The sequence below is a fragment of the Alosa pseudoharengus genome, unplaced genomic scaffold, assembly GCF_046254945.1.
Source record: "Alosa pseudoharengus isolate Yale_2024_CS ecotype anadromous, Long Island Sound unplaced genomic scaffold, YU_APseudo_1.1 YU_APseudo_1.1_scf_10, whole genome shotgun sequence".
NCBI classification, from domain to species: Eukaryota; Metazoa; Chordata; class Actinopteri; order Clupeiformes; family Clupeidae; genus Alosa; species Alosa pseudoharengus.
This window is the reverse complement of record NW_027468565.1, coordinates 6849712-6921800: the sequence shown is the minus strand read 5'-3', so window position 1 is coordinate 6921800 and position 72089 is coordinate 6849712. Positions and strand designations below refer to the sequence as shown.

General features: G+C 42.0%; 2 protein-coding genes and 1 non-coding gene across 4 annotated transcripts in view; 1 reads left to right on the top strand and 2 right to left on the bottom strand.

The window, feature by feature from the left end:
* Positions 1 to 1283, top strand: part of LOC143139266 (leukotriene B4 receptor 1-like) — a 2012-nt gene extending 729 nt beyond the window's left edge. Inside the window, exon 1 of the mRNA XM_076299874.1 lies at positions 1 to 1283. This exon is cut by the window's left edge and continues 729 nt beyond it. Coding sequence (XP_076155989.1) covers positions 1 to 384 — 384 coding nt within the window. The 3' untranslated portion in view covers positions 385 to 1283.
* Positions 1284 to 23918: 22635 nt separating this feature from the next.
* trnag-ccc (transfer RNA glycine (anticodon CCC)) lies at positions 23919 to 23989 on the bottom strand. The gene has a single exon. It is a non-coding gene; the product is annotated as a tRNA-Gly (tRNA).
* Positions 23990 to 30317: 6328 nt separating this feature from the next.
* lysmd4 (LysM, putative peptidoglycan-binding, domain containing 4) lies at positions 30318 to 33605 on the bottom strand. Of its 2 annotated transcripts, none has more exons than XM_076299858.1 (3): positions 33327 to 33605; positions 32158 to 32450; positions 30318 to 31915 (listed from the first exon to the last, which is right to left on the bottom strand). In XM_076299858.1, the coding sequence occupies exons 2-3, from the start codon at positions 32425 to 32427 to the stop codon at positions 31331 to 31333; spliced, it is 855 nt and encodes a 284-aa protein (XP_076155973.1). In that variant the 5' UTR covers positions 32428 to 32450; positions 33327 to 33605; the 3' UTR covers positions 30318 to 31330. The 2 variants fall into 2 exon arrangements, with proteins under 2 accessions (XP_076155973.1, XP_076155981.1); XM_076299866.1 differs by lacking the exon at positions 33327 to 33605 and adding an exon at positions 33185 to 33286.
* Between the last annotated feature and the right edge of the window lie 38484 nt (positions 33606 to 72089).

Below are 72089 nucleotides of genomic sequence, written 5' to 3'. Positions count from 1 at the left end.
TTTGTACTTCCGTTCTCTATCCTGGCTTCCCTATACATCAGCCTGCACAGAAGGGTGACGCAGACCATTCGTTCGGGACACGAGAGGATGAAGAAGCTGGTGGTCAGCATCATTGTGGTGTTCTTCATCTTTTCCATTCCAATCCACCTCAACAATCTGTTCACCGTTGTGGCAGTTTCTTTGAGATCACATGACATCCTGCAGTTTTCCAAGGTCACTAAGAATGCTGCTGGAGCACTGACTTTCATCAACAGCTGTGTGAACCCCTTCCTGTATGCTTTTTCCCACCGGGAATTGCGTCAGTCCACAGCCATGCCACTGAATCCTGCACTCAGTCCAAACAACGCACTGGTAATAGACCCAACCGCATCCTCAAATCTATAGATATTGCTCCCTTAATGAACAGCAGGTGATGTCATATTAGAGAGTACAATACCTGATCAGATCAGGTCTCAGAACTCAATAATTGAAGATGCCCAGATGTAAGTCATGTTCCACTCTCTCTTATCAAATAAGTATGTCAGACAATCAAGCAGAAATGGAATATAGTATTCAAAATTAAGTTTTCATCAGTGTAAAAACCAATCGTTGCATTTACATTAGTTGAGATTGAGCCCATAACGCTTGCTTTTGAGTTTTCATGTTACTTGATGGCTGCCATATTTCAGTTGGTTGCAATTCAACAACCTAATTTGTGTGCCTTGTGATCCTTACATCTTTAACATGATGAATTTTACTTTTTAATGAAAAACTTAAGACCTTACAACAGGAATGCATTGTCAGCAACGGGTTTCAAAGGGCAATTACACTCAAGATAAATGATTAAAATAATAATAATAAAAAAACACCAAGTATCATTCTAAAGTAGCATCTTATTATGTTTCATCTATTATTTACATATCCATCCAATCCATCCAATACATATTTTTTTTGCAAAGTGTTAGTCATCAATTTCATGCAACTATGAGGCTGGGTTGTAGTTAGCTAGTAATCAAGGATCTTTGGTTGTACCATCCTGAAAGTCAAATGCATATTTTCTATGTCTGTACTAAGGGGTATGACATGCACATGTTTGAAACCATTTGTGGTTTTCGGTCAGCACCTTCCTGCCTCATAAGATATATAGCTCTCTCTGTTTGAGGGTAACACATGGGTAACCAGACCCCCTTAGCAAATTTGAATTGGCTCTGCAGGTGAGTCTGGAAAGGAGCATTGACATTAAATTCCAAACCACCAAAAACCCAAGAATGTGTTATTTTCTGGAATTTAGTAAAACCGCTGGTTACAGATGGCTCTGGGGGTTTCTCCTGGGGCGGTGGGGGATGGGGGGGGGGGGGGGGTTACAGTAGTTAAATAAGCCAGCTAAAAAAGCTATTTTAACAGGGCTACCATACCCTAAAACACAACCTGGTCTGTGACAACAGGATGCAGTGGTGTAGTCTACGTGATACGCAGGACTACGCAGTATACCCACTTAAAAAGCATCACCATCTCCGTATGCCCATTTAAAATAGGCAAGGATATTAACATTTGGGTTTGATCACAGTATACCCACTACAGCTAACTAGACTACACCACTGAGGATGTGTGTGAACAGGATGACAATAGGATATGTATTAGTTGTTATGAATTAATAGAATCTTTGCTCTGTCACAGATTTATTATACCACAAGATGATACCCTATCTGTCTCTACAGTACTCATTGTTTTTGTCCCCATTGTTAAACATGATAATGTACAGTATGTTCTATATGGCATTATTGTTAATATTATTATTATTTAGAATGCCCTGATGCACTATTTGTAATATTTGCAATAAAGGAAGTGATTATTCACTGTCCATGAGAACATGAGTTGTTATCTTGCATATTGGTCTCCTGTAAAATGAAAAAGGGAAATACACTTCCTATGCTGTGGTTTGCCACGTTTCTCAAAGCTGAAGAGGTTTCAGAGACAGACATGTACAGTATAACTCTCCCATTGACAGCAGTGCATTCTTTATCTTATCATATCTTTGCTACTTTCATTTGATAGTAGAGTTGAGCATCTTTGAAACTGTATTGACTCTGAATCTGCTTATCAATCCCCGTTCCTATTGGTACCTATTGATATAAATATGTCTTTATTGTTATCCAGTTGTTAAGTCCAACGTCACGGGTTCACCAGCTTTTTCGTCAAAAAAACAAAAAAACATTTACTAACGCAACCAGCCGGTGAACCTTGTCAATATCACCTCTGTTTCAGTAATTAGCCTACTGTAGCTGTGCAGCCAGATGATACAATCAATGGTAACATCCTGGCTTCTGCGAAAAATAGGATTTTATTAGGTTGAGGCAACAAGTGAGTAGTAGGATGACAATTTTCTTAAAGGTTACTCTGAATAGCGGAAAAAATAGTTTATTTTACTGTCTATGGAGAAAAACGAGCGGCTCTGAAAGCCGTTGGACCCGGAAAGAGATTTATTATCCCATTATTGCATCATAACTTAATAACCGAATTCCAGGAGTAGTCTATGTGCTAAGCCTTAATTGAACATTCAAAAAGTGTCAAAAAATCTTGATCCACAGACATGAATTAAAACATTATATAATAATACAGGTCTATCTAGAGCAGTGAATTAAAATAATGGCTAGGCTTTGTCGAGTCTCAAAATAGGTTACAAACGTCTTTACATTTGTTTGCAATGTTAAAGTGGCTATTTTGTTTAGAAATTAGGCATAACCAAATACGATTCCTTTTGCAATCTGCCAAAAAGAAGCTCACCGAAAAAGAAGGGTTCACTGGCCTGTTCTTCTTTAGTGAGTGCATTACCACCACCATCTGCTGGACTTAGGTGTAATGGCAAGTGCTTTAGCCTCGTTCTGGCCGGCGGGTGAATAAGGCGAATAGTGCCTAAGCCAGTTAAACTCTGTACTAGTTCGATCAACGAGTTATGGCTCTCGAAGGGCTTCTCAATTGGTTTTCATGCCTTAAAAGACCCTGGGTTGAGATTATGTGGTATTTTTCCTGTTTAATGATACATTCATATTTCTATAAGTTTTAGTATTGCTGCATTCATTGTGAGTCAGCAGATCATTGTGAATCAGCAGACTAGTTGTCAGAGAAAAGGGGAGATGAACACTAGCTAGACCATTATGTATAAGGAAGGGGAAATAACCATATATGGCCGAGGAAGGGAAATTGAAGTAAAACACATTGGGAAGTACTGGAAAACGTTTAATGTATTGTCAGGAAATAGTTTCCACCATTATAATGGGCTCAGTTCAATTCTGACTGGCTGAGCGGTGAGGAACTAAGTAGGAATTATAAGTATCTATTTGTTTTGGAACATTTTATTTTTGATTATATTAATGTCATATTAACTATTTTGGTTTTATTTTGTAGTTGAAGATTGCTCATTCAATGCACAATTGCAGATTTGTTCAAATATCTGTTGAAAAACAAGTCATTAAACTGATATACTTGTTTACAACAAATACAAATGCGGTTGTTTTTTGTTATTTTTCAATTCAACTTCAGTAAACCACACAAATAAATCTGTGATTTTAGCAGTGTTGGGCAAGTTACTTTAAAAAAGTAATTAGTTACAGTTACTAGTTACTTCTTCCAAAAAGTAACTAAATTAAATACTCAGTTACAAATTATAAAAGTAACTAGTTACTTCAGAAAGTAACTATTGCAATAAATTTTTCAAATGTGACCCCACCTCCTCCCCTCTTTAACGGAACTTAAAATACATGTGCATGATCAATTATTTATGATAAATCTGAATATTATAACGAAATGGACACTTAATACAATATATTATTAACAGAAACAATGTAGACAAATCTAAACTATTTTAATGGTGCTGTGGGATAGCCTCCAATCAAATACCATGTATGTAGATATTATGTTTATAGTGGATCGGTACTATAACACAATACATGTTTTGGAACTTTTGATATTTATTGCCCCTCAACTATATAGGGCGTCTAGTTCGAAAACGTCTTTCTACACGGTAGGGTTACCCCTCTTCTGACCCTCTCCCTCTGACCTGTATTTTGGCAATAGTGCCCTGAATGAGTCCGACTCAACCGTAGATAGCCTAATGGCATATCCTCCACTACATACCTGGCTACTAGTTTGTTCAGTTCGGCCTGAGACAAAACGGGTGGTGGGGCCTTAACATTAAGCTTCAGTTGCATTTAGTGGCACTGTTTCCTTCTCCATCGGTAGTCTTGGCCACTAATTTCGTGGATGCATGCAACGTTGAAAGATGTTTCATTTCTTGGAGGGGAAAGCAATGCCTATACTTTCATTTCGAGAAGGCTACTTTTGGATAATTTCAGCTCGCCATAGCCTGACTGACTCAACTTGCTTCTGTTGTTCGTTGTGTGTCCAACTATTGCTGTTTTCTAACCCCCGCCCAACTCTACCTCTGATTGGCTTACCATGAAATTTTACTCAACCTCAGCCAATCGTCAGCATTTATGCGCTTGTCTCGTGCACTGCCCATGAACCAAGGAAGAACAGAAAGTCTCGGCTCAGAGATCTGGTCTGATGAAAAATAAACAGCTTCAATAATAGTAACGCGCCACATTTCTTGGCAGTAATGGTAACGGCGTTATTAAGGTGGGAAGAGTAATCAATTAGATTACTCGTTACTGAAAAAAGTAACGCCGTTATACTTAAACACTGTTACTGGATTTTAGTACCCTCTAAGGTTAAAAGGTGACTGGTTTGGTCTAAATAACAACTATAAACACAGCTATAAACACATCTATAAACACAGCTATAAACACATCTATAAACACAGCTATAAACACATCTATAAACACAGCTATAAACACAGCTATAAACACATCTATAAACACATCTATAAACACAGCTATAAACACAGCTATAAACACATCTATAAACACATCTATAAACACAGCTATAAACACATCTATAAACACAGGGGTTTAACAAGTCCAGGGGGGCAGACGGGGCTAGAGGGGAGCCCCAAAAAATGTTTGGCATGTGAGCAAGAATGGATTACTGAACGAGCCTACCGAGCCCAAGAGGTAAAGGGGCCCTGAAGCCCAAGTAGTTGAAGTCACTACCTCAATAAGTCAAAAAGTAAAAGGCTGAGTAAAAATGAATCTGAACAAATTTGGGTATTCTGGTAGTACCCCCAGGCCGCACCTACCCGTTTGTACCCACTTTTGCACAAATAGGGTAGTGGGGGAGGGTCTGTGCCCAGGGGGACAGTAGTTTATAATCCATCACTGTATTAATACATAACCTCACTATATGAAAAGTAACATTATAGCATGACATTTGTGTCAATAATCGTCAAGCACAGGTGACTCCGCGTTGTGGGAGGGGGCCCCAAAATCAAATTCTGCTTACGGCCCCCAAAAGGCTCGGGCCGACACTGAGCCCAATTCACATCAAAGATTTGCAGCGGTGTGAATTAAATGTTACACGTCGTTGCCAGCTGTTGCAAGCCGTCACAAAGCATTCACCATGTCTAGCTGCAGTTGCAAGGTTTTAGAATGTTGCAGCAAGTTGCTGGTTTATAGAATGTTGCAGCTCATCTCTTCGCAAATCTTTGCTGTGAATTGGGCTTTAGTTGTTATCAGTTTACAGTTTTTGCCAATTGCTTGAAGCTGATAGCAGGTCACCACAAACCAGATACCCAGCTCAGTTGTACATCCCCACAGCTACAGTGCGACTTAAGCAGCGCCAGCAAGAATAGCTTCTGTGAATCAGACAGCATTCATTAAGCCCAATTCACACCAAATATTTGCGACAAGACAAAACAGTTGCAGAAAGAAGTTGCAGTGGTGTGAATTACTGTAAATGTTACACGTTGTTGTCAGCTGTTGCAAGCCGTCACAAAGCATTCACCATGTCTAGTCACCATTGCAAAGTTTTAGAATGTTGCAGTAAGTTGCTGGTTTATAGAATGTTGCAGCTCATCTCGTCGCAAATCTTTGGTGGGCTTTGTTATCAGTTTACAGGTTTTGCCCATTGCTTGAAGCTGATAGTAGCAGGTCACCACAAACCAGATACCCAGCTCAGTTTCCCACAGTTACAGTTACCGACGGGTGACCCGCACATTTTGATGAAACGGGTGAAAAATATTCTACTGTGTCGGATGCGGGTGCGGGTCGGGTCGGACACGGTGGTGACACGGGTCGGAATTGGCCTTTCATAAACATCACGTGCATATGTAACAATATTTTCTACAGTAACACATCCTAAATAATATGCCTGCAATTCAAGTTGATAAAAGCATTTGAAATGCACGTTTCGTACGTGCCTTCCCAAAACAGGCGCCTATAGGCTATTTCACTTTTAAAAATCACATGCGCTGGGTCTGCCTGCAGTCTTTCAGAACAAAAGTGGCTGCACATTGATAAAAAAACGCCTAAAGATGACTCTTTTGACATGTTGTCATGGTGGAGAGAGCATGCTCGTTTAATTCCCAATATTGCCTAGATTGTGAGATCTATTGACATCCCTGCAAGCGAGCGAGATTTCTCCTATGCGTGGGAAAAGGTATAGGCACATTTTCCCCATTCAATCTTGCACTCAAATAAACGGGATAGTGTCACACGTCTTATGCCTATTTCCATAAAGTTTCACAGGCTAATGCATAATCCGGTGTAGGTTATGACCGAATCATTCCTTCATTTAATGTAGGCTAGCCTACTACTACTGCTGTTAATAAGTTGTGTGTGCAAGGCCGTGTTTGAATTCTAAATTAGGCATTTGCGTGGCGGTAGCCTTGTAGACGCATCTGCTTGAAAAGTGGTAAAATGTTATCACTCGGGTGTTGAAAAGTAGCCAGGCTACCACAATACATCATGTAGGATATGCCTGTCAACTTCAGCTGAAGTTGGATCTGCAATGTTAATGGTTGTGTAATTAGTTCCTTAAACGTGTCTGTTTAACTCGGGTACGGGTCGGGTGTCAGTTTTATTTAATGCGGGTCAGGTCGGGTACGGATTTTAACTAGCTCTGGTGTCGGAAAACGGGTCGGATGCGGTTTTAAACATGACGGGTACGGGTGGGTGCGGATTTAAAAAATTGGACCCGTGCAGGACTCTGCCGCACGCTACTGAGTACCACTGAATACTTATTGACATTAACCATTTTGATTTTCAGTAATACTAACCCACTCTATATCTCTCTTTCTTCCCCCTTACTGTACCTCACTTGTGAGGTATATCATCACCAGTCATCAACCATCTGTGCGTTTGGCCCTCCTCTCACCCATCTCACCTGAAGTCCCATCCTCGACTGCCCTATTACTGTCCCCCTATCTGGATTCCTGGCCCGTACAGCCTAGCGACCCATCACCTGCCTATGACAACTCTGCCCGGATTCCTGGCCCGTCTGCAGACCTTACTGTCCTGTATTGACCCTAGGCAGATGGGTCAGGCCCTTGAGTCGTGGATCTGCTCAAGGTTTCTTCCTATATGTATCTCCAATTCTAGTTTTTCCTCGCCCCTGTTACTCATGGGCCTTCTTTCTTTCTTTTCTTCCTTTCTTTCCTTTTTTCTCTGATTGCCTACATTCTGTAAAGCGCCATGATAAATGTTTTGGCGCTCTATAAGCACAATAAATTGAAATTGAATTACTCCATCCCCTACTCTTGCAACTTTTGTGTAAATGAGTGTTTGCATGTGTGTGTTTGCTTGTGAGTGTGTGGGGGCAATGGGGTGTGTGTGTGCATGTCTCTGTTGTCTGCATGTGTGTGTGTGTGTGGGGTGGGTAATGTTGTGTGTGTGTGTGCCTGCATGTTTGTGTGGTAAGTGGTATAGATTTTATACAATAGCTGACTACGCCATGATGGGACTTGCACCTAAAGATATATTTCAGAGATCAGTATCCTTAACCCAGAAACTCAGGTTCGTAGAACTGACAGAGACATGGTTTCATAACAAAAATAATTTATTTTTACACTGTAAATTCACATACACATAAAACAGGAAGAGGGCTGAGGCTTACCGGTGGGAGGGCAGTGGCTAATAATCCGAGTATCCGAAGGAGGCACCCCAATCACACATGCTTGGTCACACACACACACGGCAATGATACACTCAGTGAGAGACAAATGTCACAGCACACAAAGATGGGAACCCATCACCACCAGGAACTGCTCCCACTTCGGCTCTCAGCACCTAAACAGAGGGGACGGACAAGGATTAGAAAGCTCACATACAAAGTGTAACAAAGTAAATCAAACAAACAACCAATAAAACAAACAAACAAACTGTCACACTAAGGATCCGCAGCTTCACAGCCTCCCCTTAGTGAGTACAAAACAAATTAACAAAGATTAGTGCAGAAAGACAAATCACAAAACAAAGGTCAACACTTTGGCGATCAACAGCACTAGGGAAAAAGGCCTCCAGTCAAATGTATAAGAAACGAAGAAACAGACAGACAAACGTAGGCTACAAACACAGACAATAACATGATGTAACGGTATGAAAAAGAAAGCACTGATAGGCCTACACAAGCTGAAATAGTTTCAAAAAGTGTCCTGTTGACTTTTTTCTTCATGTTTAATTGGCTATGTGCTTATAGCTTAACTTACCCTACCATAACTTGGAGTTTGCTATTTCTGTTTGGATTTGGATGCAATGAGTGAGACCAAAGTAAGCGTTCAAAATAAAACTTTAGGCTACTGTATTCTCCTGATAACGTGAGTGGGATGGATTAAATGTGTACGCGAACATAAAAACACGCAGAGTGGCTACATGATGCAGTGCACATTTTGCGGTGAAAAAGTTCCGCCTTTTAAAATCAGGTGTAGCCTAATCCGAATCGTAGTTAAAACCATCAATTAGACAACAGAATCAGTAGGGTACCAGTTTTGTTTCATACCAGGCCTACTGTATGTCAAAAGCAGTCTCAGATGAAGCTGGGAAGGATTAAACACACGGTTTCCACACCGCGGTAATCAACCGTGATAATCATGGTATTTGAAATTAAAACGGTAATTTGTTATCGTCAACATTTTTATTGCGGTTTACCATTATACCGGTAATCGTTACATCCCTAGATGTAACGCAGAACAGAGAAGAACAATCAATAAAGTGGGGTCCGATCGTCAAGCATCCATTCCTTCTTAACAAGCTCTAGCACCCGAATGAGTTCCAGCGGCTTTCTAGCCCAAGGCCTCTATGCGTAATCCCACTCGTAGGCTACGACAACCTAGCTGCAGGCCACGTTAACCGTGGGACCAGTGGTGCTGATTAGACGGGCACACGAAGAAGTCGTAGGTTAAAAATGATGTAGGCACTAGGCAGAGCAGCAGAGTTCTTATCGATATAGCCAATTGACAGCCGCTCCCCTGCTACATAGTGATCCCTGGAACACACAAAATACTCACTTAAAACGGGAACTACTTGAGTACTTCACTTCGTACAAACGGATATAACATACCCGGGGACTGCACTGAACGCACATCCAGCCAGCGGGAGGCCGATGCCGCACAGGGAGGGGGAGACTCTACGACAAAGTGTGAGTAACAATAGAAAAAGACTTACCAGTAAAATATCACAGGAAGCGCGATCATACCTGCGGCTATGGCAATAAGGGAGGTAAAAAGGGGCAGAGGTAGGCACAAATACATCAAAAACTATTTTGTTACAAACTACAAATACTGGCTCATAAAATGTAACAAAATAAAATACAAAATACTGATATGAAAAATGTATTTAATTAAAATACAAGTAATTCGGAGGGATGTGATTGGCAAAGGTAAAAAAGAAAAAGAAAAATATATGAAGCACGGATGGTTCGAGTACTTTAGTGTATTATAGTGTTGGCTACCGTATATATTTCATTTACGTATCACCTACACTTCATAAAATACATGGGGCAAATCCTATGCAAGGGTGGCACTAGAAAAGGGCATTAAAGAAAATATATTTGGGGCATATGCTAGGGGGGTCCGGGGCATGCCCCCCCAGAAGAAAATGTTGAAAAATAACCCTTTAAATGATGACATCTGATGACTTTTACGGGAAGTATTGATACATTGAGATACATATATTTCAAACATTATAGCATATTACAATACAGCCTATAAGGCCAAAAGAAAACTAATTTATAATAGAGCAAAGTAGCCTAGGCCTACACAACATTAAACCAAATATGGCTGAAAAATATAGGCCATCATGATCATTTTGCCAACAGTAACACAGAACCATGGATTCTTTCCATAACATGTTTTCTTTATAACTTAAACCAACATTGAGTACATTATTTACTATAGGGCTACTTGATGATAATATATAGCCTGCCCCCTAAAAGTCCTCTGGGCCTACGTACAAAATAGTGAATCATGTGATAGGCCTACTGATATTGATGCTGATTGACAGGGTTCCTACACATTTTCCATTTCAAAATTCCATACTTTTTCCATACTCAAATGTTCAAACTTCTCGGTAGATTTTTCTGACCATATTCTAGACATTGTCAATGGAGTGTTCTACTAGCATTGTGAAGAGCTGTATAATAATGTTTATAATTAACTTGTTAGCCCTCAGAAAACACTTGCCCATTGTTGGATACTTTTCGATGGGGAAGTGCTGTGTTGGAAGGTGCACTCACATTTGATATAGCATACTACATATGTTGGAGACTAGTGCACTGCTGGCAGAGGCCTCAGAAATCAGAAATCTAAAAAAAGTCTACCAGTGTTTTAGCCCAAAATAGCAGAGCTAGGTACAGGGCACATGCATAGAACTGGGGTTTTTGGTTTTGGTACCAGGGTCCCCTTGTGGGAGAGATTTTTTTCTGAGGACCCCCATTCAATTGTATCTTGATGATGTGGACTGACAACTTAAGCTACACAATAGTAGGAATGGTTTATTATGACCTGAGTGAAGTGATTAGTACTGTAGATGCAATAGTCTGGAAACACAAATATTTCTCCATACCCTTGTTTCTTTTTTCCATACTTATCCAAATCTGGAAATTACTAAAATCAAATTCCATACTTTTCCAGGTTTTCCATACTGCGTAGGAACCCTGGATTGAAGAGATTGCAACTTGAAGGTTTTTGATATTTCAGTTCCAAAGAGAATCAAATTACATTGATTCCTCTCCTCCCAAAGTAACACTGTAGGTCCTATACCTCTCCTCCTAAAATAAATGGTAGGCTCTGTTTTAACTGCACCAGGATTGGTAGGCTAACCGGCTACAACACTAGTTTTAAAAGCGCACACACTAAATGGAGAGCAAAGGTTAAAATGTGGACTGCGCCTTTAAATTGGCGACTTTTTATCTATCAGCACAGTAGGCTATTTCCACTAAATATTCAGCTCAATATGATGTGCAAGACGTTTACTAAGTATGCCAAAGCTTTGATCTCTTGGCACCATCACCATAACGTTATGTTCTCATGGTGAGATGGCATCCTGAAATATGTTTTAGACAAGGGGCGCAAAGTTCACGGAGGTGAACGGCTGGACAAATGCGTAAATGACAAGGTAAACTAAACAATGCAGTAGGCCTAAGGTATATAGCGCGGGAATGATGCCAAAAACCCCCCTTCCTACCAACCGGTGGATCCATCAAACGTCATGTCAAACGCCTACCAGCACTTTGATTGCTTTATCATGCAACAAAAAATGTGTAGCTACCTCTCCGGAGGTTTTTTTGGTGCATTTAGACTGTTTGTCTAAAATCTAAGACCGTAGAAAATGAAGCAGGTTCCCCCGAGCAGTCTGCATTGCTACACTGAGGGCTTCTCTGTCTGCTGATGTTTTGCTCAAAGGTCCAGGCGGTCCACATATGGGCAGCCATGGCCCACTGGTTAGCACTCTGGACTCTTTGTGGGCAGCCGTGGCCCACTGGTTAGCACTCTGGACTTGTAACCGGAGGGTTGCCGGTTCGAGCCCTGACCAGTGGGCCACGGCTGAAGTGCCCTTGAGCAAGGCACCTAACCCCTCACTGCTCCCCGAGCGCCGCTGTGGTTGCAGGCAGCTCACTGCGCCGGGATTAGTGTGTGCCTCACCTCACTGTATGCTGTGTTTCACTAATTCATGGATTGGGTTAAATGCAGAGACCAAATTTCCCTCACGGGATCAAAAGAGTATATATACTTATACATATAGCCTTCATGCCATTTCAGCTGAAAACACTTTTCATTTGTTAGCCTACTTAATAAACATATCTTTATTAGTGTCAACATTACAGTATTTAGGCTATGTTAATCTCAAGCCACTCTAAGAAATGTCCGTAGGCCTACTTTTACAGTACAGCACAGCAAAATCTATTCAAATTGCAAGTCTGAGGGATATTGTCCATAAAACGTTGTTAAACTTAGCCTATAGGCTAGGATACATAATCACATATTTGGAGATGATTTGAAGCGGGCTCATATGCTTCCATAACGTATTGATGTAAGAAAGAGATAGTGTGGTAAGGCCAGCCTATGGCATTTCTCATATCTCGCAGATAATTGGTTATAGTCCTGTTTTGCAGATGGTAAATATGCATAATAGTTTAAGCAACAATAGCAATAGCTAGTCACTAATAACGACACAAATAGACTAATGAATGTTCATTTAATGAAGTTTCAACATTGTACAGTTTTCCTACATGTATTCATGTTCCAACACAAGCCTACATGTATCCATCATGTTCCAACAGAATAAGTACATGTTGCACCAATTCTGGGCACATGTTGGATACGTGTAAGTTCATGTAGGTATAGGCTGCTTCTAAAAAGGCAATTATTCTGATACATGTAAGTAAGGCGGGTGGTATGACGTTCGGTTGGTCGATCGGTTGGTTGATCAGATGGACGGTCGGAAGGTTTTTGGCACGATTCCCGCGCCATAGTGACGGGGCGATTAGCCACCGTCACGGCAGCATAGCGCTGCCTTCATTTAAAACACTGAATGTATGTCTGCTTGAATGTATATTGAATGTGTCTGTGTTTTCTGCTTACACTTATACCGTCTATATTCATCAGTCAAACATGTCATTCATCATACCTTTCCTCCGTTGCTCCCGTAGTTGTTATAGACCTATAGTTAAAAAAAAAACACTACAGCGAGCTATGCGCTAAAACTACACACAACACAATGACTTCAGACGGTTAGCTTCTATGCTTCCAGTGATCTCTAGACTGAAGTAGGCCTATAACGTCACTTACAGAAGGCCTATGTTAAAGAGGCCCTATGCAACAATTTTAGCAAAAATGACCTTAATTATGCAGGTTGAGAGTCGTTCTGATGGTTCTACAACACTTTTTGGGTCGTTTGGTGGGTGCTTCGTCTCCCCCTAGTGCTTCTCCGCAGAAAAAACGAATATGCAACTTTCTGGTCGCGGTCCAAACACATCCGTGTGTAACTCGGCGGAAATACTCGAAAATGTAGTCAGATTGTAGTTTCTAAGAAGACTGCAAAACGGACTCAGACTTGGCTTTGTTGCTGTTGAAATTGTAAGTAGCCTACCCTTGGGTGAACTTCGTTTTTGTAATGTGATTTGATAGTCTCTTGAACAATGTGTTTGCTCGACCGTTTTATTGTGAGCCCTATGTGTTTAGCTTGGTTTATTGATGGCTAGCTCGTTAGCTAGTGGGGGTTTAGCGTAGCAGTCACTTGCTACCGAAGCTGCAGGGGGAGCTATGTCGTGAAAAATGCGAGCCCAAATCAGGCGAAAACCCAGAAACAGCGAAGGAATAACCAGACCTGCATAGGGCTTCTTTAATGTTGGATCCTCCAGGTTGGTCTGAAGACACAGCTGTACGCCATGTCATTGCCATTGGACTGAGTTGGACTAAGTTAACACGGACTTTTCTTTATTTTAATTTCTAATTTATTTATTTTATTACTTGTTCATTTTTGTTTGTTGTCTGTCTTGTATGTCTACCGTTAGGTGTCTCGGGTACGCTGGCGATTACGCCGCTCCATCAGGCATCTTTGTCTTGTGTGTCAATTGTTATGTTGTAAATTTGTTTGTTTGTCTTGATGTCGCGAGAACGCTGCCGACTACGCCGCTCCGTCCGGCATCTTTTGTCTTTTTGTTATGTGTCTTGTTTGTGGAGCGCTTTGTGTTGCACTTTGTGCATCTTAAATGTACTATAAAAATAAAATTGACTTGACTTGACTTAAATGTTCCGTTTATTTAGCTTTAGTCATTACATTAGTGATGGGACATTCGACACTGAGGCACCGAAGCTTGTATCACTCCTGTGAAGCAAATTGTTTCGACACAGTGTGTTGGAGCTTGTATCAAATTGGAATAAGCACGTGACTGGTGACGTCCGAAGCTTCAAACGTCACCGAAGGGTTTTGCTGGATTCGAAAGTTTGCTGCTGCGCTGATACCCAACAGGAGCAACACTGCTTCTCTGTAGCCTACTGTAATTTAACAAAACCTGTGTTACAGTATCGATCCACTTGCACGACACGTCATACGCATTGGGGTCACGCTGCCTCCACTCGTTCAGTCGTGTGTGGGCGTTTTGTTTAAAATGTCAGTTACCAGCTCATACTCAGTTCGTTTTAACGTATCTTAAGTGTTTTTCCACAAATGGACTACAATTTTAGGCATATACTTAACAGTATACAACACATTAATAGCCTAAACAAACTATGCAAGCCATTTCGAAATCCTGTTTTATTTAAACTACTCAATCTCAAATCCTTACCAGAAACACCAACAGTCAATATATTCATCCAAATCCTAGTTTCGTTTGTTTTATGGCCTACTGGGTGGTCGTGGAAGAGATCGTTAAAACATTATTTGTCTTGTAAGCGGAACCAAAGTTTCACAGGCACTGTTGTGGTAGTACAAAGGACCTACAACCTCGTGCTTTCATTGGATATCTGCCTCGCGTTCAACAGATTCATTTGCATAAAGCTGGGCATCGGCCAGCTTTTTGACACGCGACATTATTTCAAATGCAGCGCTGCCTTCCCGGAATGCTTTGCGGGCGTGTTAAAGTCGCTTGACGTCACCCATAGGACTAGAGTGGAATGCGACACGACAAAATGAAGTGAAGTACAAGTGGATCTGTACCGTTAGTTACTCAGAAATCATTGTTGCTGAAGAAGTTTTGAAGTCAAATTTCAAATATTTTTTGTTATTGCATAAGCCTAATAAAAATTCTTTGTAAAGTGACTCACAGGGATTGAACCCACGTTGCCAGATCTATCGTCCTCATCGTTACCTCTACTCTATTGTAGGCATACAGCAAGAATGGATGTTCATGAACTATTTATTTCTAACAACGGCCTGTTTAGTTCTAAAACACACTACCTATATAATGCCTCTTGGTTATGAGTAGGCTATGACAGTTTATTGGATAAGGCCTAGGTAAACTTTATTTATTTAAAGTAAATTGATATTGCCACATAGCAGACGGCTGCATTTCTTGCTGCAGTTTGTTAAAACCAACTGAACACACGTAAATTCAAACGCTGAACACACTAGGCTATATTCAAACATTATACCCTAGTTCTAATTAATTTATTTAATTTTTAGTCATCTCATGCCATGTGTCCATTCTGTCCCTGCTGTCATTTCTGCTGACCACCAGATGTCAGTGTGTTGTCTTCGATGCTTTGATGCTTCGGATCATTTTGCGATACAATCAGGAAGAAGCTTCAAAAGCTTCACAATAGTGCGGCAGATTAGTGAAACAATCGTTCACTTTATGATACAGGCATCAAACTTGGCACAAATATTCTTTGGGAACCACTTTATCTAAAAAGTACATTAGCCACTCAAAAAATCCAATATGGCCGCCATTTTCCAAGATGGCCACCATTGAAAGCCATTATACTTGGTTTTTGACTTGGATTGGGATTGGATAATCACATTTTGATGATCTTGATATCTAAATATAGGTAAAAGGGTCTGGACTTTCCAATTCTACGATAAAAGGCAAAGAATGTGTTAAATTATGAAGATAGATGCAATTAATGGGAAAAATAGCACATTTTAGTACTAATTTCAGCATAATTTTTTTGTTAATAAAACATATGTTGGTTGTTATGTTAATGTTATTATATATATATATATATATATATATATATATATATATATATATATATATATATATATATATAATCATTTCAATACAATAGTGCAGATTGACAGGACATTAGCAGGAAAGAGAGACAGGGCTAGATCAGGAAATGATCACTAGTTTAAACTGAACTTCAGAAGGGGCAGGGGGGCTAAGTAAGTGCATGTGTTTGTTTAAATATATATATATATATATATATATATATATATATATATATATATATTTATTTTACGGCTCTTCACAATCCTAGTAGAACGCTCTATTGACTTGAATGGGATTTCCCAAAGTTCTAGCGGTAAATAAATTCATGTAATTACCGCTGCAAACATATAATTACCGCTGTCAATGGCAACGGGTTTTGTGCTTCTGATACATCTTTAATATCACTACGCAAGGACTGGAACTTCATTCAAACGTGAAAGCAGACGGTTGATCAGCTGTGTTCTAAAGAATGTTTGATTCAAGTTCAGCAGCGTGTGTTGTTGCGAACTGTTTGTTTCTCAGCAAATGCCACGATGAACGGTACCAAATAGGCTAGGTTATGTAGGCTAAAGTGATATCGTGGGGAGTTTATTATTTCGTTTTGGCAAGTAGCCGTATAATAAGCGGGATAATGTATAGAACGCTGATCATTACTGTGAAAATAAGTCCCTTCAGGGCAGAACAAGACCCCTCCGCTGCGCGTCGGGGTCCGGTTCGCCCTGTCGGGACTTATTTTCCCAGTAATGACCAGCGTTCTATACATTATCCCTTACATATATATATATACATGTATATATATATATGTGTGTGTTTACCATGTTTTTCCTTAATAGAACAACAAAGACTAACAGGAAATGTGTGGGAAAGAGAGACAGGGCACCCAGTAACGTCTAGTGATGCCTCTGCTCTGTAGCTAGCCATATCAGAATGTCTGCATTACAAATGAATTTAATCATTGCATTTGCAGGCACACAACGGAGTACACTCAAGACTAATGCGGTAGCATTTACATCTTCCCAGACATTCAATCTTGACACATTCAGTCAATTGTTGACAGCTCTCAGCAATTGGTGGGAGTGTCATCCACACTACTTGCCAAATGTCACCTTCTTTCCCCCAACCCCAGTTGGCAGGACTATCCATATTCATTTGATATATACAGTACTTGCCTGGCCCCAGATACAGACAGCTTGATAGGTTGCACACTTCACATGCTTAGCAAGAGATGCCCTTGTTGGTGGAATGGCATATAGGACCTCTGCTTCCATCCAAACAGGTCAAGTCTTGTTTCATCAACTCCATCAGCAGTGCTGTTCTTGTTGTACATTGCTATGACAAACTTCAAGTGTGTTGAGATCCACATAATCCGTTATTGGTGGGTATTGACTAAGCTTCTCAAAGACAGACACTTCAGGGGACACTTGTCAGGATTGCCAGGCAGTCCATTTGCCTCTGCCACGAAAGGCTAACACAACATCACAACCAGTGAGGTGTCACAAGTTCGGTTTGTTCGCCGCTCACTGGCCTCGAACCCGCCACCTTGACACACACACCGGCATGGGAGACTCAGCGGTTAGAAGCGTTCTTAACTCATTGAGTGCCAAAAACGTAATATTATGTTTTTCCTTGCCATGCGTAGCAATTACGAAACTAGACACTCTAACACACCTTATATGTGATTTTGGGAACTCTGTGATGAATGGAAATGAAATATATGACGATCGAAAACTCATGAAAATGCAAGATCTGGACATTTTTTTAATCTGGACGTTTGATCTTAACTCGGCTTTTGATGGTTGCCGCTTTGTTTCGAATCAGTCACTGATTAGCCTATCAGTGACATGCACGCCAGGTCAAAATCAGGTCATTTATTTTCGTGGGTTTATCACTAAATGGCAGGTCTCGTTAGATCTCTTCCCAGAAACTTTGCAGGCAACACTTCTCAGGTGCTGAAGGGAGAAATGAAAAAGTCGAAGAAAAAGATATTGCAGCAGGTGCGTTTTCGCCAGACAACGCTGGATCAGTCCACCTTTCTACTAAGATAAGATGACTCTGACCACGACAGCTCAAAAACATTACAAGGAGTGACTGAACACCGTGCTGAGGAGGGAGTTCCATCTCCACCACGAGCCGGGCCTAACGGAGTCGCGCTTGCAAGAGGGCACGCCCTTGCCAGAGTGCCGAATATGTCGGTGATAGTGACTCATAAAAGACGCAATATCTCCAATTAGGGATGTCCGATATTGGCTTTTTTGCCGATATCCGTATGCCGATATTGTCCAACTCTCAATTTTTGTTTCCGATATCAGCCGATACCGATGTCGATATGTGGGTTATTTTTCCTCAAAACTAATTTAGGTAACATCACATATCTCCTGGGGCCTGTACTACGAAGGGAGCTTAATCTACCCAGATGTAACCCAGGGTACTTTGTTAAACCAGGGTTGACAAAACCTGGTTATCTTAAGTGGTGTTAATCGGTACTACGACGCTGATTATGAAGTTGATTTGTTGAGCCGGGGTTAACCTGTGCGCGTTCACATAAAAGGGGCGGGTTGCAGCGCAAGTCACCACTTTCAATGATGACGCGTCACCTTATTTTACGGATGAGTACGTCGGCAGTGAGCAAAGCAAGGCTGTTGGAAACGTATTACAGATCGGGTAGCCTAAATGCCTAAAAGTAAAGTTTTATTCCCACATGTTCTTCAAATATGTGTTACGGAGGATTAGTAGCTTACGGAATGTCTGAAATGAGTTGAAATAATTAAATTGCCTAATTTGAGTTCATAGAAAGGCCTACAGATGCAACCCAATTCAGAAGTGGGCATATAGATTACAGTAATAAGGATAATTGAATGTTTAAGTAGCCCCCATTGACTGATTTAGTGTATGCCTAATCCTGTGAACATTTCAGATGCAACACCATTGCGAAACGCACATGGCAGCATGGTGAAAATGAAACACAAAAACATTATTCAGAATAGTAGGTTTATATAGTTATAGCTTGCATTAATATTTCTTAATTATGAAAACATGTAGGCCTAGCTTATAGCCTTCACTTGGCCTCTGTTTTACAGCTAACAAGAAACAGGTGTCTTCGAACACTACTGTAGGAGGAAAGGCACCAGAGTGTTTTACAGTAGCAGAGGAGTTGGCCATCGCAAATAATAGTGGAAGGCCGATTATGGAGGGGGTTGAGGGAGGCATTCGGTCGGATTCTGGTGCTGTGGAAATGTGTAGCCTTTATGTGCAGGGTACAGTAATATGACATTCAATTCAACAAGTTTGTTAAAATGGTGATTTTTATTTATTAGGCCTACACTGTAGGCTATGTCCGATTTATTTTAGGCTATTCTTGCTCAGATGTTCAGCATACTGTAGGCCTATGTCCGATTTATTTTAGGACATACAGTATTCTTGCATCACCGATTGAATACATGAATGTCCACGTACGGGCATTGCTATGAGACGTCTTCCTAGATCATCTGACAAAGATAACGAATTCCCTCGGCTGACAATCTATATCTTCATAGAGAATATCGTCCGGGTAGGCTATATATATTTTCTGGCGGTCTCTAAAACCCCTCGCCCTGCGAAGAGAGTCCCTCACGATTTGCGCTCCAATGTCGTATGGATCATCCAGGTACGCCGACATGTCTCGGGAGAAATTGTTAGTGGAGGGGTGGTACTTATAAAGGGTGTGGTTAACGGAAACCTCGGGTTAACCAAGAACATAACCTGGTCGGAGCAGGTTTGAGATGCAGCGTAAATTGCCATGGCAGCATACCTCGGTTAAAACCTATCCACCTTTCGTAGTACGGGTTAATCGGGAAGTTACGCCACACGTGATCAAGTTACTCTCGAAGTTACCCAGATAAGCCAGAAACCCCGCTTCGTAGTACAGGCCCCTGTTGTGGAATTAACACAACATGCTTAATGTTATTGTGATGCCCCACTGGATGCATTCTTGAACGCAACAAGGGATACCTTCTTATACGTGATTTCTGCAACAATGGTATAGGCTAGCCTACTGAAAACGTTTGGATTTTCTGTTGTTTTCTGCTGTTGGTTAAATAGATAGACACACATATAGGGAAAACACTTGATATTGAATTTATGTGCTACAATGCAGGCCTGTTAAAGGAACACGCCACCCAATGTCAGTAGTAATATATGTTCTTACCTTAACTTTCACGAGTTGAGTCATACCTCTCCCGTGTCCGTACGTGCACTCAAACGCTCTGGTGCGCGGCTGGACTGTGTTAGCATGTTGCTATGCTAGCGGGCTTTGACGGCAACTAAGCGTAGAAGTAATCAAAAACATCCACGTTTTACCGACTTAAATACAGTTGCACGAGTAGTTGATAGAAATGCTACGGCCACGCAACATGAAACGTGGCGATTTTCCAAGCGAATAAACCGGAGAACTACAATGTGTGGCGCAATAGCACTTGGGAGTACTTCGACCTAGCGTAGTAGTATTGTTAACACCTAATTGTAAATCCTATCCACCACAGAGTTTAGAATCCATGCTGGATCGACCCTCAGCCTCTCCCTCCCCTCTGAGCGAGAGAGAGGCACACACACTAGAGATGCGCTGATGGGCTATTATTTCAACCATAACTGCATAGCAAAACTTATCATCCATCAGCCATCCATCAACACCAAAGTTTTTTGACCAATTTTCGAAACGGCACCCGCCCACCATCCGCTGGTTGTTTTAATGTAGGCTATATGGGTGATGCAGCGCTGCTGACGTGAGGCTAGAAAGCCCTTGCCTGTTCTAGGAAGACTGATCCAATGCAGCAAATATATTAAAAGGCTAAAGTCGTACATTGGCTATGTTGTAGCCTATCCCCAGAATATCAGCAGCAAACTCAGTCTCTGTCTCGCAAAACAGTCTCCAAATAAAACGCACATCGGCCTGTTGCCTATACTGCCAGCTTGTGACAATATATCGTCCAAAATGCTTGATTGCATTGCATTCTCCACATTTTTAGCTACATTTTCATGTACCACATCAGCATTTTTGTTCAGTGAATCTTCTGCTGTATTGCCAACAAAATTCCGCGATATCTCCCGCGAGTCACGTCAGGCAGACTGTAGCCTGTCTGTCCGGGATGAGCTGCCCTCTGTTGTAGCTCCTCCCGGCTAGCCTCTGAAGATCACGTTTACGCATAGCGTTTACTTAGTAAGCCAGACTCAGTCCATCTCAAACAAGCCTATTGCAAATCGCAAGTTTAACGTCAGAAGGAGACACTTGAAAATAATTCCAAACCACAGACATAATGTTGAAACAGAGCGAGCAAGTTTGTTACTGCAGCCATCCACGCTTGTTTGTATGCTTCAAGACGCAGCTTGATGAGGTCATCATCTGTGCGCCGGTACTTCAGGAGCGCATAGGCACTAACGCAAGCATTATTTTATCGGTTTTAAGGCAAAAAAAATCCGATGTTAAAACGATATTAACAGATATTACATTTTTATGCTAATATCGGGCCGATAATATCGGTGGGCCGATATTATCGGACATCTCTATCTCCAATATCTTCAATATTTCTAGAAAAAAAACAGGGATTTTGATGAAAACAAGCCACTGTTTAGCTTGGGATTTCTCAGGAACAGAGGCGTGTAGAAATACACGGTTTGCACCCACTGAGAGCTTAAAGTCTCACCTTTCAAACGAGCCATTGTATGTGTTCATAGCTATAACACAGAATATGCTGTGGCTGTACAAAAATCATCAACAATGGTCTAGATTGCTGGCACTCTAGGACAAAGCTTCCGAAAACAGCTTGGCATTCAATGAGTTAAGGTTAGGGCTGTACACGGGCAACTAGCATGTTAGCTCAGTCTGCCTCCGTTACAGAGGGCATGGACAAAAAGCATGCTATCTGACAGACTTACTATGACCAAATTCAATCCACAGCTCCTCTAAGCCTACATCCCGTAGAGTCCCAAAAACACTGAGTGCAATAGCAAGAATATCCGTGTCACAGGCCTTAATTAACACAGATTTCTTCTGTTGCGCATGTAGCTTAGCTGTGTGTGTGGAGCGTTGGTTTTGACTCTAGTGTGAGAAGATCTCTGGACTCCTCCTAAAAAGGGTTGCCCAGGTCCTTTATCACACCAAACAACTTCTGGACCTTGTGTGAAGGATTTCCGAGACTGGTTAGTCTGTTCATGGTGTCAGTTATCTTCACTAGCTACTTTGGCCTGAGATGCAGACTCATACTGAGAAACCAAATAACTAAACTATGGTCCAGATACCATCCATCGCATTAGGGCTGATGGGTTCTCAGTTATCCCAATGGCACCACTATCACCTTTAACAATTGCATTGGCTTGATCAAAAGCCAATCCGGAAAACTCTGTGGGTCTTGTGGACCACAAAGTTCCCTTGCTGAAATTTATTGGCCAACTGAGGATGTGTTTGTTGTAAAGAGACCATGTCTCTAAGGTGTATGGAAAGCCATCTAGCATAGTTGACATTATTGTTTTCAAAGAAGAAGGGGATGATTGCAGACAATGATTGACAATACAAAGTGAAGTTTGCTTCTCTGAAAGACCTGATCAAAGAGAACATCACCAATTGCATTGACATCACAAGCTCCCAGAATTGAAACTGTGCACTCTTCCTCTGCCTCTTCTCACACCAGTCTTCCCAACTTAAAGAATGGCCTTGATCGATTTTCGAGAGAGAGAATAAATGATATTCGAGTGAGAAAGAGGATCAACGATATTCGAGAGTGAGCTTCGATAAATGATTTTCGAGTGCAGTCCAACTATTTCTGGCCGCCATCTTGGAAACTAGCCTTGAAATATATTTTTCTCTTTGCACCATTTATTTTGCATGTTAAAATACATATAAATTGATGCCTAGATCATGTACATACGCCCAGCCATTCAAGTTCTACAGCAAAAACGTTTTTCTTACATTTGATGTGGCGGCCATCTTGAAAAATAGCCGCCATGTTGGATTTTCAGGTGGCTAATGTGCTTTCCTCAAAAAGTAGGTTCTAGTGATTATTTATGCCAATTTTGGTGCTTGCATCACACTACAAGGCTTCGTTCGCCCATCACTACATTACATAGAATGTCATTATCACGTCGTTACATGTTTGTCCTACCGGTGTCCACTGTCGCGTCTTCTTCTGTTTGTAAAGGAGTGAATGTCGCGTTTACACCGTTTAAAAACATGTTGTGACTTCCTGGGTTAACCGGAAGTTTCCCCGTGTTGTAATTAAAATGTAATTATATATTATTTAGCTTTTGGGTACTGTTTGGTTATGCCAAACGTTAGCAATTAAGTTTAAATGTATTCATTTATTTTCTAGTTAGTTAGAATGTGTTTTTTTTGTGCTGTTTTTAGCTTATTTATATTTTTGGCCTGTAAACACCCCTGGTGGTTTTTATTATATTGGTTTGGTCCAATTGGAAGGGGATGTTCAGGCCTTTACATACTGGGGGATTCAGTCTATTGGGGGGAGGATGGGTGAAGAGACGTAAGTCTTGTATGCTTAAACTGAGACATTTATTGACTGCAAATAGTCTTATTGTGACTATTATTGTGACAAAAAATTTCAATTTTTTAAAATAAGGCAAAATTTGGTCTCTGCATTTATCCCAATCCGTGAATTAGTGAAACACACTCAGCACACAGTCAACACACAGTGAGGTGAAGCACACACTAATCCCGGTGCAGTGAGCTGCCTGCAACAACAGCGGCAGGCAGCTCACTGCGCCGGGGAGCCGTGAGGGGTTAGGTGCCTTGCTCAAGGGCACTTCAGCCGTTCCTACTGGTCGGCGTTCGAACCGTCAACCCTTCAGGTTACAAGTCCGAAGCGCTAACCAGTAGGCCACAGCTGCCCAGTCAAAATTCCATCACGTCAAAGGTCTGCACCAGCCGGGAATCGAACCCGGGTCACAAGAATGGGAATCTTGTATGATACCACTACATTACCGGAGTAGTTTTCACTTTCCCTCCCTATAGACAGAGACTTTCTAATGAGACACTGCACTCACAAAATCCTCCATAGAAATGAATGGGGTTAGTTTGTTATACAAATATGGCAGTTGTCCAGCCCATTCCGCGGCCAAAAATCAACATGTGACTACATCGTGCCAATCATCTGATGTGTTGTGAATACATCGTACCAATCATGTGTTGTGATCTCGCTACTGAAGCGAGGTTGGTGTTGTGAAGCCTTGCACAAGTGCAGTTCTGCCTGAAATAGATGCCCGATAAGTGCCCAAAATGCATTGCAATATGGCCGCAGAGTGGAGAGACTTGCCTAAAAGGACTTTGGTAAAGACCTCTGAGGTTCACCTACAAAAAGGTGCCAAAGCTGCCATCTTTGCCCATATAAGGAGATCCGGGTGTTAATTGAAGCTAACTACCTATGGCAAGTTGCATTGCAAGTTAGCTCTGGGGTAGCAAAAATCAAAGTGTGGTGTCTTAACGTACCAGAGATCACAGTATCCACTCGAAGGCAGAGGACAAAAGTGTGTAAAGAAAAATGTTTACATTTTCCGATTTCTTCGTCCCCACAAGAGTTTAACAGGTGCGATAATACAAAATCCCCATGTTATTTTCAAAGGGGACAAATCTCAAGATACTGGATCTCCTTATGGGCAAAGGTGGTAGCTTTTCTGTAGGCGAACTTTAGAGGTCTATTAGCAGAGCAATAAACAGCTGTACATAAAATATTGCAACACTGATAATGCAAAGCCTCCTCTGAACCCAAAAAGCATGGGTTTTCCATCAGGTGTACAGTAGGTTAAGGCCAACTTCCCAGAAATGGGAGGGTTACCTCCCTGAAATTACTTTTTGCAGGTGGAATGTCTAAGACCCTGCTGCACAGAATGTGACAGCATCTGCACTGCGTGTTCCCCAGCCCTTTCTTCTTTCAAAGATCACAGGAACACTGCTGCATGCAAGTGGTTATAGTGGTTAAGTTGTGCTAGAAATGTGCTAGAAAAGGACAGCTGACAGCTCTGAGAATACAAGTTAGATGTAGCTGCAGTAATTATTCTATTGAGAAAAGATCAGTATGCCTTGGCTAAAATCTGTGTTGCATGGTTGCAGTGAAATAAATGTGTGGACAAACAAGGTTTTTTTGTGTTTTGTGATGTGTTTTTTTTTTGCTTCACAGAGTGGTTAAAGTATTGGAGTAACTTAATGACTCATTGTGGTCATAAAAGATCCCATGGCACTTATTGCAAAGAGTAGGGGGTTCCCCGGTGTCCTGGCTAAATCCCCAACCTGGTTCATTCAATCTGGCCCTCTAATCATCCTCCAGTGTAATTGGCTCATTCACTCCCTCAATCTCCACCTCAAGCTGGTGTGTCGTGAGCGTTCTGGATAATGGCAGCTGTGCATCACCAATGTTACACATTGGTGGTGGTTAGTGAGGTTCCCCCTTCACTGTGAAACACTTTGAGTGTTGAGAAAAGCACTATGTAAATGTAACATGTTGTTATATCTACTGACCAGGTAATGTTTCATGATTCTCGCAAGATGTCTCTGTGTCGACGAAACCTATGTAAACTAACAACTATGTTGTTAATGCTTTGTGTGAACTATGTAAACTACATCATTAAGTTAATACATCTTTGAGGAAGCCTTTGAAATGAAGAAGCTGAAAAGAGAGGAACTAATAGCAGAAGTGAGACAACCACACACAAGACTAGTGAAGGTTGCTGTTAGAGGCTTTGTTGCTAAATCAACCACATTCTGTCAGGGAGATGCAGACTACAGGACCCAAACACACAACACAAAGCAGGAGACAGCAAAAAACACTTTATTACAAAAACAATCCAAAACAGCAGGCAGAGACAAAATCCAAAGAGTGGAAACTGGAAAGGGTCATATACAGGTTTCAGACAAACAGGCAGGAGGACAGTCCAAAGAATGTGTGGCAAGAGACTAGGCAAAAACCATGAAACCCTTACAAATCTTACTTACAAAATCCATGACTTGACACAAAACAAGATGGAGATACACTGACAATGAACAAAGAAACAGCAAAAATATACAATAGACCAATTTACTGACAGATAGAAGATAGAAGATTAACAGGATGAGAGAATATGTGAAAACAGAGATGGATGGAAGGGGCTCTATCTTGGCGATCAGAAATGGATAGTCATAGGCGTAAAGTTTATGGACACTGAAGGGGAAATCCGGCCAATTTTAACACGGAGCTCAGTTGAAAAGCCTGATGCTTTTTCTCTACGAAACTCCCCCTCGCTCGGTCTGAAGCTCTTTTCCTTTTCTTTGCGTCTTCTGTCAAGGGTTTTCGCTGCTTCTTCGCCGGCTCTGCCATTATACACACGTTTGCAACAATCTCTAGCGTTTCGTTAGCCTGCCTCTGTGCTGTAAACTGATCCTGCTTCGGTCGGCGGGTAGGATACACCGAACTTGCAAGTGGGATATTCTTCCTACAGGCAGTAGGGGCGGGCGAGAGAGCCTTCATTCGCCCCGTAATGAGTCATTTAACCATATACCGACTTACGAAGATGATTAATTAACACAAAAACGTTGCCTGGTGTCCCTTTAATCAGTTATAGGTGTGTTTTGGGCATAACATACTTTAAACCAATGAGAATGACACCTGTCATTCCCTTTAACAGCAAGTAGCGCAACTTCAAACAGCGCATCGGTATTTTGATAGTCAGCGGTAGCCTGGAGATTCCAGACCCAAATCCGAAAGATTAAGGGTCTGGCCATGACTAATGTAATGGCCCACCTCGAGGGGACAACACTACAACCAATGTTTACTGACTGATTCCGGACTTCGATGTAATTGGATAACAGTACGAGCAAAGTTTACTGACTGATTTGTTGCAGTGCTCGTCGTCATCTGTTTAGCTCGCCTCTGGCCTGCATATATCAGATACACCGATGTGATTTGTTACCCCACGATACAAGGGACATAAGTAATGAGCATCATTACTCATTGCCAGAGTGACTCGCTGAGCAAATTCAAATTGTGCTCCCACGAGAACTCTGGATTTCCAGGGTAAGTCAGCGTAGGGTTGGGGACCCCCTAATTGTATGCGGTTGATCTTAGGCTATTTGGTGCATTGTCACTTTAAGGTAGCTCAGTCTAAGCTTTCTCATAAAAAACCCTTTTACCAGCTCTTGTAAGATATAAGGCTAATCCATAAAATCTAGACTTGTTTGTTTGTGCCACATTGATAACACAATATTAACAATACTATGCATAATATTAAGTTGTACAAGCAGTTATATGTTTCATATATTAAAAGGGGATACCAACAATGACACCTGGAGCCTGCCAGTCTCTCATTCTCTGGTGTGCACTCAAAATGTGTTTCCCAATTAATAAGAGTAAGTAACGTTCAAGCTGCATGATCATCCTTGCATGTGACACAAAGTTGGTGCATTTTGACATCGTAAACATTCTCGAGGAGAGAAAAGCAGTTAGCAGTAAAGTTATTTATTGGCTACATTTTGGTACCCCCTCTGTACCTTGGGGCCCCTGTGCGTGATGCGCGTGGTGAATACAATGTTGAAACATTTCCTACAGTTTCTTACCTATATTTGCCCTGATGCACTCGTTGACGCAGACACACGCACTCACTTTGGACTCCTTTACCTGATGCTGTTATATTAGCCTACAGAGCAACTAGGACATGCACGTGTAACTACAAAGTGGGGTCTGGGTCTGTGGTTGCGCGGCAGTTGCTAGGTAATAATGTAAACTCTATTTTTGCTGACAATAACCAAAAAGCATGCCTTTTATGTCTGTGTACATAGGCTACACGGGATTTGATGTAAACGATAAACACAACCAAGAACAAAACTGTTTGAAATTAGCAGAAATTATAATCAGAAGTTCATTTTCACCAAAAAACCTGGACAATTCGTGCCCTGGGAAATATTATTAATTATCCGGGACAGCCACTCAAAAAAGAGAACAATCCCGGGAAATCCAGTGCATGTGGCAACCCTAAAGCGGAACAGGTATTCCACTAAACCATGCTTAACTAAAACCTGTTTGTGACCAGCAGAGTATAGCCTACATGCATCTGCAGTCGTCTATTATTTGAACTCATAGGCAAAGTGAAACTAACTTCACCGTGCTCTCATAGTCAACGACAAAACAGTTCTACACAGTTAGACTACGTTTACACGAAGCAGGGTATTTTCCTAAACGAATATCTGGCCATCTACGTTTGCAAATAAAACTGCATTTACACGAGACCGTTTTTAAAAAAAAATGTGTTTACACGAACCCGTGTACATACATGCTGTCATGAGCACGCCAAACCACAGTGGCAGTCTAACAATAAGCTCAAGCTCATATTAACCAATCAGAATTCTTCTGTGCTCCTACACATAAAAGAGGAGCTGAATTTGCAAATGCAAACAGACAAAAAGGGTCTGCACCAACATAAACGCGATGGCTATTCTGAGCGCATCCATGATCACCTCAGCCCCAAAATGTGAAGTCGCATGTGAGAACATGTAAATGTAAACATTGGTCGCACATTTGGTGTACTTCTGTCGCATACTGTGACGTTGGCTGCCCAAAACTCCGTTTACCACAGTTTACAACCAAACGCATAAACGAAGTTTTCCAAAAAAATCACTTTGGCTGGAGTTTTTTTGGATAACCGTTTTACGGCTCAAACGTAGGGAAATGTCTTTGTTTATAGAAATACACATGCTCGTGTAAATGGGGTCTTAATTACTTTCACTATTGACTGAGGTTAAGGTTACTATCGAAAACATAGCCTGAAAAAAGCAACACCCCAATAATGTTTGAATGACTGAATAAAAATCCTAAGGATATTTATCCTGAGGAGTTGCTGCTTACCTCTTGACAATGCATCTTCAGCTGTGCTTTATGCGTCTTTCGCTACAGGCCAGGTTTTTCTTGGTAGCGTAATAATTTTTAGAGGGTGTAAGATAGTGATTTTTGGATCATGACCACACCTTATGTTGCTAATTACCACACCCCTGGGCACAAGGTTTATTTATTTATTTTTTTTTTTTTTTTTAATTCCGCCACTGACTGGGTGTAAAATAATAAGCTTTGTGTTATGCTTTGCTCCACCTTGCACCGGGTGCAAGATACAGTAGGGGCTAAGAAGTACACATCAAAAAAAGACATGGGCAAAGAAGAGGACTCAGGACAGGCAGTATACAGACTGGTAAGATATATGGGCAGAAAAGAAAAACACAGAAACAAGTCAAACAAAAGACAATCACAAAATGGCCTGCAGGGTGGCTAACAGGTCCAAGGCCCAACAGGATCCTGACATATTGTTTGCTTTGCATTTTGTTTAATAAGTTGTCTGAGACTGCTAAAAAATCTAGCCAGAAATATTGACTAAGTTGTCCAAAGTCTACCTTGGGGTGATTCAAGCTGTACTATGTGAAGAAGCCTGAAGATGTTCTGAAAGTTGGCATGTTCCAACAGCTTACATTAAGAGGCATGGCCATGGGTATGAGGCCTTACAGAACCACCACCATATGGGCTTAATTATAGTTGAAGAACCTGATTGAGGTGGCATTCCGCCTTCGAGAACATTACTCAGCAATGCTTGAGGTATATTTTGAGGTGTATGTGTTGCCCATCTGGAGTATAGAAAGGAGGTAGGTTTGGGAATGCCAGGTAGCACTGTTTAGCCTGGAGGATGGTTATAGTGCAACTTGTCATCATACTTTGGGCAGGTTGATGGGTATGAGCACTAGCCACCACGGGAAGTCCCCAACCAATCACATAAAATTAAATCATGTTGAAAATTACATAAGATTGCATAAACATCAGCCAAACTTTTGAATGGAAAAAATAACAGTATGTCCATGCCATACATGCTATTATCAATTGTTATTCTGATGTATAACTGCTACCAGACACTACCAGTGTGTCCATATTACATGTTAGACTCCCATATTGGTGTACAGGGAATAACTAGATTTAATTTGCATCATTTAATATTTTAGTTTACCAAGAAATAACACAATCTGTCTCTAATAGCAGAGTATGTGGGTCACATTAGTGTAATTGCTTTAGGCATTTAGTAGTACACACAGTAAACCCATGCACAGGAGGCATTTATGGTGATTTGAGCACTCAGTGGCAAGGCTGCATGACAGTAATGACTGCAAAGAAGGCAAAGCAGCAATGTCAAAATCTTGAGATGTAATTGAAAGTTTTTCTATAACCATACTTTGGTGATTTTGTTTCATCCTGGTCCTACAAAACCTAATTAATCACAAACATACTGTACATTTGACTTTGAATGAAATGATGACAATCTTAAATGGTCAAAATATTTAAAAAAAACATCAACCTTTCTATATCCCAAAATTACAATCAAACAACTGTAAAGAGGACATTTATTGCACTTTCATACACATTACAGTTTCTGCATAGAACTGCCTGTCAGGCATATACTTGAGTAAGATTAAATAAAAATACATGTTGTAGTTTTTGATTAGATTGAATTGCCTCTTTGAGGTATGAATATAAATTCACACAAGGCAGCAAGTCAAAAAGCCCCCTCAATGTTCCAGCGTCTTAATGAAAAAAGGCAAAACATAGTTTATCTGTTGCCATTGTCATGTATACCACTTTGTGATGATATTGAAAGGGTTATTTTCGTATTGAGGGTCTAGCTATAGGTATTAAACCTCTGGATGCCCATACCTTATAGATTAATTAAATCAGTCATAAGCTAAACCTTCACAAAAGTGCATAGTTAGAATGTAGTGCTATATCACTATCACTGAATGTTCTGGAACAACAAGTACCAGATGGTTTTAACGACAAACAAAATTAAAACGACAGATCAAAACACTACACCACAGTCATAAATACAGCATGTCAATTGTGTGTGAATTGAATAAGTGTATAGTTCCACTTATGCTGTCATGTTAACAGAATGCACACAATAGTGTTATAATAGCTGAAATATTGGTTTGACATTAGTGTCCATATTGAGCTGTAAGCATTTCACTGTGCTTTGTGGTCAAGCAACACAACCCACCCCACCAAGAACAGTTAATACTGCTGATATAAAGACAAACTAATCCTCAACAGGCAGCTATATGAAGCCATAATAACCACATGAAAATGTGTTACAACAGTATTGATATTATTGATCATGTTAAACATCCTATGCATTTCTTGATTTTACATAAGCCACTTTCTCTTGTTTGGTTTAAGCTGATGTTTCTTTGGAGACCTGAAAGTGCTCATCTTGCTTTGGCACAAAACAAAAACGAGACATGACAGACCAGGCATCTTTCCCAAATGTCTGCCACTCCAAACTATGTGTGTGGCTTGCTTAAATGGTCCATCACAGTACTTCCAGGGCTCAACATACTGACACTCGCAATCGAGCTGTTTGAGGTAGTGATGGAGCTGGAGCTGTTCACCCCGCTGTCGTCCAAAACGGCTGTTCCACTGTCTTGGGTTTTGAAATAGACCACATAGAAAATGGGCAGCACGATGCCAATGAGAAGCATGGCCACCACAGCGTTCCACCACTGGATGCCCCAGTCGGCCCCGTAGCTGCCCAGTCGCTGCCCACGAGGCCCCCATCTCCGCGGACCCTCCTGGTCAACCAGGAACTCCTCCTCCGTGGTTTGAATGAGCCTCTCAATGTCATTGTCCACCTCTTTGAGAAAGTCTGTGTACTCCTGTACTTGAGGCCTACCAGGGGAGCCTTCTGTGGGAGTTTCACAGGATAAGGCAGAGGCAGTGGATTGAGTTGAGGGTCCTGGTTCAGGCTCACGAAGTTCTGAGTTGGACTCTGTGAGGATGCTATGCTTCTTCACAGGAATTTTAATCGATTTCAATGCGTACAAGTCCTGGTCCTGAATCAGGTTGTTCACTCGTTTGATATCAGCCACCTGAGTAAGATATGTAAAAAGAAATTAAAAATTATAAAGAAAAATCCGAAGGTGCAAACACAAACATATGCAAGCAGTGCATATATGATACTGTTCATGTTAGAGCCTGTGTTATATTAGAGGTATGCAATCTGATAAAAAGACCAAATCTTACTGTTTAGATGGTCAGGTAATATGGTTTGTTTATTATATGCTTGCTAACATAGTATGAAGCAGAACAGTTCTGAACACTGTAGGCCTACCTTGCAACCATACTGCAGTGCCAGCTTGTTGAGATTGTCCCCCTGTGAGATGTCTCTCTCCAGCAGCAGTAGCTCGCCCACCCTTTCTCTCTCACGCTCCTCTGAGTCGCGGCCTCTGGGCCTCAACTCCATCACGTTGAACTCATCGTCCTCCGAGGAGCCCCCGGAGTCTGCCTGTCGGCCATGGAACATGTACACCTGCCCGTCCACACTGGCATGGACGTCCACTGGAGCCTGAAAGGCCCGTGGAAGAGACTCCCCACGCCGCATCTCCACAGTAAGGGAAAATCACCCTGGGAACATTTAATAACTTATTAGTAGGCCTAATGACTGAAAAACGTTTTGCAGAAACGATGTAGCCTACTATTACACAGTAGCCTAAGCAGACAACTTTGAAACTGTGTAACCTGAACTTCTCAAATCACAAAAAGATCAGCATTAAATCAAGTGTAACAACCTACAGCAAGCCATAGGCTATTGAGATTCAAATGGTAGGCTAAGTCAGAAGAGGACAAGAGGAAGGTAGGCAGTTCTTCACTGTAGCAAATCTGTTATTAGGCTACATTTTTAGACATTTAAGACTAATAGGAATAGGAATAGAAACATGTCTGTGCCGGCATACCTTATTAAGACAACTGATTCGTAAAAGGTTTTATTCTACTTGTGACTTTTTATATGTGATTAGGATCGCTAGGCCTACCACTGATTACATCTAGAGTTCTGGGTGTGTGCGCTTATGGGCCTACTGTACGTGTCAAATCGTGTTACAATATTGCCAGAAAGCCTACAGCCAACTTTTTAGGAAATTCATATGATCGAATTCTATTTTTTTTTTTTTAAGATGTAGCGACATTTAAGGTGTCCTGTAGCGAAAGGTTAACTTCTGTCAAAGTTTGAGACACGTAATATGGTGCTATTGCAGCTCAGTGGCAGTGTTAACGTGTTATCTGTTATATAAAATGCCACAGACAGAGACGGTCTGTTGTGAAAAGACTGGAAAACGGAACTTAGTTTTGGATAGTTTTACCCTGGGAATTATTCCTGCGATCAATTGTTGAAACGTTCTGTTCCAAAGCTGTTTATGCTCCAGTGCTTTACAAAACAAAATTCATTTCACATTGAAATAGGCTACAAGGTGTCATGCTGGAAGAACTCAGAGCAAAACTCACCTTCAGAGAAAATTAACTGCTACATACTGTTGATAAAAATATCTGTCCATCTCGTTACGGACAGCGTAGGTGCAACCTAACCCTATAGCTGATAGGCATTACATCAGCCAATGAGAAGTTACCTTATTAAAGTGGACTGAAATGACTTTCCTAAACTTAAAAAATTACAACTGAAAACCCTCACAAACTGGGCAGATCAAGTAGCCTAGCCTAGAACTGAATGTCTGTTGTTAACCTAGAACAGAAACATATGCCTTTTTCCTCATACAACAAAAGAATGTCAAGAAAAACGTGTGGAGTGGAAATATGATTTCTCAATACACAGTAAAGTTCGGTAGACCGCAAGGCACCAATGGAGCTACGTGTCAGTGTCACTTCTTTTAAAGGCATGGTCAAAGCAGAGCCCGTTTACGGAGAGCCGGATCACTCCCTATTAACTCCATTGTACCTGCAATCTGTTGCAGTTCCGCTAGGGGCGATCACGAATAAGTGCAAAAACAATGGGGGTCTATGGAGCTAGACGGCTAAATTTGTCTCTTTCACCTGGTTGTCGTTGAAAAATCGAAGATTTGATTGTGGTTTCTGCAAGTTCACTATGGATTATAGGTCAAAAGTTGAATGAACGAGTACTACGTCCTTTCGATTTCTTACACAACACACTTTCTGCTAATGAATGACGTAATTTACGCATTTGAAAGGCATATTAGAACAAATAAGTGACTCAAAAAATATAATACTCAGCGGTGTGTATTTTCTCTGTCCCCTCTTTCGCATGCAACATTCAAATTTCTGGGCAAAAAATGATATCCCAAGAAAAGGATTTGAGGGGTACAGCTCCACAGACCTCCATTAATTCTGCACTTATTCGTGAGCGCCCTCATGTGGAACCAGAAAAGGAACTGCAACTAGTTCAGAAACCGGAAGTTTCCCGAGAGTGGCGGTTCTCCCCTTTGGTCAAAGCCTAACTTGAAGGATTCTGTTACATTTAATCAGAGAACGATGAACGTGTGAAAATTAGACGCAGTCGAAGTTGAGGTCTTTGCTGTATTAGCCTGTCCAAGCCAACATTAAAGCACTTCCATCAAATATTTTATCAAGGCAGAAAAGGCATTTTGTATGCTTGATATGTAATACCGCCTAATTTCCATATATTGTAGATTAGGCTATAATACATAGTGTTGTTGTCTTTTAAAACAAAATCACGACCTTAGCCTACAACCAGGAAAAGGAATAGGCCATAGGCTATATGTCTGTGATATATTTCCCCCTAGCCTACTGCCAGATTATATAGGCCTACTAGAAGACATGATAAGGAGAAAGGCTATTTTAAAGTCGGCATAGAATCACCCTTTAACAAAAATGAATATAATATATCCTACCGGTAACTCTTCAAGACCAATAATTCCACTTATAAAATCCATAGCCATAAATGCAATAGCCTCTAGATGGCGCTGTTTCTCTTCTAGATCTGCTGGCTTGTGATGGTGGTGGTGGTGGGGTTTCGACTACGTGCTCTCTCTCTCTCTCTTATGTCTTTCACCATGACAGAGCATCTGATAAGCCTGTTGTGAAGGCATGTAAGTCTGTCATAGGTTTCCTCTCTGTGGTCACGTCACGGTGAGTTACAATGCATGGCCCAGTCAGGGAAAGGGCACACACAGCGTGCACTTGTAGAGAGGGATCACTGTTTCCTGCTCATGCCTGCTCAAACAGCAGGTGACCAAATGGAGCTGCTGGCCAGGAGAGGGGGAGAGCAGGAAGCCTCATCAGCTCAACCAGAAATGAACACTGATGTCAAGTGCCAAAGGACAGTCATCAGTCCTCTTTACTGACTCTGACCTGACCTGACTCTCCTTCATTCAGCTTACTACTTTGGGCAGAAATCTGTCCCTTGTCTCGGAGTCTGAGGGATAATCACTACAGTTAACCTCTTAAACACAATCCTTCCTAGAACTATGGGTCTGGGTGATAATCACAGTGTTGCAGCGGCGTCAGTGGAGGGTGTCTGATTGCGAGAGAAAAAAGTCTGCCATTTAAGATTAGAATGATTAGCTGGGACCAACATGCTGTCATGGTCTGTTAAAGAATTTTAAGTTAAATACTATTTCTGTTTCCATTGTGTGTGTGTGTTTTGTATGTGTGGCAACAAAGACTTCCCATGCAGCACCTCCGCAGTGTTCAAAGTAGTGATGGGCAAATGAAGCTTTGATGAAGCACTGAACCACTTTGAACAGTTGATTCGAAAATGGGTTCATTACTCGAAGCTTCAGTAACGGCGACCTCTCCTGGTGAAAAGCCAAGACTGCATCTAAATTATCCTGGCTAGATAGTGGACAGGATCTTTACTAGTGAAATAAATCTAGTGCACGCACCTAACCACCCCACCCCCACACATACGTAGTGCACATGAATAAAAATGAGATATCATTCTTTTTACAAATAAAGATTGATCAGGATCCATCAGAATAAAGTTTTCCCACGTCTCTCTTACATTGTAATAAAAATAAATCGATATGAACAAACTATGCTTGTCACAGTAGAGGCTACGAACTAAACGCAATGTTGTGCATTAGCCTAAAGTGTTTATGCTTTGAGCGCACTACAATTCAGACTATAAACAAGGCCGTGCCAGTTGCAGTGGCAGCACGATCGGTTCGCGAGGCGGTGGCGCTGCAAACCACTCAGGTGATTCATTCAGAGAACGAAGCAGTTTCTGTCATATGTCACGTAATTTTTCCGTACCAAAGCAACCTTCGGAGCAGTGGTTCAAATGGAATTGTAGTTAATGGTTTGAAGCATGTATCGAAGCTTCAGTGTCAGACTGCCATCACTAGTTCAAAGCATGGCCAGTGAAAAAAGTCTGTCTACCTAATTTCTTATACAGTCAAGAATATTTTTAATCTTCCCCTCTATTCTTTTTAGACCAATATGTTATGGTGGCTATTATTTGCGGTTTGGTTTAGTATTTCATCTTTTTGATAATGTATTGGTTTGCCTTTATTTTGTTGTGTCTGTTTCAAGGCTGTTTTGTGGATATAGGTGGCACTGAAAATGCTGACCAGGCATTGATGAGTTAAGAGCAGAGAGAGGAAATGGATTCAGAAAATACAGTAGGCCTACACCCAGTTTAAATACAAAGACTTGTCACAATCTACATGTTGACATATACCAACATTAAAGGTGCTAGCGATGTAACGCTGTTTCTAAGAGTCTGTCTCAATTGGTGTAGGCTACTTACGTGAGTACACTTTCGTGTAGTAGCCTACCCTATGTGAACTGTGTGGTTACTGGCGGAGTGCGCAAATTTTAACAGAATAGTATTGTCTCATATCAAACACTAACTCTGTGCACTTCACGGAAATGACGAATGCAACTGTTATATCCCGGTCTAGGGCTTCTGGGATATAACAACGTTTTTAAATTGTGAGAGACGGGCAGACAACGAAACGTAACATTAACGTGTATTTATTAATACAAAAAAAACAGTATGGAAAAAACAGTCCAGACAAAACAAGGCCTAAAAAGTAGGCCTCTGCGGCCAGGCGCTCACTCCTGGTCTCTCACCCCAGGGAGTGGACAAAATGACGGTGGTTGCACGGGCAAGGCCCATAGACAGTAAAAGAAATGGACGAACAGACTCCGTCGTTTTTAATGGGAGGGCACTGAGTCAAATAGAACGATTTTTCAGTTGGTCCCCCCAGTACTGCGCAGACTCACACTTAACTTTGTGACGTTAGCCATAGAACTGAATCTTGTAACTCATATGATAGACACACAGAAATTCTTCTCACACTTCCTTCGCCTTCAAAGTCATCAAAGTTAAACATTTATTTATGTATTATTATTAATATCATCCTCACCAAGTCGTGTTAATGTTGAAGCTACCATACACGATCATCTTCAAAAACAGTCATGCTAAAACAAAACAAAAAAGTTATAGCCTTGAAGCTATCTTCTTTCCACTTTTCCGACCTACGGTCAATCCATCGAAAACCTCTGAAATGATTAGTGCTGTTTTTTTTAAATTAGGTTTACTTTTTTATTATTATTAGGTTGCCTCTGTGTAATGCTTTACCTTAACATACGGTCGTGTATGCTAGGTTTTGCTTATGAGTTACCATCATAAACAGTAAGGTGGACTGAGCTTCTTATCCAAACAATACGGTTATCTCCCTACGGCGCGAAAGAGAGATTACGTCAAAGCTAGCTTCCCTCCAACCGAACAAGCTAACCATTCTTCTTACGGGTAACCAACGTTACAGACGAGGTAGTGGAGTCTGTTTTGCCTTTGTAGTGTTTATGTGGATTATACAGAAGCTACAATATCGGCACAGGATATATGTTATATGAAGTTATGGTATTTCAAAAAAATCCTAGAATGAATGGACTTCTATGGGAGTTAGCAGAGAGGTGGTCCCTTCAGCCTACGTCGATTCTTCTACTTCCGGGAATTCGCCTGCCCCCTTGGCAAGGCCCGAGGCTGGGCCTTGAAGCAACGAAGTGCGGCAGCGGCAACAAAAGTGATCCTCCAAAACGACCAAGAGCGAGAGCTGCGCTCCCGATTGACGTCACCCAGCCACTTTTAAACTTAACTTGTACCTCTGTAAAGTCTGTTTTCCACTGCTGCTGCTTCAGCTTTCTCAACCGCGATTACCACAAGTTTGAAAACGCTCCCTCCCCTTCCGCTATTTGGCCAAGATGGCGTACGTTGAGGGCGAAAACTGTCCAGCGTTCCACACTTAGCTTTTTGACCGTTATTAGTGCACCATCCGGGGACCTGCAGCGCCCTTCGTGTCGTTGGAATTTTCTGTGTGAACACCCTCATGCACTCAAATTAGGTATTGTAAGTGCAGAAGTACACGATTTGAGACACAGTCTAAGCTAAAACACATACAGCTAACATAACCTCAACATCCGCTAGCTGCCTGTGCCCCGAATACTGTAAAAAAAATGCGGTCTCAGGACAGGTCTTTGGACAGCCTAGGCTCCAAAAACGGCCACAAAACAACTTGGGCAAACCTTGCCCATAAAAACATAACAAACTGTTCCAGCAAATCACAGACGAGATGCGCATTTGGGAGAGTTTCAATTGCACGGGATGGAAGGGAAGGGAGTAGCTAGCTCTCTGTTTTGTTTGAACGTCAACAGAAGTGGCGTCACCCTGCATCGCTTATAACACCTTTAATGTAACAAAATATATGAATTCCCCTTTTTGTAGATTTTCAACATATGGGTACCCATTTAGCGCTAGTGGGATACCCAATTAGTCTAAAATCGCTGAAAAGGGTCATACTCCTACCCAGAACAACAATGTAACATGGTGCAATACCAGGCTTCCCAGGCGCCCATCGACAATGTCAGAGAATTCACTCTCCACATTACAGTATTTTCCCACCTATTAACCAAGGTTTATACATTGATTTTGCTAAATTTCTTTAGCTATGAGGTTAATATATGGGGGCAGGCGATACATTTCTTCACTCTTCTTTTGGTTGAAAGCACTGATTCTGATTCATTGGGCTATTACATTAAGCACATTGTGGGCACTCAACCCATACACACCATGGATGGCTTAATGCATGTAACCACGTGAAATGTACTATTTTTGTTACTCAAAGAAGTAATGTATAATAAACTGTTAATATTTGCAATATTTGCTATTTAATTGCATAAAACACTGCCACCAGTTTATACACAATGCAGCTAGTGTAGAGATTACTATATCAGCGTAACACCAAAATGTTTTTAAGCTGTTATATTGAAAATAACTACATTGTGTTGCTTTAACATTTTGATCTGATTTAAAGTTTGTTTGTTTTTATCAAAGAACTCAACATACTGTCTTTCAACGAAAGTCCATCAATGAAATACAATTTCTATGTATCTGAAGGCTTAAGATCATACATAGCACATGCAAAACAAAACTACTCATTGATTTTTTTTTTCTTCAACCTGAATAATGGATAATGGATTCCAGTAAAAATAGTAAATCCATCAGATCCAAAACAGATGTCAGGTCTGCATTTTCACCATTGCTACCATTATGTCACACAGGCTGTGAAATTTGAGTGGAATTGAATGTGCTGTTCAGCCACTACAGTTAACCTCTTAAATACAATCCTTCCTAGAACTATATGCACATGTGCTCCCTGAGTGGCAGATTACTCAGAGAACATGATCTGATGAGCTGAGCAAGCTGTCATCTGGGTCAGTGCTAGTCTACAATTTTACACTCCAAAGAATCTGTCATATCTGCATTGTTCCTACTTAGTGCGTCTATTGACCCGAGGTCTTATTAAATTAAATACTAAGTCATCAGTTCTTGACCTGGCATCAAGCCCCCCCCCCCCAGAATAAGCTAAGCAGGTTGGTGTTTTGATAAGCATTTTAAAGACTGCCTAGTGTGAAAAGAAAGTCTGTTTATGAGCATGTGTTAGTTGATGAAAATTGATGGTTTATCGTAGATTTTTTTCACACAATCGGGCGAATAGGAATGAACACCATATCTTCAAGACCCACCCCCCACCCCCCCAGGTAGAGAGCCACTGCTTTAAGTTACTCTATATCTTTAAGAGACCCCCCCACACACACACTTCTCTCTTTCATACAGCACTGCCTTGAGCATAGGCTGAGCTAATTGATGTCATGCATATTTTACCGTGTTTTTACCCCCATTTATATCTTTCAATCTCTACTGGAAAGCATGGCTGACCTCTCGATGACCCAACGGAAAGAAAAATATGGCAACAAAATGTCTTATCCCTAATCTATTTACGCTGATTCTGACTGACCTCTGTTGATCACGAGTGCCTTTTTGGCGATTTCATCTCTGTTTCAGCATGCCTCATATACCATCTCTTTCTGCACAGACGGGTCAGAATCGATGCCATTGAGGGGAAAAGAGTTAGAGCTATTCCCTCTTGCCAACGTCGTTGACTTTGTCGAAAGCGTTAGCCTTTTAAAAGAGCTTTGCTGAAGGGAGAAAAAAGTCACAAATTCAACCATCGCCTTGCAGCAGTTCATCATATCATTTACATCATATTCTTATGCAGGATGCAGCTCTGACTGATGGGCAGTGGAGCGGCATAACTTGGTTTGTTTCAGGGCCACTGAGCAGCTTGTCCAACTGACAGAGAGAGAAATGGGAGGGGGTGGGGGGTGCACACATGTGAAGCAAACAAATACATTCATCTTAAAGATGACAAAATTACAGCATTTCAGAATGAAATAGTAAAAACTAATGAAGAAAACTGTCCAAAATGATCAAGGAGGAATATATAGTGATATACTCTACATCATGTTGCCAGGATATTCACTGGTGTCTTTTCAACCCATGCAAATTTTCCTTTCATTGACAATACAACACTTCACATTGTAAACTGACGATCAGACATGAACTAAAGCATACAGTAAAACACAAGATCAAGTATAAGAGCACAGTGCACAGAATACAGTACACTCAGAATATTATCAGATCATTCAGTGATATTCACTTTTTTGTGTGATATATGAAATTATCCTTTTATGTTGGTGTAATTATTATTGGCTTGGTTGTTGTAGGACTGTGCTCTGTAGATGGCAGTATTGAGCTGTGTGCTGTGACAGTTTGAAGCTAGAAGTAGTGTTTCTAGAAAGTTTGTGGTGTTATGATAGCATAAGAACATGTCAAAAATAAATATCTGTAAAATAAATTAAACTTAAAAAAGTCATTCAGGGTAATTTCCTGGTAATTTATGAGATTGTCAATGGCCTTAACAGAAATGTGCTGTATCATGTGATGGTCCTCATCATACTAATAAGTAAGAGGTCTTCACATAGTAGTGTACACATTACTTTTCATTTAACGGTTACCTCAGAGCAAGACACCATAATCAGCAAGAGGTCAACTGGCTGAAGTTGGCCCTTATGCTGGAGGCCTATCTCTACCAACAACCAAAAGACCAAGCACTACCACTACCACCCAGAACAGCTTCTCAGATCTGTATCATTAAAAAAATGGAGCGGAAAGATTGTTGTTTCCCAAAGCATGCTGTTTATTTATCTGCACACTCGTGGACACATGGTGATGTGTCCAAGCACACAATTTGCCGATCCGTCAGGGGGTGTCCAGTCGTTATGTTCGGTGGGGGTCCCTGGGAGTTGGTGTGTGGGAAAACAAAATTAATCCTCGCAGCTCCGGGTCATGGGAACAGGTCAGGAGCTTATTGATTAAATGTCAGCTCCCCAGGTGAATGTGATTCATAACGCTGAGGAGGCCGCAGACGCCGATTCATCACATGACATCCAGCCGAAGATTAAACTCAGGGCTCCGACAACACACACAATGTTTCTAGCTGGATGGACATGACAGTGAACTTCAGACTATTTAGAGACTGTCATTATCCATTGCCCGTCTGACTTTTTTGTGTGATCAGTCCGATTGTGAACTCCATTAATACTGGGGATTTCATTTATTGGCTTGTTGTTTGTTGACAGATACTGCATAAAGCACTGCCCCCCCCCCCCACACACACACACACATACACCTCCTTTAATAGTTATCAGTGCCTTAGACTGTTATTATTAGAATACACTATGAGTTTTTACCCATATTAAATAAGTTTATAAAGGAAATCTTTACGCTGCCACAGAAATAAGATATTAAAGAGATTATAAAGTGCTCGATAGAATCTCTGAAACGTTGTCCTACTTCCCTGTTTAATCATGTTTATCCGTTTTATTTGCCTTATTTATGTGTCTGGACAGGACTACACAGACAGGGCATTGTTCCCGGAGGCTCTGTTCCCTTGGCCACTGTTTGAATTACAGTATTTGATTGGCTAATGTACTCTAAGACTCAAGGTTAATGGTGTTGACATAGTGTTGGTTCAAAGGGTTAAGGGCTACGATTGTGAGGGCTTGGCTGAAGACCCCAGCCCATCCTCCTCCGCGGTCCCTTGTCTCGTGCCCTCTTTGCGTGGCCACCGCTGGGTGATCGGGGGGTACAGCTAGAGGCGCCGACAGGGCCGTGTGCCACATAAGAGTGTCCACGGGGAACTCGTGAAAGCAATCTACTGTACTGACCGAGGGCACAGTCTGCTGGGTGGCTTGGCGGAGTCGATGAGAGCCCCGTGGGAGTTTTAGAGTGTGGGACGATCTCAAATCTATCCTACCCACCCACCCCACCCATCCAATCACCCACCCAAATGCCCCCCGATTCCACCAACCCCCCCATCCCACCTCCCCCACCCCAGCCCAGTCGCCTTGGGGTGACACTTGTAGTGTTGGGCTCTGCGGTGGGCCGAGAGCAGTTGGTGACACATAACCTTGCCCTGTCACCACCCTCACCAGTGTGTCATGCAATATTAGGCTGATTGACGTTGACCTGGCAGTGGCGCGCTGTGGGTTTTGAGGCTCTGTATAACCTCGCCCTGACTCCGTACCACGCCGAGGACATTTGGAGCGGGAGCACGGCAAGGCCGTGCTCAGCTGCGGCCCTCGTCCCTATGGGAAGACAAGGGCAAGCTCTGCCAGAATGTTATGGGTATTACAAATGCAGGAGAGGCGGGGGAGATGGCGAGCCAGGGGGGATGGGGTAGGTTGGGGGATGATTTGTATGTTCTGGGCATATGCATCAAAGCAGAATGTGCAACTGCTTTTTCTATATTTATTTGTGTGTTCAGAATGTGAAAAGGGATTTTTTTTTGTATGCGTGTACATTATTTTTGGTCCTTCTTTTGCTGACAAATTGAGATTTAGTTTGACATAGCAATCTGATTCAGGGGATGCAGTCATGTAGGGCATGACATGTTTTGTGTTTCTTTCCTCGGCCTGTTTTGTTGTCTTGCATTCCCACTTTTTTCCTCCCGTGAACTCTGCCAACCTGACAGGGCCCCCAGGGTCTACTTCATTTTGAAGGGAGATAAAAATTTTGTGATTATGCTCACAAATCTTATCTTATGACCAAGATAACTTCAAGTTGTTCTTCTATTTGTCTCTTTGTTAATTTTCCCCATTTTCCCCTTCCACTGTTGACCCTGCTGTTTCACATCTAATGTTGTGCTTTACATTTAAGTTAAAAAAGTCTTTAAATTGAGCTTCTTTCTCAAGCTAATATGGGTATTTTTGTCATAGAAAAACGAAACTCGTAAAAAAACTTGTAAAAAAAAACCACACAGTGACACGTTGGACTTGAGACTGTTCCCGTTCACACCATCTCTTGGAAAAAGCCTGTGAATGAAATAATAACGACTGTGCTGCTCCGGTAACCTGGGGCAGGGCTGAATTAAACATAAATGACAGCAGCTAGCGTACGGGAGAGAGAGGAGAGAGCTGCCGTTTCCTCTATCCCCAGCCCCCGTCTTCTATTAAAATATGCAATGACCCGCACTGCATACAAAAATGATATCATGAACATTGCGCTTCTGAGTTAATGTTGTGTGCTATGCAGTGCAGTACTGAGCGGGGCTCTAAGAGCATGCTTTTAATATGCTACACGCTCCTACCCTTTACAGTTGCTCTCCTTTGGGAATACGCCTTTTTTCATCCTTTTACAGCCTACTGCCAAAGTGTTTCTTTAGATTCAGCGAAGTTCATGGCCTGAATTAAATGTCTTTTTGTGGATACTTGCTTGGAGAGAGGGGGGCGGGAAGCAAGCGAGGGAGAGACACAGAGAATGGAGAGGGGGGGTGGAGAGAATGTTTTCAGTGGGATGTAGGTTTTGCCTTCATACTGATGTTACCACCAAGAGAGGTTGAAATTGACCTAACTCACTTAATTGTGTGCCAAACCACATAGAATCACAATGGAGCTTTGTTGTTGAACTTTTACTTTGGGTGACATGAGAAAAGGAGACCAGAGGCACTGTAGTCTTCATGATATGCCTACTGTACGGTGGTCTACCATACGAGTGGTCTGAGCGGAATGAGCAGTCTACAGAAGGAATATTGGTTAGGTTGACTATTATTGCTTCTTTTTATATCTCTCCTGACCTCATTTAACAACGGTAAGTAAGGTCCTGTTCTGTTAAACCTGTCTGAAGTATTAAAAGTTTTAAATTGTGCTGGATGTCTGCAGGGGGACATCAAGTCTAAAAATGGTCATTGTCTCAAAGCTGTATTACAAAATACTAGAGTAAGCAAAATATTGAAAGCTGACACTTGGTGTGATGCATTTACAAGGCAGTGCTGCAGGAGTTCAGCAGACAGCACAGCAACATAGACAAAATAGAATGGAAAAAATAGAATATTTCTTGTATTCTAGTGTAGTGTTCCATTTTAAGACATATAGGCAGTGTTGCACACACTTTTGTGAGCCACTGATTCAATTTTTTCACTAAGCTGACTGCCATACGGCCTTCTGCCCAACACTTCCATAACAGATGTGTCACCTGTGTGTTGACTGTCTCCTTGGTGTGACATGTATGCATGACTGCTTTATAAGAGTCTCTCAAAGCCTCCTTTTCTCATATAAAGAGGATGTAGCAATAATATCAAAACGCTGGGAATTTTCATCACATCCGACCTTATGCACCTTCAGCATGTAGAGCCATCAACGGGTGTTGCAGAGCAGGATGATAAAGTTTGAGGTTTAAATTAAACTTATGAATAAAAGATGCTGCCCCTGAAGTGCAAGGGTAATGTGCTCAAGTTTCAACTCTGCATGTTTGTTAGAGTAATTAATTATGAAACATAAAGAATTATGCATGGTGAGGTGACTCCTGGCTCTCGCTCTGAATGCACTAACTCCTAAGAAGCGTCCCTCGTAAGCCTTCCCATTCGAAAGGCTGCTTGTATTGCACAATGAGACGGAAGAAAAAAGCACTAAAGCTGGGAAACACAAGGCGAGAACTATTGAACCTATAATGGTTTGTATCCTCTGCACGAGTTCAAACTGAAGTCAGCGGCATCATCAGCTTCCTCTCACTCTTGACAGGATGTGAGTTCGCTTCTGACCTAGGGAGTTTAATAATGTATGCTCACCGCGTTCAAGCTCTCCTCCTCTGTGAGGGTTTTCTGCTCGAGTTTAACCACTACATGACCTCGCCGAGCCTTACTTAAAATTACAGACCTAGCCGAGGAGGACAAGAAAAAAAATGTTTTAAATATTAATCATGCTTTCTAACTAAGGTCTTCATTTGGTCACAATATGGCATATGACAACAGGGCTTCACAATGATAGCAGCCAGCCGAGGCTCTGTGTGTTTTAGTAAAGAGATTTTTTTAAATTATTATTTAACATTTTTTCATAGGTTAAATGGATTAATCTCATTACAGGAAGACCTACTGTTTTTTACCTATTCATATTCTGATTGTGATGCATGTATTCTCAATCAATCCTCATTATAACAACAGTGAATCAATAGACAAATGCCTTTAAGCCTTTACACGTCACATAATAATGATGTGCTTGGCCAGCTGTATAAAAACTATTATTTTCAACACTTGATGAGTGAACAGTCTGTTGGCTGAGTAATATCAGCATGCATCTTTGCTATACATATTGGGCCACACAGCACACTGTTTTATTTTCCCCCTAAAGCAGATAGTCTACAATGAAGGCATTATTTGGAAGATGCATCACCTTATGTGCAAAATGTCTCGCTAATAATCCAGATAGATTATAGCTTATGTCAACATTTGTATTTGGCCACCGGTTCAGGATAAGGCTCAGGCAAAATATTTAGCTCAGTTTCAGGCTCCACTGACCCCTGCCAGAGTAAGCCGCAGCCCGAGCCATCTGTCACTCAAGTGTCTGTGTGAGGGGGAAATGAAAGGCTTGCGTACCAAGACTGGAGAGAGGGCCTTTGAACACCTTCGTTGCTGCTGTGGAACAGATGAAAGGCTGGTCCAGATAGATGGCAGTTCAGGGATGAGGAGAGAGAGAGAGAGAGAGAGAGAGAGAGAGAGAGAGAGAAAGAGAGAGAGAGAGGAGGAGGACAGATGGGAACGAGTGAGTAGAAGCGTCATAAAGTGCCCTGGGCTTAGGATTGTCAGATACGGTTGAAATGAGGAAAATTCCTGCATGAAGACATTTGCTGGGGATGCCCTTGGAATGAACCAGGGGGAAATGGGAGGGAAGTGGTCATGCAAAGGGGCGGTGGGGGAGGTTGCAGAGGATGAGATGATTGCAATCCCTGTAATCCCGAATAACACATCTGAAATTCTCATATTAGACAACTGATTAAACTCCAGCAAGCCAAATGGCAAGATAAGCCAGTTTGTTTTTATTATAGATTTTTTTTTTATCAAAACATGACAACAAGAAATGCATGTATGCAGAGGTTTCAATGGTTTCCAATGAATAACTCTTTGTGGTTAAATAAATGAATGAATTTCCTGTCATCTATACAAGATGTAATGTTCACATGGTAGAGTTAACTTCCAGAATAAGTTGCCTACACAGGTCATTGTAGGGTAGAAATCTCCACAGACTGCAGTGCATATGAGGCAGAGAGTCATAGTTGGCTCCACCAAGAAGGTGATGATTTTGGGATTCCGGTGAGGTTTGTTTCTCTGTACAGGTTGGTCAGAAGGATTATGCAAAAACTACCAAACTGATTTTCATGAAATTCTGTGATAGGGTAGCCTGGAAAATCCAGACCCTGGTAATCTAGAAAGATTACAGTAAGGGTCTGGCCACAAACAATGTAATGGCCCAACTCGAGGGGCGGCACCAAGCATGCATTTGAAAATCTCAGTGCACGCAATTGGATAACACGACCAATGTTTACTGACCTCCAACATTGCAGCGCTGTCGTCATCAGTTTAGCTCACCTCTATCACCCGCCTATATCAGATGAGCCGATTTGATTGGTTCCCCCGGGATGAGAGAGGTAAAAGTACTGTGCATCATTGCTCATTGCCAGAGTATCTCACAGAGACAATTCCATTGTGCTCTCGCGAGAACTCTGGATTTCCAGGATAGTAAAAGGGTGTAACATGGGTCAAGTAAGAGGCAAGTTTGTTGTGGATCTGAATCATGTTGAAATTTAGTTTCTCTTTTATTAAGAAGATTTTGGCCTCTCTCGCCAAGCACTCTTTTAGTTCTTTAAAGTAATGATTCTTTCATTTATTGTGATTGATATGTAACCATGTATTGGGAGTTCTCATTATGCTGTCTTACTTTTGCAAGCAAACAGTGTCAATTTTTAGTCAAACAGACATATCCGCAAACCCCCACGTGTATCAAACTAGTTGAGAGAAATCAGAGTGTGATACTGGAGGAATTTTGCTCTGTTGGATTTTGTTTTGTTCAAAATCCTAGTGGAAATAGCCAGTGTTTATGTGGAATGTTGCTCTGTTGCCCATGCATCTTTGCTCTTCCCCTCTCTCTTTAAAGAGACGATAGAAAAAGACAGAGTATACAGGGAGTCAAATCGAAGGTTAATTGGAGCCAGGAAAATGTCAACCAATCGCACCAATTCATCCATGAGAACTAACTAGCCTTGGGTAAAAGAGAATGGCAAATTTTTGCACAGTACTGGCTGATCTATAATGGGCTGAGAATAGACTCCTGAAGTGAGTAAGGGTGACATATCCTGCCTACTTCCCTTTCCCCTAAAAGCACAATATGTGTATGTGCATGTGTTTGTACGTGTGTTTGTGTGTGTGTGTGTGTGTGTGTGTGTATGTTTCTGTGTGTGTGCGTGTGTGTGTGTGTGTGTGTGTGTTTTTTGTGTGTGTTTGTGTGTGTGTGTGTGTGTGTGTGTGTGTGAGTGTGGTGCTTTTGCACCAGCGTTTGTGTTGTGGTTGGAGGTGCTCCCCGAGAACCGACAGGTGTTGTCACCATTTTACAAACACCTCAGTGGCGCTGACATTTCCATCCCTTCCAGTTAAAGCACTATCGCCTATAACAAATTGACTGTGACCCCTTGGCCGGAGAATTCAAACTGTGGCCTTAAAGGAATTATCCGGAGTAAAATGCACTTTAGATCAATTTACGGATGATTGGGAGTACACACGTTAAGTTGACATCAAAATCATGTAATTCGGATGTGTTTTGAGAAAGTTCGATTTTACCGTTTTTAGTCAAAACTCGTTAGCGTGGAAGTGAGAAGGGCATATTATTTCGCCACTACAAAACACTATTTTTATACCTCTTCTACAGTTCCAAACAACATTACACTTACGTGGTAGTGAGTAGAGGGTCCCTAAAGCCAAACCAAAGTGTCCCGAGGTCTTTAGGAGTCGATTGCCGAAATTCACAATTTCGTCGCCGTTTAAAAAAAAAAAAAAAAACATAGTCCAGTCCGAATGACATGATTTTGATGTCAACTCAACGTGTGTACTCCCAATCATCCGTAAATTGATCTAAAGTGCATTTTACTCTGGATAATTCCTTTAACCTGCTCCTTCGAATGCTACTTTGTAATGATAGTTACCTTGTGTGCAATATAATTCAAAGGCACTATTTTACTGTATTTACTTTTTGTTAGATTTTGGTTAAGTGCAGCTTTGCACTTTTGCTTAGTTCAGGATTGTTGTTAATGTGTTGGGTCACCACCTATATAGCCCTCCTGCAGATGTCTTTGCTTGTATTGACAGATAGAGGAACATTTTTCATTTTCCCCCTTCATTTTGTTTGTTGCTGTGAGGGGAAAATAAATAAATAAAAACACACATTCAAAGCCAAAAATCATTAAAGCAAAGAAAGAAAGTGATCGAGAAAGAGATTTTTTTTAGTTTGAGTGAGAGAGAGAGAGAGAAATCGAGCACAAAAAAAGAAAGCTCACTTTTAAGGTTAATTGGGTCCAAAAAATGTCACATCAATCTAGCAGTTTACAAGAGGAAATTGGCCTGGCCTTTTGTTGAGAAATGACTGAGATCGCCACATGGGGTTTTGCAGCAGACACTCAGTTGTTAAATTTGTAATGGGCTTACTGTGTGGGGTGACCTGTCCTGGTCTGATGTGTAATCCTCTGTGGTGCAGTCAGGACCTGCACTCCCCTACAGATTGTATTAAATTCATATTTCGGGCTTCCCACTGCGCAGTAACACTGTTCCTGTTAGACACAGACTGCCATGTCGCGGCCTTCTGTTTGTTCACAATGAGCAGGTGCACATTTGGAGATGGTGTATTAGAGAGTGACACACAAACACACACACACACACACACACACACACACACACACACACACACGCACACACATACACATACGCACACACACACACCCATACACAAACCCATATATATATCCGGTCAAACCTGAGAAGACCTGTTGACTAGTGTGTGATACGTGACAGGGTGCATAGGTGGTCAGTTGTTGGTCGGCATGCATCAGGCAGCTTTTTTGGAAAATATGCGTAGAATCATTTTGTTTTCACAGGTGTTTGTGTATACATGTGTATGCATGACTATGTACCATACAGAATGATACCAGACTTTGGACTTAGGCCAAGGTCTTTATTGTGTCTTCAAATAATTGATGGAAAGGGAGTAGGGAATCAACCCTCAACCCCCCCACCCCCCAACACACATGATTGCTTGGTCTAATGATAATAAAAAAAGGATTACTCCTGTTCTAAGGAAAGGATCATGCTGAGCTAAGGTCTAATTGGTGAGTTCCTTTACAAAGTTGATCAAGTCCTGGGGCTTGCACTTACTGAACTGGTCAATTAATCTTTCTTCTTCCTTAATGAGGAGAGGGATTTCCTGTGGCTGAAACCCAGCACAAAGACAGACACGGCGCCCAGAGGAGGTACCGTCCCCGAGCAGAGTGACCCCCCCCCCTCCCCAATTAAAAGCATTTGCCCCAACCTCCCCCTCCTCTCCAGGTGGCAAATTGGTCTGACCCAGCCTCAAAGGGAGAGAACTTAACCATGACTTCAAATCAACTTTACAGGAAAGGCAAAAGGGGGAGGAAATCCTTCCATGAAATGGGATTGCTCCAGTCAGATGATCGACCCACCCCCCGCTAGTTCCAATCATTTTCTTTCTTACTTGCCCCCACCCTCGTCTTTCCTTTTGGTGAAATGGAAAAAAAGTAACTTGTTGAATCTCCCCTGCTGAGCGACAGAAAAGGGTGCGCTCCCAGAGCAGACACTGCTGCTCACTCGGACCCCCAGTCTGGCAAAAGTAGGATGCTAAAGGGGTTAAATATTGGCTGTCTAAGATACATGGGGTTAGGGCAAATCCATGCCCTATTAGCGGAAGCTCAGACAAGGAGAGGTCAGGTTTGGGTCAAAGGCCAAAAGGCAGTATTGCATCTGATGACTTTGTGCGCCAGTGTTCTGTAATGGCACCTTCTTAAATCCAGTTGAAGAGCCATCCAAATCCATTGTATTCAACATAATGCTTCCCATTTAGATCGTATTTGCCTGTACATTTGCATTTGTTATTTCCTGACCTTGGAATGGTCTAGTTGACCCTGTGTTTGCCCTGAGGCCCTTCTAGTTAAGTAGCCCAATCCTACAAATCCTACAAATACTTCAGCCTTTTTTTTTAGACCTTTTACGTCAACACACCCACCTATGGAACAACAGAATGGTCTGCTGAACTGATGTCTGTACAACTACAACTACAGTGTTTCACAGTACAGCTGTGCAGCAAAGAGATGAACATTCATTCTCTATGAACTCCACTCCTAGCCTTGTTGACACCAGACCTTTCTCAAATGACAGTGGGTCTGGAAAAGGTAAAAAAAAGAAGTGTAGCAATCTTGTAAACGAAGGTTTTAAATGCAGTGTTTTACTCAATTCCAAAGAAATACATGTCCATACCGGATTAATTATTGTATTTGTGTGCCCGTGTTTTAGGGCACACAAATTGGCCAGATGGACCTGCAGAGCAAATCCCAAATTTGCTGAAAGTTTGTATAGGTATTCCCAGGCTTATCCAGGCTATAGGTATTCCCAGGCTTATAATTTAAGCAGAGATCCTGATGAGAGAGACTCATATTTGGTTCACTTGAAGACACTGAGTTTTCTGCTAGTGCTTTGGAAATGTCAGGGCTCTGTATCTAAAATGGTAAGGGTCATCATCCTATCCTCAGCCACATAGTTCAGTCACCTCTTATAAACCCAGGACCTTCAATATAAGGTCAAGAGGGTTCAGTGACTCATGATTCACAAGGCTACTACTTTTTTTTGCAAGACTATACTCACAAAGACTTGTACAGAGACACACATACATACACACACACTCACACACACACACACAAGAACCAGTATTTGCTTTTTGCTTCAGTGGAAATCAACGCCATACGTTACGCTGCCCTACGGCATCCTGCCATCCAGGCAGACAGAGAGAGAGAGAGAGAGAGAGAGTTGAGCAAGAGTTGGTGACAAATGATCAGACAGATCTGCTGCTCCACTGTGTGTATTTAACACATTTCTTAACACATAATATAAATAGTGGCCAACTGGTTAGCACTCCGGGCCTGTAACCGGAGGGTTGCCGGTTCGAGCCCCGACCAGTGGGAACGGCTGAAGTGCCCTTCAGCAAGGCACCTAACCCCTCACTGCTCCCCGAGCGCCGTTGTTGTAGCAGCTCACTGCGCCGGGATTAGTGTGTGCTTCACTTCACTGTGTGCTGAGTGTGTTTCACTAATTCACGGATTGGGATAAATGCAGAGGCCAAATTTCCCTCACAAGAGTATATATACTTATACTTACTTATATACGAACATAGACATAACTACCTTTCAACAAGGACAGGTGTGTGTCTGTGACACTGTACTAGACACAGTGAACAAGTGTACTGTCTGTACTAGGCTCCAACAGAGGATGCACTTCTTAAAAAGACTTAGACTGTATGGTGTCAACAGCAAACTCCTGTTTTTGTTTTTCCAAATGATTTTAGAGAGTGTGATACGCTATATGCAAACCTGGTATGGTAATCTTTTAGTTCAGTTAAAGTCTACGTTAGGGCATCTGGTCAATACAGCTTTGAAAATTGTAGGGCACCAAGAATAGTGTTACCTACTGTCACTGTATGAAAAGTCAGTTCTCAGGGACTCACATACTGAATCAGGAAATAGCGTTACTATCCTCAGACAATTCAGAATGCCAAACTGCAGGTTAAAGAAATATAAAAACTAATGGTAACACTTTACTACTTACTTGACATAAGAATGACAAGACACTGTCATGAGCATACTGTATGACACTGTCATGACACATGAACCCTAATCCTAACCTAACCTCTAACCCTAGTCCTAACCCTAATCCTAACCCTAACCCTAAACCTAACCCTAACCCTAAACCTAACCCTAACCCTAACTTGTTATGACAAAAAACAAATGTCACTTAATAACAGAAGCCTTATGTCATAAAGGTTTATGACTTGTTTATGACACATTCATGACAGTGTCATGTCACTGTTATGTCAATGCTGTCAAGTAAACCAAACTAATTTATCCCAGCTGCAATTAAGATGCTAAACTGACAAATGACTGTGCATTATTATTTCATATTTATTCAATCTATTTCTTAGCCTACTGTAGCCCTGATTGCTGTTGGTGTACACTTTTACCCCCACTGTGTTGTGCACATTCTGCTGAAATGCAGCTATGTTTTTTTTTTTTTTAATTGTCTTTGTTACATTACATTACATTACATTTGGCTGACGCATTTTTAGCCAAAGCGACTAACAACATGGTAAACAGTTTAAGTTTTTTAAAGCAATTCTCAACAATTGTTGTGGATGATGCAGTCAGGCATACGTTTGTATGGTCTACTTCTGTGTATATTTTATGTCATATGTTGCAAGGTTGTGATGCAGTGACTGGAGTCCAAGATGACCCCCCCCCCCCCCCCCTCAACCCCCTTGGGGGACAATAAAGTATACTTAACCTTATCTGATGTTTATCTTATCACTGAGTTCAGGTCATGCCATTCATACTAAACTTTTACATAAAAATGGCTCTGAAGTCAAGTAGGATAATGTTCAGTGCTGACATCCTGTTCTGTAGTTATCTCTTTTATCCCTCACACTGAAAACTTGAAACGACCTTAATCTTTGTGGTCATATGAATAGACTGACTTACTGTAAGTGACCTTTTATCTATGTGCTGTTGGTATTGTCAGTAATATATTTGAGGCGTAAGTCATGTAGATGTCACTGTACACTGACATGCAATACCACAGTGTGTGCGCAGGTTATATCAGTGACTTTCCCAATTACTCAGACTTGTGGGAAGAAATAAACAAACATGAATTTTCCAGCTGAATTATAACTCCCCCTGACCTACGGTAACAATCGTGTCCTATACAATTAACGCCAAACCCCACCAAAAGCATGCAGAATGGGCGGGGGTGGAAGGCTGGGGCTGTTTTTCCACCAGTAGGTGGTAGTCACATTACATCAGTGCATAACATTTGTGAAGAGGCTCATATGAAGAAGGTGCTTCTGGGAAGGAAATTATCCTTCGCATATGGTATATCCCCCGAAGGACCCTCCGACACACTTCCTGAAAGTGATCAGCTCTTGGGTTAAACATAGGCCAATTCCGACTTTTGAAATGATACTTTCTGACAACAACAGCGTGAGAGGGCTTTTTTTCCCTTTCCCTGTTCACTGGAAGGGAACACTGTGTTTGAGAAGCTCAGAATGTCACTATGTGGATCCATGTAGATTTCATATAGCTCTGTTGTTTCTGTATGTTAATGTACAATCGCATGTCTTATGAGAAAATAAATCAAGAGCAAGTAATGTAACCACTACAATGAATGTTCAATGATGATCATAATGTCCAGTGATTATCAATTGCTTTTTTGACCATTTGACTTTCATAAATGCAAATCATGGTGTGCTGATAATAAATGAGAGTACTGTGGAAACTTATGGAAAAATATGAGAAACTACAGCCCACAGAGTAAATGTGTTTCGCAACCTCTGAGAAGCTGTGGGCAGTGTTGTATGGTTGTACGAAGTTGAGCACCGTTTCTACATTCAAACCTCTGACTGACCCTGGACATGATTGCAACTGCCCAGTGACCAATTAATTAGCGACCTCCTGTCGGTAAGCCGGAGCCAGGCGGGGAAGGGGTCAGTGTCGTAGGAGATGCAGGCCGAACCTTTACCATCTTTGCGTGGATGTGGCACGGAGGTCAAGTTGGGAGTCAAGTTTTTTGGCTTGGGCGTTAGGGGAGACCAGGGTTGGCGGAGAGTAATTATTTGTGGTGAGTTGTTGCTGGCCCCAGGGTTGGAAGGAAGGGTAGGCGAGCAGAAAGAGGTGTGTGTGTGTGTGTGTGTGTGTGTGTGTGTGTGTTGGGGAGTAGGGGTGGGGGTGGAAGGTGCAGAGAGCGGGCGGGCAGGAGGGGTTGTGGAAGGGGCACGGGGTGCGGTGAGACGGAAAGCACGCCAGTCCCGCTCAGACTTGATGCTCAGTGATTCTGAAAGGTCATGTCATGTTTTCTGGCAATTGACTCGATGGGTTTGGATTCTGCAGCATAAGGCCTGGACAGTGGTGTGTGTGTGTGTGTGTGTGAGTGTGTGTGAGTGCAAGAGCATTTTCTGTTTTATTTTTTTTTCGCTCCCTGCTCTGCACGTTTACTGGGAAATGTGCCCTGAGGTTAGTTTTCGCATTGACCTTATTACTCTGCATTGTGACGAGCTTGCCACATAACTTGCTATCTCTCGGTCTTGGTTGCTGACTTCTCTCCATCTCTTATATTCTTCATCTCTATATTGCTTAAACCTGTACACACACACTCACAAACAACCATTCTGATCTTTTAGATTTTTCTTGTGTAAAACAAATTACATCTGTAGATACAATCTTGTAGAAGTGATGTTTTAAGAGGCAATTGCACATGGATGCAAATGTGATTCACATATCACACAAGATAACATGCAACATAATTCAGCATATTTAATCCATTTAATGCAGAATGCAACTGTCAAACTGAACTCTCGGTCAAAATGTACACACTGACTCCTCTTGTCTGTAATTTGGGTCAGTTATCTGAGGTCTGACTTGCGCTGCAGTTATTTCCACGAGTCACCCAGCATCATCATCATTAGAGTGGATACACATCATTGATATTATTAATAATAATCTATTAGAATCATGCCGTTTTGACCTTTCTGCTCTTCAACAAGAAGCTCAAATAAGTCAACAAATCACTTTGTTTACATTTTACATTTATAATAGTTTATATGAAAGTGTAAGTCCCAATGTCACTCTCTTAGCTCCATGTTGACTGGAGACTTTTAGATCTTAAAAACATCTCAAGGCCTTGTCTGCTACATATCCAGTCAACAAGCTGCATATTGTATGACTGCTTCAGTGTGTTGCTTTTAGCATGTCCCAGTCACAGTTTACAGTAACAGGACTGATAGAAAACACTGCATTCTTGTATTCCATCACCTTTCCAACATCTCTCTCTCTCTATCTCTCCTCTCTTCATGTCTTTCCCTTGTCGTAGTTCACTCCCACTCTCCATTGGATCAGTGGCGCAGCTCCAGAATCACTTAGATCATTTTACCCGGGGCAGCGAGGGGGCAGGGCCCAGCCACTGACCTCACGCTTGCCCGGGCAGCGCTTTACGCCTCACTGCATTTACTGGTGTGACATTTTCTCCTGAGTTCGCCCTCCCCCCCTCCATCCCTATGCAGAACTGCTGTAGCAGCGGAGAGAGAGAGAGAGAGAGAGAGAGAGAGAGAGAGAGAGAGAGAGAGGGGGAAAAAAAACTGATCATTGTCTCTACAAATATCAATCAAATGAACAACAGCTGGGGTCAATCTCCTGTCAGAGCTCTCCCCGTTTGGTACTCCGGCGCTCATGTAAAATGACAATAATGACAGAATGTCACAAATGATATCAAATCTCATAACTTTTTTAAAGCCACAACCAGGAAAAAATAAACACACCACAAACCCCCTTTTTCACCCATGTTAAGAGTACCGCCTCTCACAACACCAACTTGTATCCAGCCCCCTCTTTCTCTCTTTCTCTCTTTTTTTTCTCTTTTCGGCATCGCATCTCCTCACCTGACCTAACAGAGTCTCCGCCACTCACTCGACATGATGTTTGTGTGCCCCCGGAAGCCCTCCCCCTGCGAAGACAAATACAACCCCAGCCATGGGTCATATGATGGTCATGACATTATTAAAAGATCAATTGTGCCTTAAAACATTGCCTCTCCACGGCAGGGGTAGGGCTTGAACAGATGGGGCTTATGGTGAGCCGCTTTCATATCTATTTAAAGAGCTTTACAGACAATGATCTAATGAGACATTTACATTTGGTTCCTATAGATTTGACGGCGCTTTGACCAAAGCAACTCTGACGGGAGGGCTTGATTTAGCTTGCACATTTAGAAAAAAAAAAGAAGAAAAAAAAACATGAGGGGAAAAATGTGCACTGTTGACAGCACATTACTTTTACTGCTTCACACCGTAACACATACGTGATCATTGTTCATTCAAATGGTCTGCGGTGTGTGTGTGTGTGTGTGTGTGTGTGTGTGTGTGTGTGTGTGTGTGTATGTGTATGTGTATGCACATGTGCATCCCTCTAATCATTCCCCTGTGTCTCTTTCTTGACATTTTAATTAAGTACGTCACATGTCATGTCTTTGGTTACTATGTTGTATGTTTGCCTTACAAGTTCTAGTCACCCATGTAAGTGAAATTATAAGAATCTGTCGGCTCATGACAAGCTGTTACTGTGGCAATTATGCATGTGTAGTCAAAGCATGGGGAGAGAGGGAGAGAGAGAGAGAGAGAGAGAGAGAGAGAGAGAGAGAGAGAGAGAGAGAGAGAGAGAGAGAGAGAGAGAGAAAGAACATGATGTGTGCATAGATCGTCCGAAGTGTCAAAGGGCTTTGTTTTGCTTTTCTGAGCTCTTTCTCAGAAACGGTGCAATGGGAGGGAGGGGCGAGTGAACACGCGAGCAGAATGGAGAGAAGGATGGATGGAGGGATGGAGGGAGGGTAAGGGTAAGGGCAAGGGGTGGGCAGTGTGTAAAAGCAGGACACACTGTCCCGGGATTCAACACGTGTCCGCTGAAGCCTGGAGCTTCCGCAACAATCTGTTCCACTTGGTTCACTTCTGTGCCGTGACCTCGATTTTTGACTGTTGCTGAGGTGGAGGCTCCTCACGCTCCAGGTTCTAACATGAGCACCCCTTGCCCTGACAAACCACTGTACTCCCCAGAGGAGGCCGATCACCAGCCACTTCACCCTGACCAGGAGGCCAGGGTGTGTGTCTATCTCTGTGTGTGTAAAATCAGCAATAGTGATGGTGGCTGTGGTACAGGTTGGATGAGGATATGAGAGGGAGACAGCGAGAGAGAGAGAGAGAGAGAGAGAGGGAGAGAGAGAGAGAGAGAAAGGGAGAGAGAGAGACAGAGAGAGACAGAGGGAGAGGGATGGTGCTGTGAGAGAAGAAAACAAGTTCTAGGAGAGATAACTAGGGCTCTGTGTCCCCCCTCTATCCTGGACCAGGGCGCCATCACGACGACACTTTCAATTGGGGTCAATTGGACTCCCGCCTCTGGATTTCAGACGGCAGCTCTGCCTAGGGGTAATCAGAGGCTGAGGAAATAATTGGCTTTGTGCAGGGGCCGCCTGCCTGAGTGCAGAGAGAGGGAATGCTGATGCACAACAGACTGCGCTGGAACACTAGGGGTCAGTGGCAGTCCATGGAAGGCAAACCAGTAATGTCGAAAGTCTAGAAAACATTGCATTCTGTTGCTGGGCAGGCTCAAAAGCAGACAGACCTTGGAAGGGTTACTTGCAAACTGAATGAGCTGAAAAGCGTATAATATCTGAAAATGTATGTTAATATGCTTCTGTTAGCAAAAAGTGCAACATATCATTTTAAAATGTTAAAGCGCTAAACTGTGATGAGGCACAATTTAATATATAACTCAATAACTGAAAAATAAGAACTTCAACTCATGATGATAATTTCACCAGTCAGTTTGCCTAATAATTTATAACATAAACAACAGCGGCAGCAACAACAATGAAAACAAAATAAATCAACAACAATAATAATGCCATTCAATAGAGTGGGGGACAAGATGAATAGACAGTAGCTGCATTGTAACCTGCCACCGCACAGTTATCAAATCTCTCGGGCTTGCTTCCAATTACTCCTTCCCCATCGCCTCGACTTTGCCGCTCTCACCCCACTAATTACCATGGAGTTTACCGGGCGCCTTTGCAGACCCTTCCTGCTCTGCCTGGACCACTACAGTAAAAGAAGCGGTGACACCAAGGTCTAGTAATTATCTAATTGTTTGAGCCATGCCGTTCTTTGATTTATGGTGGTGTATCAGTGGCTGACCTGATTTATAATGAGGTCCCCCCACTTGTGGAAATCTGAACCTGAATTATGTGGCACCGGTCCAATTATTTCTTTGTGAGGCTCAGGCTCCTGTCGACATTGATGATGTGCATTGCAAATAGCTGCCATCCCAGCTTTTGCGTAATCACAATAATATGATCCATCATTCTGGAGAGGACTGCTCCCCTATACCTCCCCACCCTCGCTCCACCTTGGGATGAAGTCTGTTGACTCTATCAGTCTCCGGATGGCGAAACATTGCTGCATCATTTCAGGTGTGTATCTCCTGAGTGATTTGTGTATTTTGTGTTTCCATTGGCCCGAGGCAAGTTGTAGATGAGTTTCACCTGACAGTGGCATTGGCCGCACACCTGCTAATCTGTCTGCTGTGCACCAGAGCAAAGGGGCAGGGGTGGGATGGGGGCATGGAGGTGGGGGCTGAGCAAGGAGCTCCAGTCCGCTCCATAAATCCCAGCCAACCCCCTACCTCCCCACCTCCCCATCCCCCTATTACCAAGTTCAGGCCACAAAGTCAAAGAACTGGGCAGTAAGTGGAGCAAGTTGCTTGGCACAAGGACAAATCTGACAGAAAACATAAGGCCCCCACACACCGTCTGGACAGCAGGGGGTGAGGGGGTGGGTGGGGTGCTCGTTTGAGGAATCGACTGCGAGCTCATCCACTCCATGGCTACACAGATGAGACGGCCCTCTCAAATTAGCGCTGAGAGGGGTGACTGTGCTCCGCCAGCATCTGATGAAGAGACGCGCGGCTGCCACTATTTGCGCCGCTAAGGCATTCATCAAATTAATTACTGGTGCGCCCAGCCACCTCTCTGATACCTCTTTATTTTGAGGCCTGTAAATGGGAGCCGAGGCACGCTGTGACAGAGGGGCCTAATACACCCACAGCCTCTCAGAGCACATAATTAATTGAAAACTTCGCCGGCTTGACAAATTGGAATGATGAATCTATCTTCCATAAATAGCTTAAGAAAGGGAAAAAATGCATAATCAGTCAAAAATGTAGACGCAACATCTCACTCTCTCTCTCTCTCTCTCTCTCTCTTTCACTAACTCACTCTCTCACTCTTTTTCTCTGTCTCTCTCTCCTACTCCATGACGTATTGAGATTCATTAGGGCGAGGAGAAAGTATGGCTTTGTAAAAAGACTGGCTGCCTCCTTCACTCCCTCCAGCTCGATTGATAACTTTAGCTCCTCAATTTAATAGAGGGGGTCAAGGTAGAGCTGTTCCTTTGTATAGTTCAACAGAAATACTGTAACAAGGAAACATCATGAATCACAGCTGTTTTTTTCCCTTTTTACGTTTCCTTTTTTTTTTTCTTCTCCTGTCTTCTCTACACTCATACTACTGAGCAGATGCTGGTACACACACACACACACACACACACACACACACACACACACACACACACACACACACACACACACACACACACACACACATATACCTGATCTCAAATTCCTACAGCATTTACTCACTGCTGCACGGTATCCTGTGTTGTTTGTCTGGTTAAACAAAAGACAACAAAAACAAAACAAATAGCTCCAGGACAATTGCAAATAAATCATTTTATTTGATAAACAATGGGGTCTCTGCCCACTTAAGGAAAGCAAGAGTTCAAGTGGGTTTTTCCAAATGGTATTTCCTCAAAACACGAACAGCAAAGCGCTGACACGTAACATAATTTAGATCACATTTCTGGGCATCAGGGTGTAAGGAGGAAGGAAAACCACGCAGAGCTATTTTGAGAGGGAACATTATGCATCACTTGATTAATTACATAGTTGTCTTAACATATAAAATGACTCTGCTCCCTTGAGTCAAATTGTGACCCCTTGTTAGCTTCACTTACTGAAGTTCAATAGACTTATAGTGAATACATTTCTGGAGATAATGAGGCATTCAGCAGATTCTGCCCACTGCTTCACTGAAAGGGCATCTATCAATACACCCGATGGAGGCAGATCGAATGAGACAAGAACCAAGCCACACTTCAGAAATCGACATTTCTTGTAACCTCATCAGACGATAACTAGTCATGTGGACTGAAACAGATTTTGACGGAGCACTTGTGTACATGCTCAACAGTATAAGTATACAGTTTACTTACTGTATTCATGTTACAGTTGGGAATTAGTCTGATATTATTTACATGCACAGCGTTATAAGTGGACTTGCTGTATCGAGAACTGCTGCGTATTCAACCCCTTGCCATGCTGGCGATTATACATCAGCCGACTAGAGTTGATTGCATAGGACTGTGGGATGCTGTAATATTGGACAAAAAAGACCATGGTTGAATAAGGGGTGCGTGACCAAAGCCTGTGTGCTGTGGCAGGTGACCAGATGGACTGCTGGTAAATTATTCAGGGCCCTCTGAGTGAGGACACGTCCAGAGCACAGGCTGTACAGTACACTGCTGCTGCACCTGTAGTCTCAGGTCAAGCTTCTACAGATGTCCAGTCACAGCCCTGACCACTCATACTGGATACAGTACCTTCCATTTAGTCAGAATTGCATGTGGTGAGGCCACTTACAGTCACATTTTTTAAATCATTTTCACACTTGTCTCAATACCATGTTCACCTTTGCAAAACACTTAACACTTTTACCATATCAGTATGTGAGCTAATGTGAGCTATATGAGCTAATATTGGTATGTGTATCCTTTTGCATTGCTTTCATACAAAATCTATACACATGCATGTCTATACACAACCTATTGAGATAGTTGTAACTATCTAGTACTACTGTATATTTTATGTTATGGGCTATCAGAGTAAGAAAATGACCTAGAAATGCAACTACAGTCAATTCACAGTGAAGGTCTCGTATTGAGTACACAATTTTGTCCAATGAAACTTTTATGTATAGAAAAGGCACTGGGACTCCTACCCAGGCCACAGTGCTATATTGCACCACCAACATCTTTAACACACAAGTTGTTGGCATCTCTAATAATGTAACAAGCCAACAGATACAGTAAAAACCAAAAATGTTTCTTGGTGCCATGGTAGCTGCTTTTTCTGGGGTACCGGTAGTGTACAGTACAGTAGGTGTGGATAAAATATGCTAAATATTTCTTTCTAAAGATAAGGTGGGATGTGATACTGTATGTGAAGTGTGAAAAATGACACCAAATTCAGAGGACATTATGAATCAGCATTAGTGAATTATGAATCAGCTATAGTAGTGATCTAGATAGTAGTGATCTAGATGTTAATCTGTAGCATGCTACAGAAAATGTGCTGTAACATAGAGCTGTCACGAGGCTATAGCGGAATTGTATATGTTTTGGTGTCTGTACACTTTGCCCCTAGGTGAACTGCTGTGCTCAGGAAAAAGTCTCTTCATACACAGTGTTAAGAGTTTTGAAAAGGTAGACAAGTATGAAAATGATTTGGGGGGATATTCCTCTGATGTGTATTAATCAGAAGACGAAGGTATGTATTATTGTGCTTATTGTTGAGAATTAATCTAATATAGAGACTCAATGGTTTCACATGAACACACACACACACACACACACACACACAGTACAAAGAGGCAGGGTGGGGGGCAGTATACAGCTGTATAGTTCCACATCTATGCAGAAAATATGTGAAGGTTGCCGGTGTGAAGGACACACCTTTTCCATGGTAAGTATTCACCCCTAATAGGTGGCGTGAAATATTGGTGTGCCAAACTGGTTTGTGACATTACTGTCATCCCCTGGGAGCACCACAGACTGATCTCAGTTCAGAGAGAAGCAAGGCAGGACAAGAGGTCCAAATAAAGGCACAGATGGATGAAAGCCCCACCAGTACACCCTAACAGACAAAAAAACCACCCTGCAAGACAATGAGCTTTCCCTGTGTCCTCTGAGAACTGCTTACATGCTCGTCCTGCTGCCATTTTTAATGATGTTGGTGAAGTGCTCCTTCAGAGATGCAAGGTATGGGATATGGCACTGCAGGAATTTCTAAAAATGTCCCCATGTTTGACAGATGTGGATTTGCGAAGACGGAGGGTTGTGTGTGTCATTAGGGACACTGTTGTTTTTTATGTAATGTCTGAAATTGTTAAAGACAAGGGAAGACTGAAGTGGGCAATGGGTATATATAATATTAAACTATGAAATTCCAAAAGATGTCACAAACATTTCACTCCTAATTTTACAAACCTTTAGGGATATATCCACACGGCATACATATTTCTTGTTCAAGAAACACATGTCTGCCGACAAAAGAAACAGCCTTAGGAATAAAAGTATGGCCTTTGCTGTATAATTCTATAGAGACACAATCAACATCGTCTGTGCAATTCTGAGCTCAAGGTTCCTAACTATTTAGGCTGTATTTTGGATTGGATTAAAAGGAGTAAAGAGGGTGTTAAAAATACCCGAGCTTCATGTTATATGACTAGCTCTGGGATCCCAGTGAAATCTGTATTCATGGGTCCAGCCCCAAGCAATCACTGCATATCGCTTGCATTAACTCAAAAATATTTATTCTTCATAATATCAATCCCGGGAGCGCTCGGGGAGATGGAGAAATAATAAATTAGAGGGAAATCTTGTTACCGGGGATAAAGTTGGGTTTGGGGAGGGGATCATGCATGTTGTTGCAGGGTAATGGAGGCAGAGTTGGTCAGGAGGTATTTTTAGAAATCAATTTGTTGGACATAGCATGCAAAACTAACTTTAAAAAAGAGAATGCTGGGTCTGATTGAAATGAGTTTATGTGTACAGTCTGACATTTAATTCCAGATTAGATTTCACGAGTAGCCTATACCCCTGCATGAGTGGCATCAAACAATGGTCCAGCATAGCAACCTCTTACGAGAAGAACTTATCTTTTTGCTTGTGTGTTGTGTCTTTAGATCAAAAGAAAGTACTGTAACTGCATGTACCCAACTACTGATGTAATTATGGTCTAATAGGTCCATGAACCCTCACAGACTAGTATGCTATAGAGGGGCTCCCTTCCCCATAAGAGAATGTGGTGTTGTGTGGTTGTGTGAAGGTGTGTGAGTTGTGGTGTGTGTGAGAGCAGGCCCCCTCTTGCACCAAGGCAGCGGTATGCATGTTTGTGTGTGTGTGTGTGTGTGTGTGTGTGTGTGTGAGAGAGAGAGAGAGAGAGAGAGAGAGAGAGTGAGTGAGTGTGTGTGAGTGAGTGTGTGTGTGTGTGTGTGTGTGTGTGCGTGTGCGTGTGCGTGTGCGTGTGCGTGTGTGTGTGTGTGTGTGATTGAAGCCCCTGCCACTGAGCGTGACACGAGCGTTTCCTCTCAGGCCTCCCATTATGGGCCGGGTTTGGGGGTGCACAGCCTAATCCCTCTTCATCAGAGCCGTGTGGCCGGCAGTCACAGAGACGTGACTGTCAATTAATCACCCCAACATCACAGCAGCACCGCACAGTGCTCACACGCCACAGCAGCAGGACCCGGCCTGGGCCCCCCACACCACACACTGCACTGCTTTCTATCACATACACACTGGCAGCACACTCTCTAAAGCATGCTTACTCTCACAAACAGATACACTTAGCCAATAGCTGGCACTGGCAGTAATGTTAGCATCAACACTGTACCGGTACATAACAACGAGTCGACTTGTCGCCAACTATTATCAACTTGTCAACTAGTAAAAATCAATAGTTATGAAACCCTGTAACATTATGCACAGTCACACACACACACACACACACACACACACACACACACACACACATACATACACACACACACACACACACACACACACACACATATTATTAGCATATTATTATTATTATTATTATTATTATTATTATTATCATTACTGTTATTATGCTAAGAGACTCTTTGTTTTAACTTGTTCATGCATGAGCTTGAGAAGAAATGATATGCAGTGCTCCCCATGAGAGCAGCTGTGCAGTGTGCATGAAGAATCAGAGCAGCCTCTGAGCTCATTTACTCGCTGTCACCATCTGGGTTACGCTAGGCTCCAGCTTAGCTGCTCCCTCAGTCAACCATTGTCTCATTAGAAAACCTCCTGAATTTTAGATGAAGCAATTCTGAGAAAGCCCTCTCTCTCAGACACACTTTCTCACATTCTCTCTCTCTCTCTCTCTCTCTCTGAAGTAATGTGGATAAAACATGGGTTCGCTCACCCAACTTTTCATTAAAATGCAGGTAGGTGTCACGTTAAAAAAGATAACTATCAACCCAAATGCTTTGCTCTCTTTTGAAGACAGGCACTATACTTCTTACACACCTACCTATATAATATTCCATGTCAATTTTAAGTATTTGAAGCCCTGTGGCTCTGGGTGGCCCAGAACATGGGGGTTGTGGAGTTCTTAAATGAATAAGAATCTCCAAATGAGTTTGCTGACCTCTTAAACTCCATGAAATTAATATAAGCAGACATCCGGCATGCTGCGGGCTATAGCAAAGCTGAGGAAGATCACTTAAGCTCTCAGAGTTTCCTAAAACTTTTATAAGCTGACTTCCAAGACACATTGTTGCTGCATATTGATGGTGGCAGGGAGTGCCAGGGAGGCAAATAAACCTTTGCTGACTTCACTTAACCCTGCAAATAGCAAGCATGTTACACCGGCCTCGGTTTCCTGCACGGGAAGGCATGAGAAAGCAAACTCCTAAAATATTTCCTGTCCTTGATTGAGTTAGACGGTCATACCACTAAGCTTTGCCCTGTCAGACATGATGCAGAAGAGTCGTGTTGGCTGGTAGAGCGGCCTGATTGCTGCCAAATGCATGAATGTAATTGGTCCATTTGTTATCTACCAAAAAACAAAGCCCTATCCTCTCCCTCCACTGTGATTCAAGGGTATCATGAGCATCCAGTGTTTGTTCAGTCTTAGCTGGTTAGTGGCCCCCATGGTCTGCTGCTAAGCTGGTGCTCAATGCCGACAGGCTTTTCAGATCACACTTGGGTGAAGGCAAAACAAATTACACAAATGTAAATAAAAAATATAGCCTCTCGTATTCTTTTTTTTTTTTTTTTTTGGGGGGGGGGGTGCAGTGACAGTTCATAGAAATCCTCTGGTGGCTGCTATTTACAAGCTCCAGAGGCAAAGAGCCAAACAAGAGCTGCTTTTTATTCAATTTTTTTGTTTTGTTGTTATCCCTTCTCTCCACTCGTGTGTCCAATTTTCTGCAGGAGACAAAGGCCCCTGACTGTGAGGGCCAGTCAGTGTGGATCAGAGTGTGAGACCTCTGCCTCGCTCGCTAGCTGCAGGCGCTGCGCTTCTGGTTGGCGTCCAAGACTCGCTTCCCTCACTGCTGTGCCTCGCCCTCTCCTCTCAGCACCTCACACGGCCACTGGCACTGGACGCTGCTCTGGATGGAAATAAAAAAGACTCACAGAGGCACTTCATTATCACTCAGCACAGTGTCTGCAAACTGGAGGGAAAAGCATAGCTTTACACTGGTTGACCAACTACCAACTGACTGTGTACCTCTGTGTTATTTCACATAATACAGTTGATTATCTGTTACATTTACAATTCAGATTTAAAAAAAATACAAGGTAACGCAATGTAGATGTGAATTTAAGTGTCTGTTGTGTGTGAAAGAGTGTGAGTCTGTAGAGGGTTGACTGTTGAGTCTGTTGGCTACATATTTGGGGAAAAGGGGGTTGTGGGGGTGTGGCTTAAAGCTGAAATCCATAAAACTAACGACTGAACAGTTCCTTATCCTCATGAATCTCAAAGCTGTGAACGCATTCAATGGGTGGGGTCCCATTCCAGGGGCTTTTTAGGCAACTGGTGCGATATTAAAATATGAGGAAGCCTGAGGAAATCTGGAGCAGGAAATTAAAGCATGAAAGAAAGCACTGGCAGATGCTGCTGGTCTTTACCGGAGGTCAGCCATTACCGGTGAGTCAGTGGTCCCAGGTTAAGCCTGTGAGAGGGTGTTTCCCAGGCAAAAAAAAAAGAAGCTTGGCAGGGTTGATAAAAAGGTGCACACCACAAAGGCATTTAATGAGGATGAAAATGTGTTCTCCCACAAGGATGAACCCACTCTAATGAGTTCCCCTCCCCAATCCAGCCAAGAGATTTACCACCATAATCCTGACAAGGTATGACTTTGAGGAGGTGGTGTATGCGGCAGTAGCGAAAAAGGATTAAATCAAACATTTGGGTCTTTAAACTTTTCCAAACATGCACAATTGTTGGAAGCATTCCAGGTATAAAAGTTCATTAAAGTATACAAAACAAGTTATGAAATAAATGCTCACCACATCTGGGCTTGAATCGGACTGATCATACATGTATAAATGTACATTTGGGGAGGACTAATATGTCTATATGTTGTAATGACATTTTAACATCTGGAATTATTATTTACCCAATCATGATTGTATCCCCTCCAGAGACACAATCATGATCACTTGAAAAGCAAGCACTGTATTGTGGAACATTGCTTTAACATTTACAGTACATCCATATATGTTTATTGTGGATCTTAAGGGCCAGTAGATGGCAGACTTGTCTCAATCAATCAAGACTGAACAGGCCCCATCACATCTTTCCCAAAATATGCGTAATAAGATTTGCTTTCTGCCACCTATTGTCTAGTGTGAGTTATAAGATCTATAATAATTCAATAACAAAACACTAATACCGGTAATAATTTATAGATAGATAGATAAATAGATAGATAGATAGATAGATAGATATACTTTAATTATCCCACAGGGAAATTCAGTTGTTTCTGCAGCCTTAAGAACATACAGCAAGCACACATATAGTCCACATACTGTACATAAAAAAATATTTTCACCCACAAGACATAGCATGTGGTAGCTGTCAAAGTACCATACACATCCAAGTACCAAAGTGTAACTGCCTAATAAGACATAAATCCAGACAATTGCCTCCATATTACAAATACAGTAAAAGATTAAAAGATAAGTCGTCTCTCTCTACTCAAAGGAGAGTCGTTGTACAGTGGTATTGCTGTGGGTAAGAAAGTTTTCTTATATCTGTCCTTACTGCAACTGAGTTGGCTAAACCGCCAACTAAAAACACTTTGTTGTTTTGCCAGTGTACTGTGTAGGGGATGTGATGCATTGTCCATGATGTGTAACAATTTCTGCAACATCCTCCTTTCCACCACCAACTCTAGAGGCTCTAGAGTAGTCCCCAGCACAGAGTCTGCTTTCCTAATCAGCTTGTTCAGTCTGTCTAATTTAACTGATGTTATGTTGATGTGGTTATTAGTGTTTCCTTTAACCTTTAAACACTGTTCGTTGCTACCCCCCTTAATGTACTGTTCGCGGTCAAATTTGACCGGACAGTTTTAACTGCTCTTAAATACCAATACCATGACAAAAAGTATTATTCAATAGAACATTATTGTAAACAGACCCTTATGAGAACATTAACATCTACATCATGTGTGTTTGTGTGTGTGGGTGTGTGTGTTTCTGTATGTGTGTGAATGTGTGCGAATTCTTCATGCACAGTGCATGACAACATAAACTGAGAACATGAACTGTGTGTGTGTGTGTGTGTGTGTGTGTGTGTGTGTGAGTGAGAAAGTGGGTGTAAATGTGTGTGTGTGTGTGTTTGTGCGTGTGTTTGTGCGTGTGCATGTGTGGGTGGGTGTGAGTGTTTCTGTGTGTGTACTGTACATGCATGTGTGTGCAAACATTGGTTGTTTTCCTGCACATGTAGCAACATGACAACATGAACTGACAACAGGAACTGTTTGTGTGTGTGTGTGTGTGTACATGTGTGTGTATGTGTCTGTTTGTGGGTGTGTGTGTGGGGGGTGTTTCTGTGTGTGCGTGCATGCCTGTGTGTGCGAACATTGGTGGTTCAAACGTGCAAGTGGCAACATGACAACATGAACTGACAACATATACTGTGTGTGTGTGTGTGTGTGTGTCTGTGAGTGGGTGTACGTGTGTATACTGTGTGTGTGTGTGTGTGTGTGTGTCTGTGAGTGTGTGTCTCTGTGAGTGGGTGTACGTGTGTGTACTTTATGTGTGTCTGTTTGTGTGTGTGTGTGGGTGTGTGTGCCTCTGTGTGTGCATGCATGCATGTGTGTGGGAACATTGGTGGGAAGTTGTAGGAGTGTGTGGAAGGAGATGTCTTTTACTTCCTGGATGAAAATTATACTCTTTCCCATTCATTTCCTATGGCGGTCATTTTTGACCGTAAACAAAAGAAGTGTTTCTACGTTGAATAAACCACTCAAAATTCAAAGAAAGTAGTCAAAATAAATTCTATGTGTTCAAAAGCCTTTTGTGAAGGATATCATACGATCTTGAGGCAATGAAAAATGCCATATTTATGGTAGAGGGAATGTGTAAATCGGTCATTTTTGACCAGAACAGTGTTAGAAGGTTAAGCAAATGTGGCATCTAGCATCATTTGAAGCTTGGAGACTGCAAAACAACGTGACCGCACACACATGTGCTCAGTGCACACACAGACACACACACACACACACACACACACACGCACACACACACACACACACACACACACACACACACACACACACACACACACACACACACTAACACACTTCCATCCATTCAATTCCTCTGAATATCGTTTTCGGGTGATGGCCCTCACTAACTAAGTGAATCATGGGCCCTTTCCTCTTGCCTCTCCACACGTGTAAGTGCACACATACACCCTGCTTTTCCCACTTCCTGCTATTCACACTTTATCGAGACCATCCAGCCAGCTTGGGGTGTTAGCGAGACACTTGGTTGCGTTTACATGAAGAGCCTTCAGCAAAGCGAGGCCCGCTGAGGATGATGGGATATGGCACATTGAGCACATAATGAGTGGTGAGGCTGAATGTTGTCCTTAAGCGGGACATTTTGAATTGGAAAAGGGGTTATGGGGAGCGTTCTGTGTTACTGATGTCGCTTGTCTCCCTGTGTTTAACAACGCCTAGCTGTCAGGACAGGAAAAAGGATGGTATGAGAACCAGTGGGCTTTGGTTGGTGGAGGTGCCATACCCATGGTCATATTAAGTCCCCACTGGAGCAGAAAGGCGCTGTCACACTCTGGTGAGCTTTCCATGAATAAAATGTGCCATCGGTGAGGCCCCACTCTTAGCATGTTTTCACCCGCAGCACAGATCTGAGCGCTCCATATGAGTCAGTGGATTGCGGGCGATGTTCACATTCCAAGGGCTATGCCCCCATATACAGTACCACACATATGTGTCATCTTTACCCAGAATTCACCTCATTACGACAACAAAAGCGTAAACTCGTGTGGGAGAGAGAAAGAGAAGTCACCGCTGGGTCAGCAGATGTACTGCATGTGTTTTGTTTCCCACTGTGCATTTCTCAGTGAACAGCTGACGAGCGGACAGAAAAAAAAACAATGTTATCATTTGTTTCCCAAGCGTGTTCCAAGCCCCTCCACGCCAGTGATTTCAACTGATTTGATATTTTGTGGCTGTCTGTGGACTGTAATGGAATATGTTGGTCTCTTTTTCTGTGTGTGTGTGTGTGTGTGTGTGTGTGTGTGTGTGTGTGTGTGTGTGTGTGTGTGTGTGTGTGTGTGTGTCCTCCTCACCCTATCTTTAGGTCTATTTCTTCTCTGTTTTGTTGTTTTTCACCCTTGACAGGAGTACATTTTGGAAGATAACAGCTGGTCCTGAAACAGCCACGTGTTAAATAATTCACTATTGTAATAAATATTGCACATTCACTGCTACTGAAGTAAAGTACATATGGGAGTGGTTAGGGAGAAACATCTCACTCAGTATTTCAAAAAATCAAGTTATTTATCAAAATAATAATTGTTATTCAGCTGGCTTATGTTCTGGAATCTTAATTTACTTTCCTTACTCAAACCCTTTGTACATTACAAGATATTCAATATAGTCATGTGGGGAGATAAACTGGATGGATCAAACAGAAAGCAGGAACCTTAGAATCCAGAAGGATGTGTAGTTACGTTACGTAGCTAATATTTGGTGCTTTGATAGCACTTAGATACAACCTTCTAAATATATAATTGATCATAATCATCATATTTTCATTAAGGAACTCAAATATTTGTGTCAATAAGAATTGATAAGTTATATTGTAGAGAGAGACCAGCCTCTATAGCTAGTCTCTATAATACTATACATGAGACAATACGAGACATGTTATACATCTGCAAACAGTCAACAGATGACCTGCCTGTTATATCTCATAGCCTAAATACGGTATCAGAGATGTACTCAAAAAGTCACTACTGAACTTGTCAAGTGGTACAAACTAACCACCGAATCTATTGAGAGCCAGAATGTGGGCATAAAGCAACCCAGTACAGTTCTATTACCTTACAGTACAAAAAAAAAATGTCAATCTCATGGAAAACTCTCATATAATACAGAGAATGAAGTCTCTGACATTGTCATTGCATGCCCAGAATTCGTGATAATGTTTCAGGCAATACATGTGGCAACTTTTTGAGCAATTTTACAGGAAACCTGCCTACTGATGATTGCCCAATATCAAAGGGAATGTGCCAGAACAAGAAAGGTGCCTTGTGTATCATCAGCTTTGGAGGACACATACAGTACACATCACAGTCAAAGTTGCTCCAAAGTTCTACCATAAACAGGCAAACTTAGTGTGGGTGAGCAAGTAACCATGTGGTTGAGTGAATTGGTTGGTATGAGAGTGTATTGTGTGTATCAAGGCAAGGGCATAGATTTGCATATGAACTATAGGGTCATGTCTATACCAATATTTCGGGATTACACAATTGTCACTACCAATATTTTAGCAAACTCATTCGTACTATTTCGATTGTGAAGTCGTATCCATTTGAACATGTCCTCAAAAGTGTACATCTTCAGGACAACCTGTTTATGTGTTGTTTATGTCCCTACCAAAGCTGGGACCAAGTGGTGTGTGTGAGCAACCTACATGCAGAAGTGTAGAAGTCCGGCTTCAGAAAGTAAAAGTCCTGCCACATTTTGGTTCCAACAATTCACTTAATGAACTGATTCTAGTCAGCACAATTTTTAAGCCAGGTAGATCAGCTAATCAGTGAAATTGCATGTGTTAAGCGCACAGGTAGAACCAATACATGGCAAGACCTTTGCTTTCTGAAGCCAGACTTTTACATCTCTGCACATTACTCATCTAGCACTGGATCATCTTCCTGAATCTCAATATTGTGATCACAACAAGTCTGGGCAAATTACTAAGTCATCACCAGTCAGGTGGTGTTCATTGTTTTGCAGTTTTACAATGTCATCACATCACCGAAAGTATTGGTTTTACCAAAAACATTTGGTCGTACTGGTTACACTTTACACTTAATAGTGACATGATACTGTCATGAAGGTGTCGTAAACATTATAAACAAGTCATAAACGTTTATGACATAACGCTTCTGTCACTCGCTTGTCAAGTGTCATTCGATTTTTTGTCATGACAAGTTAGGGTTAGGGTTAGCGTCATTCGGTTTTTGTCATGACAAGTTAGGGTTAGGGTTAGGTTTAGGATTAGTGTCAGGGGTTATAACAGCGTCATGTCACTCTTATGTAGATACCTTCAAGT

Bases quoted from the DNA above. Each gene is read 5' to 3' on its own strand.
- lysmd4 (XM_076299858.1), bottom strand. From the start codon at position 32,427: ATGCGGCGTGGGGAGTCTCTTCCACGGGCCTTTCAGGCTCCAGTGGAC. The intron at 31,916-32,157 runs GTAGGCCTACAG...TATCTTACTCAG, and splicing joins CACTGCAGTATGGTTGCAAG to GTGGCTGATATCAAACGAGT.